Source organism: Gopherus evgoodei, chromosome 1 (genome assembly GCF_007399415.2).
Source record: "Gopherus evgoodei ecotype Sinaloan lineage chromosome 1, rGopEvg1_v1.p, whole genome shotgun sequence".
NCBI lineage: Eukaryota > Metazoa > Chordata > Testudines > Testudinidae > Gopherus > Gopherus evgoodei.
Window position 1 is genome coordinate 307,300,579 of NC_044322.1, and position 72,089 is coordinate 307,372,667.

The window sequence follows — 72,089 nt, forward strand, 5'->3', positions numbered from 1 at the left end:
TTTCATGCCCATACTGAAAAGAGTTTAAATACAAATGCCAAGGAAAAACAACTCAGATTCAGGAGGTTTTAGGGAGATTAAATTTTATGGCCGCATCACTGAAACCTCTTCTGTAGTTTAGTAATCCAGATGAACGTTCTCTCTGAATAACAAAGGAGTTCAATTGGCTATGCTGCTTCTATTTCTAGAGCTATCAAAAATAATATTGTCATAGTTTCAAATGTTTTTTCATGCTTAACTAAAATGGCTTCTTTTAAAATTATTTTGGATGCTTGGCACTTACTTATTAGCCCTTAGTGGGCTAGTGGTTTTGTTCTTTTATTTTATTGCTCCATATCTGTAAATGCCTTTTGGGACACACTGTTCCTTCTGAAGTCCGGTTGACTTCAGTTGCAAGAGGATTTAGCCCTTAGTACTCAGAAATAAGGCATTGGCTAATGCTAGGTACAGTGTGGGCAGGGTTTGTACACATTTCTCTATTGCAGGTCACCTTGTAGATCCTGGACATCTTTATTTTTATTTTCTTTAGCATAGGTAGTGAATTGTACTGAGCTATATGATGATAGACACATTCATTTACATTGGAGCCCCGCTCTGCAGTGGTTTATCAGGCCTCAGTAATATGCTCAGAACCGAACAGAACACATTGTGATTCTCTTCTTCACCAAAGATCTGCTCAGGGCAGTGGTGGGGTTTGGGGAGGAGCAATCAGGGAGCTGGTTCTGGTTTCCTGATGGAGCCGGCCCCTCTGCTTCTTTGACAGAGAGCTGCTTGTGGACAGTTGTAACTAGTGCCACTAACAAAGAGTCTTTAATGAATCCTATTCTACTGAAAGATTACCCTAGTGTTGCGCCCCCTTTCCCTCTACTACAATCCTACTGTATTGAGAGAGTAGAAGATGGAGATACAGCTGTGATGCAGATACACCAGCAGGGAGTTCCTGTTTTCTTGTAGGCATTTGCAGTTGGATTAGAGGGGTGGGAAAGTTTTAGAGGATAGGGTAATAGACTTGGACTCATTTCCAGATTAGTGACAGATTCCTGGTGTGCAAAGTAAGAATAATATCCATTCATGATTTAATTGCTCAGCCACTACAGTAACAAGGGCCATATAATTATCTAAGCAGATGGATTACAGTTCTTTCTGCTATCTGAGCAATCATAAAGGGCCTGTAATGTATCTGCCACATATGCAGTGCAGTGGGCTCCAAAACGCAGCTGCGGAACCTGGCTCACAACCTTGGTCCCAAGGAGCTTACATTCAAATGAGAATGCACTACCTGTCACTGGTTAGGATCACAGCTGCGGCTGTGACTTGCTGTGTGAACTTGTTGGGCAAGTCCCTTAACTTGTTTGTTTCTTCATTTGCAAGATGTGGAAAATGATACTTCACCTCTCCAACCCTTTGTCTGACTTATCTGTTTAGATTATAAACTCTTTGTGTCTGGGCCTGTGTCTTACAATATAGGTAGCGTGCCTAGTTCAACAGAGGTCTGATCTCTGGGTCTCTAAGGCCAGCTCTATTGTAATACAAATAATAGTAATACTGTATATCCCAAAGAAAATAACAACTGATCTATTGCGATTTGAAATGTGCCTGGTGCTCCTGAATAGAAGGTTTCCATTTCATTTCATGGCGCTTGTCTACACAACAAAAAGCATCTACCACACAGGCTAATGCAGAGGCCATGATTCCACGGACATAACAGTTTTACACTGAATTAAGTAAATTGCGGAGGGTGATTTTGATACTAGATTAAGACTGCAAGACAATGACCCGTTTATACTGCAAAGCAACTACCATGCTTTAGGATTCTGTATGATCGTTATAATAATAAATAACTAAACAAATAAATAAATGAAATCAAGTGAAAGCTGTTCCTGTAGCACTTGTGCATTTCCCCATCTATCTTGAGCAGAGATTGTTAATGGTGCTGAGCAGCATCAAACTGTGTTTTGGTTTTCTGCCTAGATTGCTTACCATTACTGGTTTATTGTTCAATTTAGGAAGGTACTGTTATCTTAATTATTATGAATCATAGATTTTAAGGTCAGAAGGGACCATTATGATCATCTAGTCTGACCTCTTGCACAGTGCAGGCCACAGAATTTCACCCATCCACTCCTGTATCAAACCCCTAACCTATGTCTGAGCTATTGAAGTCCTCAAATTATGGTTTAAAGTCTTAAAGGTGCAGAGAATCCTCCAGCAAGTGACCCGTGCCCCACGCTGCAGAGGAAGGTGAAAAACCTTCAGGGCCTCTGCCAGTCTGCCCTGGAGGAAAATTCCTTCCCGACCCCAAATATGGCAATCAGCTAAACCCTGTGCATGTGGGCTCAGACTCTCCAGCCAGACACCCAAGAAAGAATTCTCTATAGTAACACAGATCCCACCCTATCTAACATCCCAACACAGGCCATTGGGAATATTTACCGCTAATAGTCAAAGATCAATTAATTGCCAAATTTAGGCTATCCCATCATACCATCTCCTCCAAAAACTTATCAAGCTTAGTCTTGAAGCCAGATATGTTTTTTGCTCCCACTACTCCCCTTGGAAGGCTATTCCAGTACTTCACTTCTCTGATGGTTAGAAACTTTCATCTAATTTCAAGTCTAAACTTCCTGATGGCCAGTTTATGTCCATTTGTTCTTGTATCCACATTGGTACTGAGCTTAAATAATTCCTCCCCCTCCCAGGTATTTATCACTCTGATATATTTATAGAGAGTAATCATATCTCCACTCAGCCTTCTTTTGGTTAGGCTAAACAAACCAAGCTCTTTGAGTGTCCTTTCATAAGACAGGTTTTCCATTCCTCGGATCATCCTAGTAGCCCTTCTCTGTACCTGTTCCAGTTTGAGTTCATCCTTCTTAAATATGAGAGACCAGTATTCCAAATGAGATCTCACCAGTGCCTTGTATAACAGTACTAAAGCCTCCTTAGCTCTACTCAAAATAACTTGCCTGATGCATCCCAAGACAGCATTAGCTTTTTTCACAGCCATATCACATTGGCAGCTTATAGTCATCCAGTGATCAACCAATACTCCAAGGTCCTTCTCCTCCTCTGTTACTTCCAACTGATGCATCCCCAGTTTATAATAAAAATTCTTGTTATTAATCCCTAAATGCATGACCTTGCACTTTTCACTATTAAATTTCATCCTAGTACTATTACTCCAGTTTGCAAGGTCATCTAGATCTTCCTGTATGATATCCCAATCCTTCCCTGTATTGGCCATACCTCCCAGCTTTGTGTCATCCGCAAACTTTATTAGCACATTCTCAGTTTTTGTGTCAGTCAGTAATAAAATGATTAAATAAGATTGGTCTCAAAACTGATCCCTGAGGAACTCCACCTGACAGTTCACCTTTCAGTATGACCCATTGTCATCTCCCCTTTAACCAGTTCCTTATTCACCTTTTAATTTTCATATTGATCCCCATCTTTTCCAATTTAGCTAATAATTACCCATGAGGAACCATATCAAATGTCTTACTGAAATCGAGGTAAATTAGATCCACTATATTTCTTTTGTTAAAAAATCTGTTACCTTCTCAAAGAAGGAGATCAAATTGGTTTGGCATGATCTACTTTTTGTAAAAATATGTTGTATTTTGTCCCAGTTACCTCAATGTTCTTAACTACTTTCTCTTTGAAAAAAATTTCCAAGACCTTGCATACTACAGATGTCAAACTAACAGGTCTGTAGTTACCTGGATCATTTTCCTCCCTTTCTTAAAAATAGGAAGATGCCTTGTGATATATTTCTTTGGGAGCCAGGAGTTTTCCTTTATTCTAATTCTTGGGTTAAATTGCGCTCAGAATTTAGTGTAGTTCCTTTGGTTAGACAATTAGTTTTAGTATGGTCCTCAATGAGGGAATGTTGATTGATTAAAACAAGAGGCCTGTGTCAGCAAAGTGTGAGGGGAAAAGGACCTGTAATGTTGACTGAGACATGTAAGTTGCCCAATGGCTTAGATTCTGCTGTCTGTTTTTGTAACTGGTTCTGTAGGAACAGTTCTGGCTGCCTAATTTGGGGGAATCACAATTCCCCGGGCATTACCTAAATTACAACCACCACTTAACAGTTCTCTGCAACCAGCAGAAGAGGGGGCTGGTGCAACTCTGGTCCACAAGAGGCTCTGCTCACAAAGCCCCACTGGTAGGCCCAGATAAACTACTTCAGCCAGAAGGAGGCACAGGAATTGTCTGAGCAGCTGAGTGAAATTTTGAGCTGCTGCTCTACTAGACCTTGATTCCTGATGCTGGCTTGACCCTGGCATTGTTCCCTGAGTCCTGCTTGACCCGTGATACTTCTATCTGATTCTGACTGCAGCTTGATCCCTGGCACTGTTCCCTGATTCCCAACTCCAGCTTGACCATTGGTAGAGCTGTCTGACTCTGACTCCAGTGTCGAACCAATTGTACCCTGACTCCAGCCCTAGTATGTGGCACAATGCTGATTCACTCCAGCTCTGGTTTTGGTTCCTGGCTTCTGAGCACTAGGCCAGATGGCCCATGGCCTGGTCCCTACACTAATTCTGATCTAGACTTTGGTTCCCACTAGTTTTAAGACTGATTTAGTAGTGGATGAAGTTGTAGGTTTAAAGCTGGTTAGAATTACTGGAGAATTCTCCCCATTGTAGACACGCATCCTGACTCGACTGTATTGCTGCTCTCAAACAGGGTAAGTAAGGTAGAATTTTACCCACATGTTGATAGTCACCTATTCAGGTTGTCTGGCAGCTGCAAAGTTAAAATATATCTTGTGGAATCTTGGAAGCAGGTGTTCATTACAAGAGTTTTGAGAAAGGAACTCTAGTACATTTTCAAGTAATAAAGTAAAAAGAAAACCTCTCAGCACACTAAATGACTTTGGGATTTTCCCAGCTGTAATTTAGACGTTTGTTTTTTCTAGAACATGTATCCTATAAATAATATAATGCTCAATACCCTGCAGGAAATACAGTGAGTTTAAAATATTTACCACATTGTGCTTTCTCACTGTGTTTTTATTAACTGTAATAACTGCACTGTAAAATGATTGCTCTTTACTTCCTAAGGATAGTATGAAACTGTGTTGGAAAATCCCCTCAACAGAGAATTGAGTGTGTGTGTGTGTGTGTGTGTGTGTGTGTGTGTGTGTGTGTGTGTTTATATATATCTGTATAATATAAAAGAAGTACTTTTTGATGAGGAGAAAGAAATCTATTTGCTCTGTGCTGATCCTGTAGTGTGCCTGCTTCCCATCAATGGGGGAAATTCATATTGTCAAACCAATCCTCTACTCCCTCATTAAAAATATTTTGAGGGATGAAGCAGTGAGTAATGTAACTGTGATATACAGGTTCTGTCTTTTCAGGGGAAGGCCACTCTTCCACCTAAAGTTAAATAAGAAGGCAAGAGAACTCAGTGTCCTCTTTTGTTCAAGTAAACACATACCATTTTGTAAGTAAATGGAATCAGATGGCTTTTCAGATTATTCAGTTAAATGAGTGATGCCAAGCTAAATTTCCCAGCTAAAGTTATAGGAGGCTAAAATAGGACCTGATAATGGAAGCTTGGTTCTACTGTATTCTAAACAAGTTCTTATATCATCTCATTACTGTAGTATCTGAGCACCTTCAGTAGTGCATTAAGCTATGTGATTGATGTGTGGATAGTCACATGTGGTTCATTACTTTTCTCACCTTTCCCCAGGAGACGGGGTGCAAGCAGAATTATGTGTGAAGTGTCATGTTACATTTTTGGTAGGGCCTTTGGTTGGTTGGGTTTTTTTAAATCTACAAATCTATTGGGAAACTACTTTTGCTCCATCGCTGTGGTTTATTTAATAACATTTTTGATGTTTTTAATAGTAATTACCGGCATATTCTATCTATTTCTGTTCATTTATTTTTTGCCATTATCAGCCAACAGTAGGCTTGAAAGTATGGCCAACAGTATGTTGTGTTTGAAATAGATAGTGTAGCTTTGTTTGTATAATCTAAGGAAAAACAACACAAAAACAATGTATTGGATTCCTGCAATTTTATTCAATGTAGTCTGTTGCACAATGAGGTAGATTGGCTATATGGAAATAGTGTGGCAATTTCACATGCATCATTTGCAAATGTACTAATATTAGGAATGTTTGGTCAAATCTTATAAAATGTAGAAATAGTGTTAAATTATATATTTAAATACATGAGAAACAAGAGGAAGACCAAGGATAGGATAAGCACCTAGAAGACAATAAGTAACAGTCAACATGGATTTGTCAAGAACAAATCATGTCAAACCAATGTGATATCCTTCTTTGACAAGGCAACAAGTCTTGTGATATGGGGTAAGCAGGAGATGTGATATATCTTGACTTTAGTAAGGTTTTTGATACTGTCTCACATGACCTTCTTTAAAACAAACGAGAGAAATATAGCCTAGATGAACCTACTATAAGGTGGATGCCGAACCGGTTGGAAAACCACGCTCAAAGAGTTGTTATCAATGGCTCACAATTAAGCTTAAAGAGCATATCAGGTTGGGTCACACAGGAATCTGTCCTTGGTACAGTTCTATCCAACAGCTTCATAAATGATGTGGAAAATGGAATAGAGAGTACATTTATAAAGTTTGTAAATAATACCAAACTGGGAGGGGTTGCAAGCACTTTGGAGAACAGGATTAAAAGTCAAAGTGATCTTGATAAATGGTAGAAATGGCCTGAAATAAATAGAATGCAGTTCAATAAGGACAAATGCAAAGTAGTACATTTAGGAAGGAGTAATTAATTGCACAAATAAAAAATGGGAAATGACTGCCTAGGATGGAGTACCTCAGAAAAAGATCTGGGGGTTATAATGGATCCCAAACTAAATATGAGTCAACAATGTAATACTGTTGCAAAAAACCCTGAACATCATTGTGGGATGTGTTATCATGAGTATTATAAGCAAGAAGTAATTCTTCCACTCTACTCAGTGCTGGTAAGGCCTCAATTGAAGTATTGTGTCCAGTTCTGGGCACCATACTGTGGGAAAGATATAAACAAACTGGAGAAAGTGAACGGAAGAGCAATAGCAATGACTGAGTCTAGAAAACATGACCTATGAGGAAAGATTGAAAAAAGCGGGTTTGTATAATCTGGGGAAGAGAAGACTGGTGGGGGGGGCATAACAGTCTTCAAGTATGTAAAAGGTTGTTATAAAGAGAAGAGTGATAAATTGTTCTCCTCAACCACTGAGGATGGGACAAGAGGTAATGGGCTCAAATTGCAGCAAAGGAGATTTATCTTAAACATTGGGTAAAACTTCCTAACTCTAAGGATTGTTAAGCACTGGAACAAATCTCCTAGTGAGGTTATGGAATCTCTATCATTGGAGGTTTTTAACAATGGTTTATACAAACACCAATCAGGAATGGTCTAGATAATATTTAGATCTGCCTCAGTGCAAGGGACTGGACTAGATGACTATCTAGGTTCCTTCCAGTCCTACATTTTTATGATTCTGTGATCAGTGGCTGCCCTATAGAGGCACCATGTGTTTACTTTAACCAAGTAATTTTGAATTTGTTCAACTCTGAATTTCCTGAGTTTGTAACACTTGATTTAGGGATAATTGCAAAATCCTTGTAATGTACTTCACCCTAAATTAAAATATGTATGCTCAATTTTAACTCCATCCCTAATGTAGTTTGTCTGCAAATTTCCTTGTGCTTATTTGTAAGGTATAATTTGCATACATGAAGCAAACAAGAACCCCAAAAAGAATGTTACCATGTAATATTTCTAATGACTTAAAGACATGAAGTATCAACCTTGAAGCATTTTTTTGAAAGAATGTATCTTTTATGCCAGATTCATTGGTATGTTATGACTGCTTTATGCCACTTTGAACCAGCGCAAAGCAACTGGCCAAAAGTATATTGGACCATCAGAATGAATCACCACATTAGCACAAAGCAACCGGGACATATTTTACCTACCCCGCATCACTTGCCCTCCAAATACCTGCTTCTTCCTGTACCCCACATTCCCTTACACAAAATCCCCCCACCTACTTTCCCCCTCCTGCCTTCCCTGCTGAGTACATCTGGTGCAAAGAACAGCTTCTAAAAAGAAATATTTAGAAATCATAGTAATTTCTGCCATTATTTTCATAACTGAAAGTTTATTTCTCAGCAGAAGCTTGTGCGTAAGTACCTGCTTCAAAGAAACACACTGGCCCTCTTTCAAATGACAGCCATCTCCTATTGTTCTCAATGAGACTGAGACGAGACTTGCCCTCAGTTAAGATGGCCTCTTTCAAAATAACTACTGCTTCCCATTGTCTCTAATGAGAGGGAAAGCAGCAGGCATCATTTTAGGCCCTCTTGAAAATAATGGGATATAGGGGATCTTCTCAAAATGACCACTTAACTGTGTGCAATTTATGAACTCAGTCCCATTGAAAACAATGCAAACGGCTGCCATTTTGAGAGAAGGCTGTTCTGCAGCAACTTTTGTATTGTGAGTTTCAAATGTGATATTGGATGTTTTTAAGGTGAGTACTTGAGAAGCAAAGCTTTGATCTGTAAGCCCTCATGATTGTAGAGAAAAACTTGAAAATGTGAATCCTAAATGTTCCAAAGCCAGAAGGCAAATAAAGACAACCCAACTTTATTATTTGTAAAAATCTAATTATTTTAAGTCACTATCATGATTTTTTTGAAGTCTAACTCATGATTTTTTTGAACTCTTGGGATTGACCATCTTGCAAAAATTATTAATTCTGGATGAAGAACATTTCAATTATGAAGAATAACTGGGGAGGGGAGTGGGGGAGAGGAGAAATGAACATTAACACTAAACAAATATGTGCTTAAAATTTCAGTGAGTTTTAAGTGTAAGGAAAGTTTGAAGTGTGTATATTGTTCATGCAAGAGAAAGAAATGGTCTGACAAGACCAATGTTTTAATTAATTTAAACTCATAAACTAATAATCAAATTTAATCTTGGGCCCAAAGAGTAAGTGCTATAATTTTGGGAAGGATACTCTGTATTCTTCAACATACAGTGGCTAAATCCCTGCTTTAAGTGCAAAACTGGATTTTAACTATGGAACTGCGAGCCACAATAACTAAAAATACAGCACTGTTTACAAAAATAATACCTTTGTGGGCTTCCAAGATCTTGCAGTTACTTCATAACCCTGGAACCATTGCTCACTGTTAAGAAAATGTCAGAGGCGGGAGGAGTCGCATTAATTCTACAGTGCAGGCTAGTTTGATGAAAATTCCTATATCTACCCAGTTGAATCTAGCCCAATTATAAAACCCCCATCTGGCTTGTCATCACTACAGCCTAGCATCAGACTTCTTATAAGGTATTCCGGTTGGAACCTGTGTCTGCCAACATATAACACAGTTTCATAGTTTCTGAGCTTAGTCCTTATAACATGGTTTGCAACCATAGTCTGAAAGTAAAAGGCAAAAACTACAGCTGGCACTGTAGGTACATCAAGGGCACCAAAGGAAATGATTTCAAGCTTGACATTTCCAGCATGGCATAAATTCAAAATCATTGCATATAGCAATAGCTAAATTAATGAGGGTGACCAGTCTTCTAATGCACAAGTTGTCTATTTTCACTGGAAATTTTCCCTTCTCCCTAGTATTTCAGGTCTAAAAGAAACAAGAACAATTTGTTGTTTGTGTTACAGTTGTAGGCAACCAACAGCAGCATGCACATGATATAGAAGCTAGTGAAGATTTTCAAACGCTACAAGGAGAATAACATGAAAATTACAGACACCCATAATCCATGACTATGCAATACTATGTGAAACCACATTAGTATGTCATAATACCAGTGTATCAAACTTTTTTTGCCCCATTTGGATTCCGTTTAAGAGCTTTTTCATTTGAAAGGAAAGGGATAAAATTTAATTATTCTTTCAGTCTGAAAAAGAATGAAGAGACACTTGTCTTGCAGTGAGTGTCCACCACTGAATTTCTCTCTGATTTACTAAGAATGGGGAGAGCTCTTTTTCAAGAACAGAAATTTTTATGAACATATTTTTTCAAGTGTACATGATACACACGCTTGAAACATGTTATCAAACTGTTAGATTTGATAACCCTAATTGCTAACCCTTAGAACACCCAAAAAATCAAGATAGCTTTCCGTAGCTGCTTCTCCCTCCCTCACATTCCCAATCAATGCTTTGTCTTGTCCTCTGTGCAGATCGTTGTCTCCTCTCAACAAAATGAATACCTCACTCCTCTAATCCTCTCGCACTCTGAATGCTCTTCCCCCTTCCCAAGGGGAAAAAAAACCCACCTCACAAGGGCCAATTGACACTTCCTCCCCAACCACCACCCATCTCTTTCCTACTCCCTCTCTGGCCCTTGACCAGATCCTATGAAGTAACCCACCTCCTCTTGCCAGTTTTTAGTTCATGAGATGCATTAATGAATGAGAGAGGTCCAGTCAGAAGAATAGATCTAGAGATGACAGTGTCTTGGGCTCCAGGCATATATAACACAATTGACATCCATCCTGTTGAGAAGTAGTTTGTTCACATAGCATCCCACAACTGTAGATTAGCCAAGTGACAAAGGTTTAAGATGATGGATGCTATTTTGGGTTAGTATATACAGAATATACATACAGGTTTTTTACTGATTTATAGCATGCTGGGAAATAATCGTTACTTCTGTTTTTTCTTGCAGACTTTCCAAACCACTATTTTTCTCTGAATAAATGAAGTTATTATTAGCTTCTTGTTTTTACTTTCCTAAGAACAAGACAGAGTGTCTTGTAACTAAGTAAAAATATTGATTTTTATTGTAAAACAAGAAAGAAAATAGGGATGAGAGAAAGAGAGTGGGGAAAAAAGAAATAGGAAAGCCATTTGAGATGAATACTTCTTTTCACAATTCACAGACATGACTGAACTTGGCTTTGAACCTGCTCTTAATTCAATCCATCTGTTCAGTGCTCACTATTTTTTAGTCTGCTTAGTGCCAGTACTTTGAGCAAATAGAATAGGATTTGCAGCTTGAATTTGCAAGAAATTTTAGGGACAAAATTCATCCCTTGGTGGAACTCAAATGAAATTTCTCTCTCGTAGGTACTTGTATCCCTCCCCTCCCCTCCCCCCCATACTGTAGTATCTGAGCACAGAGCTGACCCTAGACCAAATGGTACCTCATGTGAGGAGTGTCTTGTGCCCCCCCTTTTATTAAATTTTTGAATACCTTACAGCAGCACCCCAAGCCTGGTGCCCCCCAATCCTAGTACCCACAACAGTCATCTGGGTCAACTACCCCTAAAACTTGGCCTGTCTGAGCATGTCACAATCTTTAATGTATTTATCCTTATAATAACCCCGTGAGTAGGGAACTATTATTTTTCCCATGTTACACTGGGAGTCTTTAGTGGAGAATGAAAATGAGGCTGGCTAACCCAAGTACCAGGCTAGAACCTTAATCACTGGACCATGCTGCCTCTCTGACACAAGTTGAAGTCAGTGGAGTTACTCCTGGGGCAGACATGACATTAGTTTCCTAGAGTCTAATAGGTAAACTTAACAATAGTTATTAATGCTATAATCTCATAACCTTTTCTAGTTTGTCTCCTACGTCTCACACCGCCCTTTCAAGTCAGTCTCCTAATGAACAGTACACAAATTCCATTTCCATTATTGATTCCTGACATATTTGTTTTCCCTGTTGTCCCTGGAAGCTGCTGGTGCTAGTACTCAGGCCTGGTCTACAGTACAAAGTTAGGTCCATGTAAACCACCCTGGGTTGACCTCGTCGTGAATGTGTCTACACTTATATTTGTCTTCCACAGATGTAAGTGCCCCATTAGGTCAACACAGTAATACCACCTCCCCAAGCAGCATTGAGCCAATTTCAATGTATGAAGATTGATGGGGTATGAATGTACACACTGCATTACCTGTATTGACCTGCACAGTCCTCCAGCACCTCCAGCACCTGTCCCACAATGCTCGACACTGACTGGTCTGGCCACAGTTGTGAACTCCACTGCCCAGCGGTCACCTAGACTGAAATCTGTCCTCTTCCCATTTAAAAGTCCTGCAAATTTTTGAAATGCCTTTTCCTAGTTGTCCAGCTTGATGATCCCACCTCTATCTGCTCTATATTGTTGTGCACAACTGCCCAGCTGCTGATTTTGGCTATATGCCTGGGGTAGACAGGAGATATTGGATCTCCTGGGCCTGTGGGGAGGAGAAGGCGTGGCTATGAACCAGCCACAGAAATTGAACAGGGGATGCAAGAAAAAAAAAAAAGGGGTGGGGTGGTGGGACAACAGGGACCAGCAGCATTGCTACATGAAAGCTAGGGAACTGCAACAGGCGTATGAGGAGGCCTACTGTCAATTTGGTACCAAGCCACAGACCTGCCTCTTTTACAACAAGCTGCATGCCGGAGTTGGCAGAGATACCAGCACCACCGTGCACAACACTGTTGATACCTCTGAAGAACCTGAGTTGGAGGCCCCTGTTGTGAACAGCGAGGAGGAGGAGAATTGGGACAGGTGACCTGAGGTCCAGCTGTGCTGTGAGCCAGGACCTGCCACTCCAGCCAGTTCTACCAGTAAAATCTGGGAGAGCTCGATGATGGGGAAGAAACCTCAGGTGCTCTCTGAGCTAAGAGGTGAAAACATTATTTAATTGTTAACAATAGCTATAAACAGAGTCAGAATGAGCTCTACCCTGACATCTGGTGGTGAACTGTGGAAAAGGACTTCAGGGGCTGATCTCGTTTGCATGACACACCCACCCTATCTAGCATGATGGGATTGCTTGCCCAGGTGGTCACTTTGGCTGCTGTGGGATCTCTAGTCTCTTTGTTATTGGGGCAAGAGTAATAAAGTGTTGTTATCCTGGTTATGTGACTCAAGGACAATAGAACTGTACTTGGCATTTTATGACTGTGGGAATTGCCCTCAACTAAGTAGCATTTGCTAGGCAAAGGACATGGATTCCAAAGCCTGCTGAATTGAGAGATGCTGGGGACAAGCATTAGTACTTGTTAGTGGGTGCTCCAACCACTATGTTTATTCTCTCCACTGTGTAATAGAACTAATTTTGACTCCATTAAAAGTTTTGTTACATGCTGCAGAGCTGAAATCACTGATACTTTGGGCTACTGGTTTTGAGTGCACCAGCACTGAGGCTCCTCTATTAAGAGTTGAAATCAATGAGAGCTGTCTTAAGTGTGTGTGTTGGGGGGGGGTGAAGACATATTGAGGAATGGACAGCTGGTGGAGTGGTGCGGCTGGCAGTGAAGGCTGCAGCAGAACCATATGGAGAAGTGTGGCAATTGGCCATTGACTGGACCAGTGAAGCATGTAAGGTGCCCCCATACTTTCCCCCATACCCTTCCACCCAGACTGGGAGGTAAACTCTGCAAATGAACTTCTGAACTCTGGGGCTGCACTGACCAAAGGACAGAAACTGTGGGAGAGGTGACTTTTGGGTTGCTGGTCTTAAGACCCTGAGGGAAAAAGGATACTGCCAAACTTACTTGGGGGTGGGTCTTTGGTCATGGTTTGTGTTATGAATCCTGTTTGTGGTGTTTCCCCAACATAATGCCGCATTGTTTCCCTCCTTTATTAAAAGGCTTTTGCTACCTTCAGACTCTGTGCTTGCAAGAGAGGAAGTATTGCCTCTTAGAGGTGCCCGTGGGGGTGATAGGTAATTGTCCCAGGTCACTGGGTGGAGGCTCGAGCTGGTTTTGCATTTTGTTATTGAAATGGAAACCCTAGATATTGAACCCAGCCCTTGTTGCTGCTAACTCTGACAGGCAGAAGTGTTATATAGGGATGGACCCCCAAAATGAGCAAGACACAGCTTTTGACTTTTCATTAATTTACTCATGCTAGAAGAAGTGGTACAACCAAGAGATGTAGACTTGCTATCTGTTTTCATTCCTCTCTAGAGTTAGGTGGGGTGGGGACATGTGGAGCAATTTGTTGATATACGAAGGGATATCCCTTGAATCCTCCAGAGAGATTCTCAGTGAAACTTCCATGCAGGTACAGTGCAATCCTGTCCCCAAGATTTTTTAGGGATGGCAGCCTTTCTTCTTCCTCTGTGACAGTACGCTTTCCCACACCAGGCAGTGATAACTTCTGCAGGCACAATTACAGTAAATAAACTAGCAACATACAGGCCTGAGCGGCTTCAGGACACCAACAACAGCTGTGCCTACTCTGCTTTTATCTCAGGAGGGAGATATCAGCTAAAACCACCAGCAGCTGTGGAAAATGGTGCCAGTATTCCGCAATAGTGCCCTGTACTCATGGTGTCCTGCAACTGAGCAATTCCCTCTTTGTTTCCCTCACCCCTGGGAAGGGTCATACCTACCAGGGTTTGAGCTAAGACTGGCACTGGGCACAAGCACTCCAAAGCAAAGTGTCAATAAGCATGTCTTGTTATACACTTCAGAGGAGCAAGAGAAGGGAGGTTCTGAACCTGAAGTTTTGCTTTCCATTTCTTCTATGCTGATAATGTGCTTTATTTTTTTGTGTTTTATCTGTAGCTGAGGCCATTGTGGTCTTGAGGGGGACTCCCTCAACATACCGGAATGACTGACCCAGATAAGGAGTTGAAAAAAGAAGATGCAAGAGGACATGCTCTTTGAGATCCTGCAAGACAGTGCTGCATCAGACCTTGAACAGAAGGCCTGGAGGGTGGATACTGCAATGTGTAAAAAGAAGGAAAGCGAGGACAGGAAAAAAGCGAAGGAGAGGAAGAGGGAGATCCACCAGGACATGATGGGGCTTCTCCAAAGCAAATTCAGATACTGCAGACTCTTGTGGATCTCCAGTTTCAACAGTCCTGGGCTTGACTCCCATTGCAGTCTGTGGAGAACTGCGGCATAATCCCTTTCTAAACCCCCTTCAGCATTCCTCCTGGCCTCCTGGCCAGCACACCTACTTTACTGCTCCACACCAGGGGAAAGCATGGACAACTGCAGCTTCAGCTACCCTGACCTGTGAGAGTTCTGGATGATGTATCTGTAGCTACAATAAACATCAATCTTGCTTCCTCTGATTTATTTATTAAGATTTCTAAATGTTTTTAATGATGAAATGTATTTTTAAGTTCTTCAGATTATTTTTTGCAGCTGTTTTCATAGTGAATAAAACTCTTTTGTTTCAAAAGTTATTCATCTTTATTAGTTTACAACACATGGTGTATAATGCCTGCTGGCAGTGAAAGTAGTGGTCTTGTACACTCATAACCCATTGGCTCAATGCCAAACACTGTAATAGTCATAAACGTACAGCAAACCCATAGGTATGCTGTCATTGATATATGCACAGATGTGCAGTAAGCACCACGCAGTTTCTAGCAGGCCCTCAAACTGCCACCCCAGGTTGAGCACAGTACACCACAATACATTACTGTGGCTTGCTGTTAAAGTGCTCTTTCTAAGCCTCGCTGCTCCTTGAGCTTCCCTGATAGTGCTTGTATGTGGCTGTTCACACTCAGCAGACAGCCGCTCTACCTCCACCCCTGTGGCAACTTTTCCCCCTTGGCACAAATATTATGCAGCATCCAACAAGCAGCCATAGCCATTGGGTTATTTTTTGCACTGCGATCCAATCTGGTGAGTAAACAATGCCAGCTCATTTTCAATCTATCAAAAGCACATTCAACTGTCATTCTACACAAGCTGAGCCTGTAGCTGAATCTTTCCTTGCTGCTGTCAAGGTGAGCAGCGTACAGTTTCATGAGCCAGGGGAATAAGGAGGTCTCTCAGGATCACTATTAGCATTTCAACGTTGCCAGTGGTAATCCGCTGTTCAGGAAGAAGGTCCCTGCTTGTAGCCTTCTTTTAAAAGTCCTGTGTTCTTAAAGATGCAAGCGTTATGCACCTTTCTTGACCAGCTAACATTGATGTCAGTGATCCACCAGTGCTTGCATAACAATAGAAAAATAGTCCTTTCCTTTGATGTACTCTGGGGCAATGTGCTTTCTGGCCAAAATGAGGATGGACAGGCTGGCTATTGTTCCACCACAGTTTGAGATCACCATTGATGGAAATTCATGCATGATGTCCTTTCCATTGCTGAGACTCACAGTCCTGTGTAGCAGGAGATGATTAATGGCCCTGCACATGACAATGGTCCCCACAGTAGATTTTTCCACTACAAAATGACTCTCTGCTGATCAGTAGCAATCCAGCATTGCACATTTCCAGAAGTGCAATTGCCATTCACTTCACTGTCAGTTGAGCTCTCAATTTAGGGTCCCTGTGTTGGAGGGCTGGGGCAAGCTAGGTACATAGATACAGGTATTTGGCCTTGTGCAGCTGAAAGTTCTGCAGCCACTGCTCATCATCGCAAAGCTGCATTACAATGTGATCCCACCAGTCAATGCTCATTTCTCGGGTGCAGAAGCGGCATTCCACCATCTGCAGCTGCTCTGTGAAAGCCACCAACAACCTTGATTTGTTCTCAGTACATCCCACAGCAAACTGACTACCATGAAACCATCATGTTGCACATGGTTGTTCTTGCGGCTTTGCAAATAGAGGATTGCACTTCATGTGCTTGCAATGCTCATGACAATAGTGCATAACTGTAATGGCTCCATGCTTCTATCAGAGAAGGCGAACAGTGACAAATCCCAGGCCGGTTTGTGGGAAATTGAAAATGGGTGCAAAAATTGAGGTTATACTATGTCAGAGGTCAGTGAACTTTCGGAAGTGGTGTGCCGAGTCTTCATTTATTCATTCTAATTTAAGGTTTCACATGCCAGTAATATATTTTAATGTTTTTAGAAGGTCTCTTTCTATAAATCTATAATATATAACTAAACTGTTTTTGTATGTAAAGTAAATAAGGTTTTAAAAATGTTTAAGAAGCTTCATTTAAAATTAAATTAAAATGCAGAGCCCCCCCCCCCCCAACCGGTGGCCAGGACCCAGGCAGTGAGACTGCCACTGAAAATCAGCTCATGTGCCACCTTCAGCATGCGTGCCATAGGTTGCCTACTTCTGTACTGTGTGATGGAGAACTTTGCCTTATGGAATGTTTACTCCCTTGCTGCCAGTCACTACTGCTCAAGTCATTTCTGCCCCAACATGCATTGCAAAAACTACTCAAAGGACAGTGCACTGAATAGTGGCAGGTTGCACACTGGGATACCTACCTATGATACACCTTACTGTGCATTGATACAAGCTCTTCTAGTGAGTACGCTCAGCACTGATACAGGGAGACAGGCATGCACATGCACAAGTGATATACTAACTGTCGGGTTGTATGCAGATGTAACTTGCATCAACAAAACTTTGTAGTGTAGACGTGGCCTAAATTTCTCACCTTTCTGAAAGGACTGTTGGGGTCTTGTCATCCCAGAGTTTTGATTCTATGATGGAGCAGAAGTGGACTTGGCTAATCCACTTCTGCCTTCAAATGCTTCTGGCAGCTGCTGATCCTGAGTCTTTTATCTTACACTCTCCTGTAAGAGTGGTGGTTGTTTTTTGTCCTTACCCCTCACTTTTGTTCCCTCAACATATAAGACACCCACTTATTTTATACGCTCACTTAATGTTATACTTCTACCAACAACATGTAACTTACAGCACTATTTGTTCACACTGCTGCTGAATTGGCCCTGAAGATTGAAACAATTCTCCAGTCCGAGGGTGACATTCTATGGTTGCTGTGCTGGGGTCAATTCTATCACAATGATTAGTAGTAACAAACTCCACAAATGCCTCCACTAATTCCAACAGAACCCCACACTGAATGAGGATGACTCAATACAAGGTAGAGGAATTGGCTTCCTAGTTTTGAAACAGTATTAATCTTTCAAATAAAAAAGGTACCAAACATGGGAATCTCACTTATCAAAATGGGTCGAAGGAGAAAATCTGAACTTGGAGCTTACAGATTTAGTTTCAGCTGCCTGTCTATCCGTCTGAAGTACAAAATCCTTCCCACGTGGTTCTCCTATTTTTAGTAGAGCTGGAAAAGTTGTTCAAAAGAGCTGTTTGTGTTGCTATAAGTGCAATTCTGCATGTTTCACAGTTAAAGCTTCTGGTTTCAACAAGTATTTCTGGCATTTAGCTTTAAAGCCATAAATGAAGCTTTGCCAAGACTCTAAGCCCAAGCCTGCAGGCGTTGCATGAATTTTGTTCCTAGAGAGTACTTGCCAGATTAGATCTAGCTATCCATCTGTCTATCTGATATGACCGTCATCTCCATAGTACCTGGTTACCACAGAGCAAAGGGGTAGGGGGGAAGGTTAATGCCAAGATTTAAAAAAAAAAAAAAAAAAAAAAAAGGCAGCAGAGAGTTAGGCTCGTCAAGCCATGTTCAGGTGTCTAAATAAATGGCCTGATTTTTCAAAAGTGCTGAATATCCAACAGTTTCCTACTGAATGTTTGTAGGCATTAGTAGAAGGTTTCACTTTAGAAAATTAGGCCACTTAATTAGATGCCTAAATATGGATGTAGGACCTAATTCTAGGCTCCAATTTTTGAAGATCTTGTCTTTAATCAATTACTTTGTGTACATATTTTTAAAAATAACCTTAACTTTCTGAATAATAAATGCATGAAACAAATACAAAACAATTAACATTTTACAAGAACACTAAACTCTGAGACTAACACTAGAACAAGAATTCTCTGAGGAGCAGTTTGGAAGGTCAACTGTAAAGTGTCTTACATTTTTCAAAGGCTGCTGCATAATAAATAATATTGTGATCCAGATTTATTTCCCCATACTTTTGGTTAAAAAACTGCAATTATTTAGAAGCAAAGAGGTTACAAATTATTTTAAAATTCATTTTTCAGATCTTATTTTAAACCTCCATTTCTTACGTAGTAAAATTTATCTTATGTACAGTTTAGCCTGTTTAGATGGTCTCTCTTTGATTTATACTGCTGTTTTGTGCCCTGATCTTCATTGTCCTGGCTTCTTCACTACTCTCTTCCATTTTCCTGCTCCTCAGCTCCCTCTGCCAATTTTATTTTGGAGGACACTTTTACATCTGTGAACAGAGGACTGAAAAGGGGCCATAACCTGGATCCTCAGACACAATCCTAATGGGTGGGTGGGGGAGTGCCATTCCACAGTGCCCTTAATGGAGGCCTGTGCCTTTCTCTCACAACCTAGTCCATAATTAGCCCTCATTGGGAACTAAAGTTGTCAAACCATTTTCTTTTAGAAAATGCATTTCCATCAAAATAATAATAAAAAAAAACTTTGTTAAAGGGTGTCAATTTTGCTGAAGTTTTGTTTAGTAGAAAAGCTATTAAAAAAACTCCAACAGTATTGAAATGTTTGACTTTGACTTATTTGGAATGAAACATTTTGATTTTTCATTTTTTAAAATGACTTTTCATTTTAAAATTTGTGTTGTGTTATATTACATATTATAATAGTAAATTTGTAAAAAGTTCAAACTGAAATGAAACATTTTGATCAATCCAAAACACTTTTAAAATTTTTTCCTACTTAGGGACTTTTGAAATTTTCAGGTTTCATTCCATTTCTAAAGAAAGCCAAATTCTGACATCTCAAAATCCTTCATGAAACAGAATTTCAATTCTCTGCACAGCTGTCCCATAACCTTGGGGCATTATGCCATTATATATTAACTTTGTTCTTCGCTTCATTCATTTCCTGTTTAGTTTTACAGATCTATGTTCATCACATAGTCTTACCTGAGCCATTTCTGATAACACTAATCAGGGTCTAAGGTATGTCCTAGAAAGTGTACATATTGTTACAGGACTTCTTTATACTTGTCTTCTCTATGTAGCAAAATCTGGCTATGTTGCAGCTCCTAACTTGCCATCTGATGGCTGAGGAACAGGAGCCTGATAGTTATCTGACTTGCCAATACTAACACAATGAAAATAGATTAGCCATCTAAAATGAAATGGATTTACAATTACCTTTTTAAGAAGATAAGCATGCTGCTATCAGATCCTCCCCACACTTCTCCATCATAGTAAAAAAAATAAAGGGTCAAGTAAGTACTGTTATTCTCTAATATCTGTCTACCCTTTGTGCTACTGGCTAAAGAAAAAAAAAACTTTTCACAGTGTTTTTTACTTTAGTTCATTTAAATAAATGTTCAGTTTTGGGGTCCATTTATTCTGTTGTCAGTGATTAACGTACCCCCTTGATTTAAATTTTTATGCATTTTATATAGCCTATTGTGTGTTTTCAGGCTTATTAAATAAGTATTCCATCTTCTCTCAAATGCTGTAAGCATCATACTGTTTTTATTTTTCATTTTAATGATCTCCTTTTAAAGGCTTTTCCTTTTTCTTTCTGTCGGTACCTGGTTCATCAGGTGATGAACACATCACCAGATGAACACATCAGACTATTCAGTCAAATCATCTGCTGCATGGACTAAAGCAGTACAGGGAACAGGAGACTGAGCTTTGACTCATGGATTTTCCATCTATTCCCACATCATATCCCCCCATTCCAACCTTCCCTATGTGGAACTGGCAGGATGTGCCTGGGAGTAGGTCCTGGGAAATGTATGTACACCTGGGCCATCTATGTGAGTAGATGTGCTGTTTCCAAACAGCATCCATACCTCACAGGCTCCTTAGGTTGTCATTGCACTCATGGCTTCGCAAAACTTACATTGAGATTAGTATTGATGCAGTGATCTCTAACTTCTGCTGAGAACCACTGCTGAGTTGGGGAAAGCAGATATCACAGACTGCAGATATCCTCTGGTTGTATCCTCTCCCTGCTTGTGGAACCCAAACAAAGGGGAATCAGGAACCAGACTGTGTTAATCAGTTACAGTTTCATTTCTGGTTTGCTCTTGGAGCAGGACAATTATGCACTGTCCTTACATAAGATGGCAGCCAAGTCAAAATTTAACCATTAATTCTACTTGCCAATAGAGCATCAGTTGGATACTTAAATCAAACAGAACTGACAGTCATTTTCTGGCCAGCCATCCTGTTTAGAATGATTGCCATTTTGGAAAAAGGTTGTGAACAGACTCTTTTTTTTTAAAGGAATGTAAATCTATTCATTTTTAACACTATGCTCAACAATAAAAAACCTTCTACAGTTTTGGCATATTAGTGATACTGAGGTGTATTGAGAATGGATAGATAGATTATATAGCGAGACAGACTCAAACAGAATAAAAGCTGACAAGGTCATCTTGTTAATTCTACTGCAGAATAGATGTTGCTGATAGGAAATTCTTCCTGATGCTCATCTCAAATTTCCTTTTTCTCAGTATTATCTCATTATCCCTAGTGACGACAGACATACCTCTTTGAACCACTTTGAACAATTCTCCTTTCTTGATGTTTATATCATGGCAAAATCTATAGGTAATTCTCTTACCCCTTAGTTTTTTACATGAACTAGACATATTTATACTTTTTCCTAATAGATCGCTGGAATGGGCTGTACCAAGCCCGCACTAGAGAGGCAAGGGTTAACAAACTGCTCTGTGCCCAAGAGGCCATGCCCTCCCACCCCTGCTGGACATGCTCCCCATGGAGCAGTTGGCTGAAGCATCCTCCTACCAGGAAGCTGCTGGGACTCCAAGTTGCTGGGAATGAGCCCAGGGCTGGTGCAAGGATGTTTCATGCCCTAGGTGAAACTTCCACCTTGAGCCCTCCCTCCCCACATGCCCTCACCCTGAGGCACCCCCTCCCCCTGCATCAGCTCCCCCCCTCTGCCCTGAGGCTCCCACCTTGCAGGAATTCCCCTGCGTGCTGCCCCTTCCCCCTTACTTGCTGCAGACAGCCCTCCCCGCGCTCCTCTGCCCCAGTTCCCACCGCCTAAATGCCGGCGGTGACCAGGGAGGCCAAAGATCTGGCCTCCGCAGTCTCTGCCGAAAAAAATGGTGCCCCTCAAATCCTAGTGGCTTAGGCCATCGCCTAGGTCTCCTAAATGGTTGCACTGGCCCTGAATGAGCCTCTTTGCCACACTGCAGGAAGCCAATCGACCACAGGAACTGAAGGGGACCACTAACTGTTGCCAGCTAGAGCCTCTGGAGATGAAGCAGAGAAGGACCCCTTGTCCAACCGTGGAGATGATGTTGGAGAGACTGGAGCAAGAGTAGGAAGTGGCCCATAGAACTCGCTTGGGGGTATTGGGACCTGAACTCTGTGTCAGAGTCCATTGTTTTGAAGGGCCCTGGATTGGAACCCAGTGGAGTAGGGTGGGCCTGAGTTCCCCTCCCCTCCCCACTCTCACCCAAAAGTGGCACTACCCCCAAACTGTAGGCACTAGAAGGAGTGGATTTGGGACTCTCGCCACTAAGTGACACTATCTCTGAACTGTAGCCACTAGATGAAGCAGCCTTGGGACTGTTGCTACCAGGCAACGCTACTCCTGAACTGTAGGTGCTAGGCAGAGCGGCCTTTGGACTGGCACCAGGGGACAGCACTGCCCTGGGAGATTGTGACTAGGTAAAGCAGCCTTTGGACTCTAACCATTATGCATTATACCCTGGAGAGTCACCATTAAGTAGCGCTGTTATCCCAGCTCACTCAACCAACCCCCTGACAATCACTCCCTCCACTGCTTTAATATATGTGGATTTTTTTCTGAATCTACTCCAATTTGCTGACATCTTCTTGGTCTGATAGAATGGGACCGAGCAAGGTTAGCAATATGGGCTAATATGAAGTAATAAAAAGTGATTCGACTTGGAAAAATTGCAAGGTAATACGTCCAGGGGAAAATTCATCTGAAACACAGATATTCAATGGGAGGAAGATACTTGGAAGGCTTTAATGCCAAGAAAGACCTGATACTGAATAAGACTTTGCATCTGTACTAGCAATATAATTTGATGACAACAAAATCAATTTGAGTATTGCATCATACGGCTGGGAGGTGATAGAATAACTCTATATGGTTCTCCTGAGACTATATACATTTTTAGGACAGGGATGAAAAAAACAGCTCAGATAGAAGATGAACCGATCCAAATCTTCCCTCAAAACTTGAACTGAATCCAAACCTTCATGAGGTTCCAGAATATTCAATCACTTTTATTTACTACTTAATTTCAAGTTTGTGTGTCTCTGCATTTCCGTGTCCATTCGGGCCAACGAATAGAAATGCCAAAATCCTGTGAGAGAGCAAAAGCAGGAAGTTCTGGAATCTCATGAGAAAAAAATTTCTCTCATGTTTTCCATCCCAGTTTTTCAGCCCCAATCTCCAGATGATTTGATGACAACAAAATCAATTTGAGTATTGCATCATACGGCTGGGAGGTGATAGAATAACTCTATATGGTTCTCCTGAGACTATATTCATTTTTAGGACAGGGATGAAAAAAACAGCTTAGATAGAAGATGAACCGATCCAAATCTTCCTTCAAAACTTGAACTGAATCCAAACCTTCATTAGGTTCCAGAATATTCAATCACTTTTATTTACTACTTAATTTCAAGTTTGTGTGTCTCTGCATTTCCGTGTCCATTCGGGCCAACGAATAGAAATGCCAAAATCCTGTGAGAGAGCAAAAGCAGGAAGTTCTGGAATCTCATGAGAAAAAAATTTCTCTCATGTTTTCCATCCCAGTTTTTCAGCCCCAATCTCCAGATGATTTGGATACAGTTCAGCTATTGCATCCAAACTTCTGGGCACATGTGTGAACCAAACTGAACCTCTGAAGCTTTTCTGGTTAGTCAACTGCTGTTCTTATTAGACAGTTATTTTAACAAAGCTGAGGAATAAGGAATCTCTTTGGATTTTTCGCCTTTCATTTCAGGTCTTTCTGTAGAAAAATTCTGAAGAGCCTGTAGCTCCTAAAAACATTGCCTAGGATACCATTTCAGATATTTAATAATGCTTTGAAAACTTTCATTTCTGCTGTCTATATTTCAGATTTCTCTTATTACTTGGGGAACTATCTTAGGTCTGGTCTACTCTAAAAAGCTAGGTTGGCCCAGCTATATCACTCATAGGTGTGAAAAATCCACACCCCTGAGCAATGTAGTTAAGCTGACCTAACCCCTGTATAGACAGCTCAGGGTTGATGGAAGAATTCTTCCATTGACCTAGCTATCACCTGTTGGGGAATCAGATTACTTGCAATGACTGGAGAACCCCCTCCTGTTGGAGTAGACAGTGTCTACACTGTAGCACTACAGTGATGCCGCTGCTGGTGTGCAGCTATAGTGTTTCAGGTGTAGACAAACCCTCAGTTACATTACCAGTTGTGTTGAATGGCACTGAGAGTTATACAGCACGCTGAGGGAATGGCCTTCAGAATAGTGCAATGTCTTTCTTTAATTATCCCTAATTATCTAGAAAGTGAAGTGTTACTTGATATTGCTGTCCATGAAAGATCCTAAGTGCTTATATTTGATCTGAGGATATAAACATTTTGTGATGGCTGGAAACCTTAGCTGAGGTTTTACCAGAAAACAAAAAGCCAGGTACTTGCTATTAATGATACATCATTTTGATTTCTCATTTAGATGACCCTTCACATTCCAGATGGTGAAATTACAAGTGGCAGAATAGTTTTTGAGGGCACTGAAAGATGAACTCGCTGGAGAAAAGTGTGTTATGTACAAAGTTCAGGACAACTGGCAATGAAAGAAAAATCAATGTTAAAAAATGTTAAGTTACTTGTAGCATCCTGCTGTCCTAAATATCTGAGAAATGCTAGTAAATATCTAGAACCTAGACTAAGCAATTCTTAAACACCACTGCAACCTGCACAATTGCACAAAATTGTGATTATTTTATAGCAGCTCCAAGTCAGTGATCTGGATTAGAAGCTCAGCCCATGGAGAGATGTATGTCAGGGAAACTCTCAAGGAGAGGTGTGCAGAAAGATTTATATATTTATCAGCTCTTCACGGATAGTTCACAAAAAAATACCAAGTACGTGACTAGCTTCTAAATTCTGCAAGAAATGTGCTTTGTTGGACACTTGTGTCAACATGTCAGAACATGTTAGCTCTCCTGATCAGATATATAATTCCTGTAAGCCCTCATAAAGTGTCAAGATCCAAATTGTATCATTTTTTTTTCCTGAGAAAAAATTGCATTTGGTAACAAATTACTGTATCGTCAGCAAACTAGAGGACAGGTCTATTACCCAGTTATCAGTCAAACAGTTCTACACATCAGTACTCTGGCCTAATGTGAAATATTGTGTGTCCATTATTCATATAGTCTCTGGAGATCACAAAGATAGCCCCCAACATGTTTCCCATGCTGAGAACAATGCCCCAGAAGGGATGTGGTAAGGCAGAGCCCATGTCCTATTCCCTCCCATGCTGTTCTGCACCAGTCAACATGCTCGGGGCAATGTGGAAATCTCAGGCTGCACCTTGTAAATCAGACTGCATCCTGCACACTCCCTAGGCACACTGGGCAGCTCATGACTCCCTGAGCACAATGGCCAACCCTGGGGTGCTACAACTCCACCATGCTGTCAAAGCAAGGAAATTCTATACAAGTTGAGAGAATGTTGGCATTCAAAAGCCAGGAAAGGTAATGTTTTGAAACCCTCACTGCCTCCTTGTGCTTATGCATTTCAATAGTCTTTGATTACATAGAATTCATAGGACTGGAAGAGACCTCGAGGGGTCATCTAGTCCAGTCCCCTGTACTCATGGAATGACTACGCTTTTATTTACACAAGAACCCTGCCTTGTTCACTGACATTTTCCATGAACCTTGTCAACACTTTTGAATGTTTCTATTCTTATTTTGTAGGATCTAAAGGACATTTCAGCTTTACTTCCTATGGGTGGAAGAGTGATATTTAGACTCCTGATGTAATCTAAACAATATAAGCAAACAATATAATTAAAAACAGACATCTATGTTGCATCAGTTCATTATTCATGTGAAAATACAACAGATAATTGTATATGTAACAGACATCACTGCAGGGGCAAATGGATACTTGAACAGGCATTAATCCATTTTCCGTGCACAAAGGTGTGCTTGCATCCACAACTACTAGTTTGCATGTTTGTGGGTGAAATCAGGGCATGTTTAGACTGGCGAGTGTTCAAGGTTATAGGTGTGTTGTTGTGTCACCCCCCCCCACCATCAACTCTGGAAGCACAGACCTGAAGGACAGTCTAGTGCATGAAAACTAGCACATATGAATAATGTGGGCCTGGACATGTTGCTGCTGTGGCATAGCCCCGTATCTGTTCTACAGTGCGGTGTAGGATGGGGGCAGAGGGCATGTATCAGGTCAAGGGTATCCACAGTTCTTCAAGTCATTTCCACATGCATTTCTCCCTTTGATGCCTGTGCTCCTATCCAAAGGTATAAAGGTCCCTGACGCTCCACTGCCAAAGGTACTAGCAACCTGCTCTGAGCACTTTCAATTCTCCTGTGAACAGTATTGATTAGCAACAGCAATCATGAAGCATGTGCCAAGAGCTGCTGCCTGGTTTCTGGAGCACACTTGGGTGCTGATGAATGTGTAGCCAGAGTACGCCATCCTTCATGACTTTGCCTGCACCATCAGGAACATATCTGCACCAAGAGGCAGGCAGTCACTGGATTCCATCCCAGTGCTGAGAGTACATGAAGCACCTCAGGCTCTGCCACCAAAGGCTGAAAAGCTCAGTCACTTTGGGAGGGAACCTACCGCATGCCTCTGCTATGAGAAGCTGAACCGAGTGCTCACCAGGGCTGAACCTGAATTCAGTCACGACCCCCTCCGTGACCCTGCCAGTCTCATCATACGGTGGGACGCTGATGAGGGGCAGGGTGAGAAGGCAGCAGGGACCTCTGAAGAAGTCCCAGAGGACAACCTGGATGAATCGAAGGAAGAGGAGCACATTACTCTGTACCATTACTGAGCACACATGGCTGAGGAATCCCTCTCTGAGGAGCACCCTGACCAGCAGCAGGAACCGAAACCCAAGGCTGGTTACTTACAATACACCTTCACACTCCCTAGAAATATTCCCTCTTGCTCTATTAATTTATGTCTGAAGTCAGCCCTGGCATCGCACCACACTGGCCTTGGTACCACACCCCAGGCCCTTTTAAATTGCCAATGCAGCCCCGCCCCTTACAGGGGCCAGAGACACCCCCGTACCGGTAAGACTTTATTATTACTTTCACTCCTAGAAAAGGGGCAGTATGGACTAGGGTATACACCTGTGCACATTGTATCCCTGTGCCCAGCACACCATATATGGACATAGTGTGGGTACTAAGTACGTGTTTTAGTAGTACAGGGACAAGTAACTGTGTAACCTCAAAAGAGTAGAAGTAGCTTTATATTCACAACTTTCTCCCACCCCCACCCCCAAAATCTGACCTTTAAGTTCTGATCTACATGGACAAACAGAAGGAAATTGGATATTAGGAAAAACTAAACCACCAGAGTGGTTAAGCAGTGGAATACATTGCCTATGGAGGTTGTGGAATCTCTATCATTGGATAACTGGTCTAGATAATACTTAGTCCTGCCAGGAGTGCAGGGGACTGGACTAGATGAGCTCTCCTTCCAGTCCTATGATTCAATGAAAATTAGGTGAGTTAAGGACTGAGTGGGAATCTTTATTTCTGCACTTCTCTTCTTTTGTCAGTTTAAGACATACCCTAAATATTATTTTATTATTGCATTTTGTATTTAATTATTAAAAGATTTAATAACAGACTGAAGCTAGACACACCCAAAGGACAACCACCTGGCCTCGCATTTGTGCCTTTACCAAGCAGCTATTTCATTCCACAACAGCAAAATACACTAAGAAAAATGAAAAACAGAAGAAATAATGAAAGAGCCTCTTTCAGGTAGTTCAGAATAGGATATCTGTAGGTGAACCCAGACTGTCGACATCATCTAATTTTTTATGTCTCTTATCAATGACTGACAGTAGGTATAAGAAAAGGCCACCAAGCAAATTACTTCAGATTCTATTCTGCATCTAATAATGTATAAAGGCAAGTGTAAAAGGTTTTCATAACTTGTTTATCATGGGGCCTTTGGGGTTTGTTCTGCTGACAGAAGTTGGGAGATATATATATTTTATTTTACTCTATGGATTTTCTAGTGTTACTGTTGTCAGGGAAAATTATTGCTTTTGAGGGAACTGTTTTTTTAAGAAACCTTTAAAACATTTTATTATCTAATGTGAAACAAAATAAAAGATTTCCCATCAGGAATTCTTGTATAAGAAAAAGCATTTTTTGGAATTTGGAGGGAAGGGTGTAGTGTTCCCTCTTAATTCTTTTCCATATTTATGACATGGTATAAAAGGAAAACACAAAATAACATCCAGACAAATAGCTGAATTTATTTTCTTTCAAAGGATCAAAAAAAAAAGGGAGTTCTCTTAGTATCAGTAGGTGCCCTTGACAGTAGAATTCTAACCTTCATAGGTATATTGCTAGTGGTTTGTGCGGCATAAGAACATAGGAACGGACATACTTGGTCAGACCAAAGGTTCATCGAGCCCAGTATCCTGTCTTCTGACAGTGGCCACTGTAGCATTTTATGCATGTCCTCAGTATATTCTGCACTTCAGGAAGTATACAGAGTTTGACACTGCATGCCCAGCTGGCACAAGTATAAATAGCAGTAGGTGGTAAGACATTGAGTAGATGGTGAGATGCAGTTTAGTTGAGTAGAGTGCCTTGCCTGAACCCCAAGGTATATACCCTACATGGTTCTCTACACTCCCAAGCAGTTCCTCCCTATAGTGAGGTCAGACTCACCAGCACGGTGCCTTCTGCTGATTATTTTGGGAATTAGCTTGATTCCAGCTTGGAGCACCCTCTGCAGGCCAGTATCTCGCCTGCCTTAGGACCCCCGTGTCCCTCCCAGACCCTGGTGCCACTTGCCCTCATGTTCTGCCCACTGCAGCACCCTCACACACTGGGTCTCCCCTCCCAGGGGAACCCCCAACCCTTTAACTCCACCTTGCCTCAGTGGCTACTGCCAGTCATCATCTAGCCCCCTTTCACTGGGGCAAATTGCAGTCTGTAAAAGCCACTCATCACTGGCAAGGGGGTTGGACCAGCCTCAGCCTTAGCCCAGGCTGCACCTTCGGTGACCAGACAGCAAGTGTGAAAAATTGGGACAAGAGGTAGGGGTTAATAGAAGCCTACATAAGAAAAAGACCCAAAAATCAGGACAGTCCCTATAAAATCAGGACATCTGGTCAACCTAGCTGCACCTCCACAACCCCTGTCCTGCAAGGCCCATAGCCTGGGGGTTTGCCAGCTCCACAGCTCCTCTTGCCTTTCCCCAGCCCTGCTTTACTCAGGTACCCTTGCTCCTTCAGGCAGCTAGATCTTTCTCTCTCCAAAGAGATTCTCCCAGCTTCTGTCCCACAGCCCTCTTATCAAGGCCAGCTGGGCCCTAATTGAGCTGCTCATAGCTTCCCCAATCAGCCTAGTTTGGCTGCTTCTAACCCCTGCCTATCAGAGTAGGGCAGTCACCCCACTACGCTCCCACATTTATTTTTTAGCAGTGAAGCATCCCACTGCCTTTCCTCACCACAGTGCAAGACTCCATCATCAGGAAAAACTCCGCTAGCTTTTTGCTGCTGAAGACTTTCTTTGCTGCCAGAGCCTTTCCCTGCCGTACCCCTGCTGCCAGAGTAGCTATACACCACAATTACAAGTGTGAACTTGGCCTGCTGTCACTTCAGCCTGTACCCTACGTGCCACCATAAGTGTAGACATACTTTCAAACTCTTCATATTCTGATAGCTAATTCACTGATATCCAATTCTAAAGAAAACTACTAGTATAAGATTTTGTAGCTAGTCTGCACATTAGATCCCGAGGAAGGATCCTGGCCTTTAGCTCTTTGAATATATCTACACTGCAGATGGGAGTATTCCTCCCAGATGTGATAGCTCCATTCAAGCTACATTCACTACATTTGTAGCACAGGTTAGTCACCTGAGTATAAGCCTGCCCATTCCCATAGGTCCATGGTCAGGTGGCTAGCCTATGACACAACATCTATGCTGCTATTTTTAGTGCAGTAGCATGAGTGGAGCAAGCATCTGTCTGTCTACCCAGTTTGGGAGGCATGATCCTAGCGGCAATGTAGCCATACCCTCTGTGATTAATTGTGAAAGGTTTGTATTCCTGGAAATCCAAATATAATGCTGCAAAATTACAACAAACTTGGGCCAGTCCCTGGCCTATACTATGGAATCTTTCCGTCACTGACTTTCCCCTCTTCAGCCCTTTTGCCTTCCTCAGCCAAGTCAGGGAGGCTAGAGTTGTGGCTAGACTATACTGAGCTCCAGCAATCCTCACCAATGAACCATGCCGGATAGGGCCTTTACAAGCTAGCACTCCTGAGTCAGGTCTAATTTAGGCCCTGGTCCAAGTGGTTCTGGCAGCCCTAAGTGTGAAATCTATCTTGGCTGTGTTCCTCTCACTTAGCCCCCTATAATTTCAGCTGCACCAGGTGGAGCTCATACATACCTGAGAAGATGAGCCTTGGATTTCAACATAGCAAGGTAAGCCATTTTTTTGGTAGCATATGCAGAGATCTGTATGCTTAATGTCTGGTGCACAGGATTTGTACTTGATGGCACATGACTAATGTAATAGTATCAGCTTGCTTAAAACTAGAACAATGTAGCAAAAATTGCCTTTTTTGTAATCTTACGTGTCATAACCTTAGTCCCAGATTTGGACCTTAGCGTCCAAAATATGGGGGTTAGCATGAAAACCTCCAAGCTTAGTTACCAGCTTGGACCTGGTACTTGCTGCCACCACCCAAAAACTTAGAGTGTTTTGGGGCACTCTGGTCCCCCTGAAAAACCTTCCCTGGGGACCCCAAGACCCAAATCCCTTGAGTCTCACAACAAAGGGAAATAATCCTTTTTCCTTTCCCCCCTCCAGGTGCTCCTGGAGAGTTACACAGACACAAGCTCTGTGAATCCAAACAGAGTGACTCCCCCTCTCCGTTTCCAGTCCTGGAAACAAAAGCACTTTCCTCTTCACCCAGAGGGAATGCAAAATCAGGCTAGCAAATTCAACACACACAGATCTCCCCTGATTTCTTCCTCCCACCAATTCCCTGGTGAGTACAGACTCAATTTCCCTGAAGTAAAGAAAAACTCCAACAGGTCTTAAAAGAAAGCTTTATATAAAAAGAAAGAAAAATACATACAAATGGTCTCTCTGTATTAAGGTGATGAAATACAGGGTCAATTGCTTAAAAGAATATTGAATAAACAGCCTTATTCAAAAAGAATACAAATCAAAGCACTCCAGCACTTATATTCATGCAAATACCAAAGAAAAGAAACCATATAACTTACTATCTGATCTCTTTGTCCTTACACTTAGAAACAGAAGACTAGAAAGTAGAAACTACTTCTCCAAAGCTCAGAGAAAGCAGGCAGCCAGAAAACAAAGACCTCAGACACAAACTTCCCTCCACCCAAAGTTGGAAAAATCCGGTTTCCTGATTGGTCCTCTGGTCAGGTGCTTCAGGTGAAAGAGACATTAACCCTTAGCTATCTGTTTATGACACGCCCCCCAAATTGCAAACAGTGGGGAAGCTCACTGGCGGCGATTTCCATCTAGAACTTGAAAATAAACAGATTAATACAACACATGCACCTTTACATATACCCCTAAGTATATAACTAACAGACTTCTACATTTTAAGAACACTTTTTAACTACTGGATTCTGGGAAACTCTCACAGGAGAGTGCATCAGCAACTTTGTTAGAAGCTCCTGTGATGTGTTGAATTTCAAAATCAAAATCTTGGAGAGCTAAACTCCAACGAAGAAGTTTCTTGTTGTTCCCCTTGGCAGTATGAAGCCACTTTAGTGCAGCATGGTCAGTTTGTAGTTGGAACCGCCGTCCCCAAACATATGGGCGTAGCTTTTCCAGGGCGTACACAATGGCATAGCATTCCTTTTCACTGACTGACCAGTGACTTTCCCTCTCAGACAGTTTCTTGCTGAGAAACACGACAGGATGGAAGTTGTGATCTGTTGCTTCCTGCATGAGCACTGCTCCTATACCACGCTCAGATGCATCCGTGGAATGGCTTGTCAAAGTCCGGGGCCCTGAGCACAGGGTCAGACATGAGCGTTGCCTTAAGTTGGGTAAAGGCCTTTTGACACTCATCAGTCCACTTAACTGCATTTGGCTGGGTCTTTTTGGTCAGGTCGGTCAGTGGGGCAGCGATTTGGCTGTAGTGTGGTACAAATCGCCTGTAGTATCCGGCCAAGCCTAAGAAGGATTGGACCTGCTTCTTGGACCTTGGGACAGGCCACTTTTGGATAGCATCCACCTTGGCCTGTAGGGGGTTTATGGTTCCGCGACCCACCTGGTGCCCCAGGTAAGTCACTCTGTTTTGGCCTATTTGACACTTTTTGGCCTTAACAGTTAGTCCGGCCTGCCTGATGCGCTCAAAGACCTTTTCCAGGTGTAGTAGGTGTTCGGGCCAGGAGTCTGAAAAAATGGCCACATCATCGAGGTAGGCAACTGCAAATTCTCCCAGTCCAGCTAGTAGACCATCTACCAGCCTCTGGAAGGTGGCGGGTGCATTTCGAAGGCCGAAAGGAAGGACATTGAATTCATACACTCCCGCATGGGTGATGAATGCTGACCTCTCCTTGGCAGGTTCATCTAGCGGTACTTGCCAGTACCCTTTGGTTAAGTCTATTGTAGAGATGAACTGGGCACGTCCCAACTTTTCCAATAGCTCATCGGTGCGTGGCATTGGATAGTTGTCCGGACGAGTTACCGCATTTAGCTTACGGTAGTCCACGCAAAAGCATATTTCCCCATCTGGTTTGGGTACCAGAACCACTGGAGATGCCCATGCACTGGTAGATGAGCGGATTATACCCATCTGTAGCATGTTCTGGATCTCCCGTTCTATAGCAGCTTGGGCATGAGGAGACACCCGGTAGGGTGGGGTTCTGATTGGGTGAGCATTACCTGTATCAATGGAGTGGTATGCCCGTTCAGTCCGTCCTGGGGTGGCTGAGAACAATGGGGCGAAGCTAGTGCACAGCTCCTTTATTTGTCGCCGCTGCAGACGTTCCAGGGTGGTTGAGAGGTTCACCTCTTCCACGCCACCGTCTTTTTTCCCGTCGTAGTAGACACCGTCAGGCCACTCAGCATCATCTCCCTGGACTGTAAACTGACAAACCTGTAAGTCTCTGGAATAAAAAGGCTTGAGAGAATTAACATGGTAAACTCTAGGTTTTAGTGAGGAATTGGGAAATGCTATGAGGTAATTCACAGTTCCCAGGCGCTCTTGGACCGTGAATGGCCCTTCCCATGATGCTTCCATCTTATGGGCCTGTTGCGCCTTCAAGACCATAACCTGGTCTCCTACCTTGAAGGAACGTTCTCTGGCATGTCTGTCATACCAGGCCTTTTGCTCTTCTTGAGCATTCTTTAGGTTCTCTCTAGCAAGGGCTAAAGAGTGTCGGAGGGTGCTTTGAAGGTTGCTTACAAAGTCCAGAATGTTAGTTCCTGGAGAAGGCGTAAACCCCTCCCATTGCTGCTTCACCAACTGTAATGGTCCCTTAACCTCGTGACCATACACAAGTTCAAACGGTGAAAACCCTAAACTGGGATGTGGTACAGCCCTGTAGGCAAACAGCAACTGCTGCAACACTAGGTCCCAATTATTGGAGAATTCGTTGATGAATTTTCGTATAATGGCCCCCAAAGTTTCATTGAACCTTTCCACCAGGCCATTGGTTTGATGGTGGTACGGGGTGGCAACCAAGTGATTCACCCCATGAGTTTCCCACAGTTTTTCCATGGTCCCTGCCAGGAAATTAGACCCTGAATCTGTAAGGATGTCGGAGGGCCAACCTACCCTGGCAAAGATGTCTGTTAGGGCCAGGCACACAGTGTTAGCCCTGGTGTTGCCTAGAGCTACTGCTTCTGGCCATCGGGTAGCAAAGTCCACTAAAGTCAGTACGTACTGCTTTCCTCTGGGCGTCTTTTTTGGGAAAGGGTCCAGAATATCCACAGCTACTGGCTGAAATGGGACCTCTATTATGGGGAGTGGCTGGAGAGGGGCCTTGACCTGGTCTTGGGGTTTTCCCACTCTTTGGCATACCTCACAAGACCGGACATACTTGGCAACATCCTTGCCCATCCCCTCCCAGTGGAAGGACTTCCCCAACTGGTCCTTGGTTCTGTTCACCCCAGCATGGCCACTGGGATGATCATGGGCTAAGCTTAAGAGCTTCCCCCGGTACTTAGTTGGAACCACCAACTGTTTTTGCGGCTGCCATTCTTCCCGGTGTCCACCAGAAAGAATTTCCTTGTATAAAAGTCCTTGGTCTATAACAAACCGGGATCTATTAGAAGAGCTGAGAGGCGGTGGGGTGCTCCGTGCCGCCGCCCACGCTTTCTGAAGGCTGTCATCTGCTTCCTGCTCAGTCTGGAACTGTTCCCTTGAGGCTGGGGTCACCAGTTCTTCCTCAGACTGTGGACTTGGGTTTGGTCCCTCTGGAAGCAATGTAGGTGATGGGGTTGTTTCCGTTGCTGGTGAACCGCTCTCCGCTGGTGCACCTGAGGGTATTTCAGGCTCTGGCTGAGCCTTTTGGGTATGGCTGTCTGTTGCTTCTGCCAGTTGTGGCTCGCTGGCGCCCTCTGGCGTTGAGTTTGAAGATGGGGTTGCAATCGCTGGTGCTGGTTGCTGTTCCAGTTCCGGGCCTGGGACTGGAGATGCTGTGGCTGTTTCAGTGGTAGGCATGGAATCCGGGTCCACTACCTCTGTCTGGGTCTCTGGTAACACAGACGGGGCGTCTGTGGACAGTTCAGGAACAGGAATGGGTCTGGAAGCTTGCCTGGTTTGGCTACGTGTAACCATTCCCACTCTCTTGGCCCGCCTCACCTGGTTGGCCAAGTCTTCCCCCAGTAGCATGGGGATAGGATAATTGTCATAGACTGGAAAAGTCCACATTCCTGACCAGCCTTTGTACTGGACAGGCAGTTGAGCTGTAGGCAAGTCTACAGCTTGTGACATGAAGGGGTAAATTGTAACTTTGGCCTTTGGGTTGATGAATTTGGGGTCAACAAAGGACTGGTGGATAGCTGACACTTGTGCCCCCGTGTGTCTCCACGCAGTAACCTTCTTTCCGTCCACTCTCAAATTTTCCCTTCGCTCCAAGGGTATTTGAGAGGCATTTGGGCCTGGGGATCTTTGGTGTGATAGTGGTGTAATGAATTGCACTCGCATGGTGTTCTTTGGACAGTTGGCCTTGATATGTCCCAGTTCATTACACTTAAAGCATCTTCCATCTGATGGGTCACTGGGCCGAGGTGAGTTACTGGAGACTGGTGAGGTGGAAGGGTAGGGTGTCTGTGGCTTTACTTGGGTGGTATGTGGGGTCTTTGGCTGTCCTCGGTTGTAGGGTTTATGGTCTGTGTGCCCCCTGGGGTAATCGTTCCCCTTGACAGTAGCTTTCTTGCTTTCTGCCAGTTCCATCCATTTGGCTCCAATCTCCCCCGCCTCAGCGAGATCTTTGGGTTTTCCATCTTGTATGTACCGTGTGATGTCTTCAGGAACACCATCCAAGAACTGCTCCATTTGTATGAGGAGGTGCAGTTCTTCCAAGGTTTGAACGTTGTTTCCTGTTATCCAGGCCTCATAGTTTTTTGCAATGTAGTAGGCGTGTTTGGGAAATGACACCTCTGGTTTCCACTTTTGGGTTCTGAAGCACCGATGGGCATGATCTGGGGTTATCCCCATTCTGTATCTGGCCTTGGTTTGAAAAAGTTTATAGTCATTCATTTGCTGCTTAGGCATTTCAGCTGCCACCTCTGCTAAAGGTCCACTGAGCTGTGACCTTAATTCTACCATGTACTGGTCTTCGGAGATGTTGTACCCAAGACAGGCTCTTTCAAAATTTTCCAAGAAGGCCTCGGTGTCATCACCTGCCTTGTAGGTGGGAAATTTCCTGTGCTGTGGAGCAATAATTGGCGCCGGGTTGTTAGGGTTGGCTGGCACAGGCAGCCCAGCTTTTGCCAAGTCCAGTTCATGTTTTCTCTGTTTTTCCTTCTCTTCATTCTCTTTTTGTTGTTTTTCCATTTCTTTTTGTTGTTTTTCCATTTCTCGGCGGTGGGCCGCCTCTTCTTCTGCTTGTTTCCTTCGGTAGGCCACCTCTTCTTCTTCTAGTTTTCTTTTGTGTGCTGCCTCTTTGGCTGCCTGTTCTCTTTGGAAGGCTGCCAGTTTGATGCTGTCTTCCTTTTCTTTCAGCTCCATCTCTTTTTGTTTTATTTCTAGTTCCTGTTTGTGTTTTTCCATCTCTCGCCTGTGTTCAGCTTCTTTGATTCATTCTTCGGCCTCAATTTTTGCCTTAGAAGTCATGGTTCCTGTTTTCTTGTGTTGGGGTGCCCTCCGGTGTTTATCTTCTGAACTGCAGGTTCTCTGTTGCCTCCTGAAGTCTGCCTAGCAACAGTGCCTTTAGCTAATCTTCAATGTTAAGTAAACCTGAAAAACCACTTTATTTGCATATATATAGTGCTGGTAATGACTCTCAATGGAAGTGCTATTGTGTGACAAAAGACTCTTAATAGCACCTTAATGATTTCTTGCTTAAGATGCAAGCTACAAACTGCCAGAGAGAGCAGAAAAAAAATTCTCTCTGGTTCCCTTTGAAAAGCAACTGTTTCTCTCTGCTAAAAAGCCCTTAGCAGAGAAAAGAAAAATATAATACTCCTACTGGCTTCTGGATTCTGTCTATCTCCCAACCGCTGCTACACCATGTCATAACCTTAGTCCCAGATTTGGAACTTAGCGTCCAAAATATGGGGGTTAGCATGAAAACCTCCAAGCTTAGCTACCAGCTTGGACCTGGTACTTGCTGCCACCACCCAAAAACTTAGAGTGTTTTGGGGCACTCTGGTCCCCCTGAAAAACCTTCCCTGGGGACCCCAAGACCCAAATCCCTTGAGTCTCACAACAAAGGGAAATAATCCTTTTTCCCTTCCCCCCCTCCAGGTGCTCCTGGAGAGTTACACAGACACAAAATGTGACTCCCCCTCTCCGTTTCCAGTCCTGGAAACAAAAGCACTTTCCTCTTCACCCAGAGGGAATGCAAAATCAGGCTAGCAAATTCAACACACACAGATCTCCCCTGATTTCTTCCTCCCACCAATTCCCTGGTGAGTACAGACTCAATTTCCCTGAAGTAAAGAAAAACTCCAACAGGTCTTAAAAGAAAGCTTTATATAAAAAGAAAGAAAAATACATACAAATGGTCTCTCTGTATTAAGGTGATGAAATACAGGGTCAATTGCTTAAAAGAATATTGAATAAACAGCCTTATTCAAAAAGAATACAAATCAAAGCACTCCAGCACTTATATTCATGCAAATACCAAAGAAAAGAAACCATATAACTTACTATCTGATCTCTTTGTCCTTACACTTAGAAACAGAAGACTAGAAAGTAGAAACTACTTCTCCAAAGCTCAGAGAAAGCAGGCAGCCAGAAAACAAAGACCTCAGACACAAACTTCCCTCCACCCAAAGTTGGAAAAATCCGGTTTCCTGATTGGTCCTCTGGTCAGGTGCTTCAGGTGAAAGAGACATTAACCCTTAGCTATCTGTTTATGACATTACGAGATGTCTGTTTTGAGAAGACTATATTTTATGTCAAGTGTTATGTAATATATCTTCTGTGTCACATTCGGCATGGAAGTGTGGTCCATACTAGGTCTCTGGCATTGAATACATGTCTAGTTTGGCTTACAGCTAGTTCTTATGGGCCTGATCCTGCACCATTAAAGACAATGGGAGCTTTGCCACTGATTTCAGTGAGCACAGGATTAGCCCTATGATGTTTCCAGTAAAACAGATTTTAAACTAAATTTCAGTGGGATTGTTTGATTTTAATCAGATTATTCATAAAGTAAAGCATTACTCAACAAGAGATAAGGGTGGGAGAATCAGCCCTCTGTTTTTTGCTCAGGCATATTCCCAGTGAATGTCCTATAAGAGGTGTGATTTGATGAAATACTGCATTCCTTATTACTGGTCAAGTTAGTGAGTACTACTTTTTATTTTTAATTTTATTTTATTTTAGTTACTCTTGGATATGGTAATAATTTCTCCCATTTAAAGGCCACACTAATGAGCTACACAGTAGATGTTATGAATAGAGTGAAACATTCTACTCTGAAGTGTTATAGTTAAATCATGACTTAACTTTTTGGTTTCCCCTTGAATTTGAGACTCTAGGCACCATGTACTGTAATTAAATTCATCTGAATAGGTTTTGGCATATTTGTTTGACTTTATAGTATGGTCCTTTTTTCCAGACCAGATTAGGGTAATAACTTTTTAATATTATGCCTTCAGATTGCCAACTGTTCATTCTAATAGTAGCGTGTAATTGACTTTCTTGAGGATCACCTTCTTTAATCGCCACGTGTGATTTTTTTATATTGGCTAGGTGTGTAGGCAGTTGGCATACCAACATACAAACAACCATTTCATTTCAAATTGCAGATGCTCTGCATTATTTTTGCACAGCAACATGTTAAATGATTCAGCACAAAATGACACAGCATAACTTGACAATGAACGGTATCCAAAAAAGCACAGCTCCTTTAAAATGTTTGGAAAGTTCTTCTTATTATTTTTAACTCTGTTCTTTTATAAGCATTCCTTTTAAATATATTCCCACCAAAGCCACAGCTGCTACAGTATTTAACAACTCCAGTGGACTCCAGTACACCAGAAAAAATTCAGGAATATGGGCCAGCAATTGCCTAGGAACAGGAGGTCTGTCCATGTCCTGCACACAGTGTAGACTGGATTGAATTTATAGGCTTATTGTTCCTCTTCTGTCTCTCTCCTGACAACTTCATCACAGACATAATTTGATGGTGATACAGGGTAAGAGAAGAAAAAGTTGGACATTTACTTGACTGAAAACAATCTCTGTTACTTAAGAATACTGCTGAACTACCTGGAGAAAAGTACATTAGCTAGATGTTTTAGACTAAGCCTAAGTCTTCTCCCATTGACTACTGTGGGAGCAGAAGCTAGCCCATAAAGAGATATATTTTTCTGTCAAGATGTTGTAATATTCTTCACCTTGGACAGAATCAGCTTTATCCTTAGGTATAGCGATAGATATTGATTTTAGTATTGCATTATGTTGTAGATTTTTTGTGTTTACTATGCCAATCCATGAGATATCTGCCAGCCCCAAAGACCAAATCCTCCTCTCAGTTAACCTCAGCCAATTGCCTTAAATCACTTTGGTTGCATGATTGTAAATGAAAGCAGAATTCGGCCACAAATCTACATCTATAGATAGTTTTTTCGAGCAGTAAATTCTTATCCTGCATTTTTAAACTGCATATTTTATAGCACTGCTATAAATATTATTATTTATACTGGAATCAGAGCAACATATTTGGGTTAAAGGCAGAATGCATCCTTCATTTGGTTTCTAGATGCAACAGACCTATTCAAAAATATTTTTTCTGCAGTACTTGTAAAACGTTCAGAGGAGCTGGGAGTTAGATTAAATCCCTTTTAAAGCTTATGTTTCAACTGCATTGACTCATAAAATTTACCCGTTGCAAATCACTTAATTTCTATTTCTCAGTTTTCCCATCTTTAAAAAGGGGATTATCATATCCTCATCTTTGTAAAGCACTTTCAAATCCTCAGAAGAAAAGTGTTAGAAGGGTCTGATCCAAAGCTCAATAGAAAGCCTCCCATTGCCAGACCTCTATATTTGTAACTACTATGAATCTTTCTTAGCAATTTTCCAAATGGTAATATTTCAGCTATTTTAAAACACCCAGAGGACTCAGTTACAGCTGTGTGAAATGTCTGACTTTAAAGCTGAGAATTATCAAAATTAATCTTCATTTAACACTGAACTGCATCTGCAAACCAGCCGTGGTTCATTACAGGCTGTATCAGTAGAGCAGACATCTGTCGGATTCCCCAGGTGCTGAGTGATTATTAAACACCACACCATTCAGGCTAAATGAAGGATCAGTTAAATGTCTCTTTGTCTAATTATAGCCAAAACAATAGAAGCCACCACCCAAAAAGCAGACCTGCATGGCAAGGCTAAGCAGAAGCTATGCCATGTGGGCTGATAAGATTTTTCAGGGGCCGGTAAAGCAAATGCTGGGGCTAAGGCACTGATTGCTGGAGCTGTGTGTGTGTGTATAGGTACGGCTACACTGCACACTTCTTTCAGCAGCATGTAGTATACATACATGTATAGCCCACCTAGCATTAAAAGCAGTGTAGGCAGGGAGGCATGGCTTAGACAAGTAGTGTAAAGACTTACCTGAAGAATGAAGGTATGTACCCAAGTACATATCCTATATGGTTCTCTTTTTGCCTATTTTTAGCAGTGTAGTCTCCCACTGCTTTCCCACTGCTGGAGTCTTTCCTCCAGGAAAAAACAGGGAGAGGATCTGGCAGGGGGGCATTAACAGGGAAAAGCTCCATCAGTTGCCCACTGCTGGAGCCTTTCCCCAATGCGGGGAAAACTCTGGCAACAGGGAAAGGCCCATTGCAGGGAAAGACTCCAGCTGCGGGGAGGAAGCAAGGAAAGGCTCTGCCAGCTCCCTGCTGCTGGCGCCCCTCCCCACCATGAGAAAAGACTCCAGCAACAGGGAATCAGCTAGGAGTGACTTATCTTTGTCTCCATGTCACCTCTTTCTGAGTCTAGCAAATAATCTCTCTGTGGAGTCTCCTCCCTCTCTTGGAGTTGTCTGTGGATAGTTCTCTGTCTCTCTGGTTTGTTCTCTGGAAGTTCTCCTCTTCCTTTGGATTGCTTGTCCATCTTACGTAATCACCTTGTACGACATGTCACTGCACCCCTCACAACTCCTTTAGTCCACTGCTTCTGGAAGCTGTCTAATGACTGGATCCTCACAAGATTGCCTGTCTCCAGGGCTGGTAGGCAGGGCCGGTGCTACCATTAAGGCAAACTAGGCGGTTGCCTAGGGCACCAAGATTTGGGGGGGCCAAAAAGCGGTGCTCCCAATTTTTTTTTACAGCTGTTCCTCCCCGAGTGTGCGGTCGCTGCTCCACTTCTTCCACCTCCCAGGCTTGCAGCACCAATCAGCACAAGGCACCACAAGCCTGGGAGGAGAATTAGAGTGGGGGCAGTGTGTTTGGGGAGGACGCGAAGCAGAGGTGAGCTGGGGTGGGGAGATGCACCATGGCTCCCCGGGCTGGGGGAGTGGGGTGCTGCCTTGGGGGTGCTGCCGCAAGCCTGAGGGGAGGAGAATTGGAGCAGGGGTGGCATGCTTGGGAAGGACACGGAGCAGAAATGAGCAGGGGTAGGGAGATGCTGCACGGCTCCGCGGGGTTGGTGAGCTGCCACGAGGGGGGTGCCTCAGGGCAGGGGGGGAGCTGCCGTTGGGGGGGCACCTCAGGGCGGATGGGGGGTAGGGAGCTGCTGCAGGGCTGCAGGGGGGTGAGGGGGCACAAGGTGGAAGTTTCGCCTAGGGCGTGAAACTTCCTTGCACCAGCCCTGCCGGTAGGTCCTCGGCTAACTGTTGTACTTTAGTGCCTCCTTTCTCTGATAGCTGGCCATTTCCTTCCAGTGGTGTCTCCATGCTTCTGGCTGCAACAGGTCTCCCCTCAATAGAAGCATGGTTTTGGTTCTTCGTCCCATCAATGCCTGTGCTGAACTGTTCTGGCACCCCTGTAATGGGGTATTCCTATGTGCCAAAAATGCTAACTAAGGAGCTGAACCAGAATAAATAGCCTTGTGTAACAGTTTTTTAGCTGTTTTCACAGCTGATCCCACCTTACCGTTACTTTGTGGGTATGCTGGGGAGGATGTGTGACTGTCAAACTCCCTTTGCCTGTAAATTCCTTCAGTTCTTCTGAGGCAAGCTGGGGTCTGTTGTCAGTGAATACAGTGTCTGAAATGCCATATCCCACAAAGTGGGCCTTCAGTTTGCCAGTCTCTGATTTGCTTCTTGTTTCTGGCAGGGCATTCAGTTTTTCACTGAAGGTAAATAAGTCTGCTCCCATATTTTCCCATGGTTGGGTGGACAGTTTCTTTTTGCTGGTGGTTATTACATGACAGGCAGATGTCACATCCTTCTATCAAGGAATGGATTCCTGTATTCATTCCCAGCCAGTAAGCATGCTCTTGAGCCTAAGACAGCTGTCAACGAGGTGGGGACAGCAGCTCTCTGTTTTTGAAAAGTGTCCTCTTCCATAGCCACTTTGAATTCCAGCAGCTTTGCTGTTGAAACTGGGAGGCAGTGCGGAATGTTAATGGATTCTGTGTTTTGATCCCCTTCCCCCAACTTGATGATGCTGATTACACCAGTAATCAATCATCTTGGACAAGATCTGATCTCTACCTGGTAGTGCCAGGGACACTTCAACAGGTGCTGCAATCTCTTTGGAACACTAAGTAGGAGCTTTACCATGATTGTCTCTAGGGGGTTGTGGTCTGATTGAACTATTATTGGATGGACATAAGTGTGCACGTGGCATCACACCAGTCCAAAGCCAGAAGTTCTTTTTCTATTTTGCAAACTCTTGTTCAGTCTCTAACAGGGGTCTGCTGGCATAAGCGACTGGGCGCTCCTGCAAAAAAGTTATACTTCATCCTTTCTCCAATGCATCACACTGGAGTGTCACTGGTTCTTCCGGCTGGTAATACTTCAGGCCAGGGGCATTCAGTATCATTTTTTTCTGTGGGTCAAATGCTTGATGCTGGGGACCTGCCCAGTCCCACTCAACATCCTGCCTTGTGAGCTGACGTATGGGTTCCGCTACTGCAGCCAGGCTTGGACAGAACTTGGACAGACCATCGTTCCTATGAAGCACTCTACCCCTTTTACCACCACTGGAACTGGCTTGTCTCTGGCTATTTTGATCTTGTTGGGATTTGATTTCATTCCCTCTGCTGTGAGAAAATGTTCAATGTATGATATCTCATGCTATTTGAGACCATTTTGTCTGGGTTGAATTTTATATTCTTATCCCTGCATCACTACAAATACATTTTATGTTATGGTCTTGTTCAGCTTCTGAATCATTGCTTCCTTCACCTACAGTGAGAACAGCATCTGCAATTATTTTATCCCAAGCAGTCCTTCTAGCACTTAGGTGAGTCAACTCTGGGCTTACGCCCATCACCATGTGCAACCATCTGTAATAAACAAAGACCAAAACCTATTCCTCATGTCACAGACCATAAAGATTCTGAATCTGGAAAGATCTGGCAAGATGTCATCAAGTAGGCAGTAGATCATGGCAGCTTTTCAATGACTGGTTCAGTAATTGTGGGTCTACGCAGATGTATAATTTGTCTGATGGCATCTTTACCACCACCATGCTGCTTACCCAAGCTATATTGGCATCTACAGGTGCTATGATACACTTGCTCTGAAAACTTTCAGGTTCCTTGCATCTTGGATTGTGTACCTGGAATTGTGATTTGTGGTACGCAGTTTCCACTATGGGTTTACTTCCAGTGACAGCTTTCTTTCAAGGCACCCGTCCCCTTTGGAAACATCCCCATATGCTTTTAAAATGGTCTCTATTGTTCGTGGGATTCACCTTTTTGCTTCTTGTATAAATTCTGATGCTGTCTTCTGATCAGATCCATGGCTTGTATGACTGTATTCCCCAAGGGCTGGGGCGTCTGTGGTGCTGACCATTCTTCACCACCACAAACTTTTCTTAGTGCTGTCTGTTATTTTGGGGGTTTGTTATTATTAGTCACATTTTCTTAAGGGTTGCATTATGTTCTCATTGTATCTCCTTAGATTCGGCCTGCTTTTTTTAGTGAGTGTGTTTGAGTCCAATTTACACCAACTAATCTCAATAGAGGAGGCCCTGCTAAGCAGCTGAGATCACGCACACAGGATTCTCCTCTGTGAACTGTCTTCTGATATTAGGTGCCGGTGTGCTTTCTAATTAAAAAAAAAGAAGAGAATTGGTGCTTCCCCCTTATAACTTTTAGCTCAGTGGATAGAGCGCTCATCTGGGATGTGGGAAACCCAGGTTCAGTTCCCACTTCTGACTGATGTGGAGACGTGACTTGAGACTCCCGTATCTCATGAGAGTGCCCTATCTACTGGACCATTGGGTATTCTGCCTTTAGGGTCTCTTGGTGTCTCCTGTTGAGGTTCTTCCACTTAGTATTAAAAAATTGAGAGAGAGAGAGAGACTCTATAGCCCAGTGGTTAGGGCACTCACTTGGAGTGTGGAGTGTGTCCCAGCCCCCTGTTCAAATGCCTATTGAATTGAATACACAGTGAAACAGCATCAATAGGGGAGATTGAGAGAGACCTTCCTCCTCTGGTGTTGTTTTGTGGGGAATCTGATCTGGTATGTGGCTTCTGAGAACACCTACCAGATTGGGCCCCACAGGTGTGATGGGGGCAATGCCTAGTCTGAGCGTCCTACTGAGGCTTAACTTTGAGCTGGGTACCCAGACACCTTGACTGAGGCAGCTGTTTGCATGCTTACTGGCAGGTTTTTAGGCATCTAGGGCATATAACCAGCAGAAATGTAGGTATCTACAAAGTTAGATAGCATCTGAGCAAAGGGTTTGAGGCTCCAAATTTTGGAGTTAGGCACCTAAAGTGTCAGGCACCTAAATCCCTTTGTTGATCTAGCCCATAGCTATATGCTGGCTCTTATGAAATCAGCTGATCTTTAGAATATCATCTTGTCCCTCACCTCACAGCTGATTAGACAGAGATGGGCCTAAGCCCAACTCCCACAAAAGACCACTCAACTCTGTGACAGGTCTTTAGGCACTGTTGGCACTGTTGGCACTGTTGTGGAAGAATCTCCCTGGGTTTGCTTAGAGGAGCTCTGAATTTTGTTACCAGCAGGCCTGGGACACAAGCAATGTGGGAAGGCAGCCAGCCTGGTTCCTTCCATTGTATTATCCAAGCGTGAGACTACTTAGGGACAAAGGAGGATTTAATGAACTCACAACACAATAAATAAATAATGGAGATTTTTATTTACCAAATTTAAATTTCTGGTTGGACTCATGAGCTCTGGAGAGTATTTCCCTTCTCAGTAAAAGATTATACTCACCAGATGGTGCTTTTTTCCCTCTGAACCCTTGTATGTCTATGATAAAACCCTGGCAAAAGCTATCACAGCTCTTACTGTTTAGCAAGATATTTGTGGTGCCATTTCTGTCACCCCCTATAAAGCAACTTACTGCAAGTCCTGACATCAGTATTTTGTTGATACAACAAAACACTTGAAACAAACTTCATTTACAGTATATTTAGGTTATTCATTTATTCACAAGCATGATTTTGCATTATTAGCAGGTTTACGCCTTTAAAACTGGTTATAAAGAATATATAAGTTTGTGGGAAAATATTTTCCTTATCATTTGACTGCTGTGCTTTGGTGTGACCCATCATTCCCTTCTGAACTTGAGCCCAAACTGTTTCAAGTTGGTTCAGTCTATGATCTAATACTTTAAGCCAACCCCTCCCCTCCCCCACAAAAAAACAATGATAGAAAACATGCTCAGGCAAAGTATTTCAGGCTGTGAAAGAATTAGCATAAGAAATAACTTAGAAAGAATGTAGCACTTAGGGAATTAAATGATAAAAGCAATGAAACATACTTCGTTGTAGCAAAAATTTGATGAATAAATAAAATGGCTTATAAGATATAATTGTAGTGAGGAAGCATATTAATTATTTAGACAAACCAAAAGAAAATGAAAGTATCACATATGTAGGACTTTAGTGCAAATTATTTATAAATAGACGTGTGTTCTAATGCTTAGATGACTGTCTATGTTGGATTCAGGAAACAGAATCCTCTTGAACAAGGCTTATACTCGAAACACAGGTACAAATATTTAGATATTACAATTAAGGGCCTAATTTTGCAAGTCTGCACCACACAACACAACTGTTTTTGCCTAAACTAGGACTTCCACTCACCAGGGGTTTGCAGATTAGGGTCTTGAATGAAAGGCAACTAAGTAGCTTGTCCTTTCGGTGCTGTGGTTCCAAAGTCCAGCGCCTTCTGACGACTTTAGTATCTGTCTGCACCATGATTCATGCATGGCAATCATATAAATAGATCCTTTTGGACTATTGTCATTAGATGAGTGCTTTTGCAACAATATGAACATGATGCTTTCTTTTTTAAAAAAAAATCTCCCTGACAGCTATAACAAGAAGGATGGTTGTTCCCAATTTTTTTGCCAAAAAGTTTTTCATAAAAAAAGATTTCAGCAAATCAGAATTTTATTTTGTAGATGCTGAGAAATTATTCAATGGACAGATTTTGTAGATTAAACACATAATTAATTTCAAAGATGGTCACATACAAAGAATAGTGTGCATTTTGAACCAGTAAATGGTAAATGAGAATGCAGACTGGACTGAATAGAAGTTGCTGATAAAGGGGCAAAGTCTCACAATGGAGAGGAAGAGGGTCTGGATCCTGTGAAAACCAATTGGTCTGAGACCACTTCATGATCCAGTCTTCAGTGAGTACTGTTAAAAGTCCTCACTGGGCCTGCACACTTTTTTCAATTACTGTCCTAAGGGTCCAAATTCTTTTAGTTCTTTATAGAACTGGAAATTGTTTTAGAGGCTTTCAGAATAACCCACTACAGCAGCACAGCTGCACTGTTGTAGTGTTTCAGTGTAGACCAGCTTGCCTACACTGGTGTAGACATGATCTACTTCAACAGGAGAATTTTCCCAGGAGGGATTCTCCCGTCAACATAAATAATCCACATTCCCAAGAGGCAGTACTTAGGAAGAATTCTTCTGTGGACCTAACACTGTCTACACCGAGGATTAGGTCTGTATAGTCACATGTCTCAAGGGGGTGGATTTTTCAATTCCTGTTATATTCAGCCCTCAAAAACAGTTTAATAGAGTCTCTCCTGCCTTTTCCTCTGCATGATCTGTCTAAAAGCCAGCATCAATTTGCCCTGGTGAGATCTTGCCTCATGGACAAGGGAATATTATATATATTGTGCCTGATCTGCATGATGCAAAGGGGTTTTAACACATTTAATAATCTGGCCACAAATGCTCAGCAGAAAATTCCCCTGCTGTGAATTCCTCACATCTGTGCTACTGCCAGATCTTGTACTTTTGCCACACTTTTCCCAAGATGCAAGGGGAAATGGCAAAGGAGGGAAAAGGCAGGCAGGATAGGAAGGGACATGGGGTAACTACACTACACCAGTTCTTCATGTAAGATCCATCCGTTAAGGACGCTATGCAACTGGAACAACTTAGAACAGTCCAGCACACATCTGGGCTGAGACTTGTTGTGAGGATAAGAGCCGTAACCAGCTCTCTAGTACATCTTGCTCTCTCCAGTGCCAACCAGAGCTTTGGTCCACAAGAAAAATCTAGCTCAATATAATTTTTAATTCTAAACCACCACTGATTGTGATGATTTTTTTCATTATGAAACGTATAAAACTATCGAGTTAAATCCTTACCAAGGAAAAAAAAACCTCATTGAGGTCAATGTGAATTTTACTTGAATAATAACAGAGTAAGGTCCTCAGTTATTGGTGCAGATACAAATGTATTTTTTCTTAGGTGTGGGGGGAGTAGTGTGTTGGGGAAGATGTTGCATAAAATTGCCCAACTAGAATCAAAGATGTTAATGAAAACACTTGCCCAAGATTTCTTCATCATACTAATATTCATAACCCAACCCAATCTCTTCTGTCTTTCTTGAGATGCTGAACTAGATACATGAGGATGCATGAATTAGTGGTAGCGTCTTCTTAAAAGTAGGCCTTGCATGTCTGAAAAGGTGTTAATTTCGTCTCCAGTGAGTCTCCCATGCACAATATCAGGTATGATTTTATCCAGGTTTTCATATACTTAACCCTTTTTCATAAGCTTTTACCTCTTTCCTTTTATCACCTCTTTCGACTCCAGGAAACTATCCCACTATCAATCAGACTTTGCTGTTATTCTTGCCACTGCTTTCTGTGCTATTTCCTTATAATAATATTGACCATCTAGAGATCAACATAATATTAACAAATGTATGGCCAGATTTTCAACAGTGTTAAGTACCTACCAAGTCCCATTAAGAACAATGAGAACTGTGCTGTGCTGAGCTCTTTTAAAAATGTGGCCAGTGCTCATGATCTGCAAAATTTGGATCTGAATCCTAAATTCCACAGCATCCACTCCAGAGTTTCCAGTCAAGTCTATCTCTTAGGACAATTTTCCATGGCATCAGTTTGGCTCACCAAGTCAACTTGGAATTGTAACCCTGCCAAATATAAAAGCTCTGCACTGCTGTTGAATGTCCTAGTGGCATCCAGGAGTTCTGCTGATTTGAATGACATTTAAACAATAGCACAGAAATGTGCAGTAAGTCTGTTAACAAAGGCGTTAATGGAGCCATTTTCAAAGAGGGTAGCATTTTATAACATTCTCATTTCTAGGCACATATTCTGAGCCCATGATCTTTAGTGAATAAGAAATTTATTTCCAAGTATATTCCCACAACTAGTTAAAAGGCCATGTCTAACCATATTTGCTGCCACACAGACAAACAATGGACTTATTAAGATTGTCTTTTGACAGACAATTACTCTTCTCTTAGTTCGGAAGTTTCTTGCTTTTGTGGATTATGATGTCAGGCCTTTATTATTTTAACACTGATTTTTGCATTCAATTTACAGAAATATTCTACAATTGTTAATTAGCACATCATAGTTTCTCAAGAATATTTTAATCGTGCTTTCAGCAGGCCAGACTTAGGACAAAATAACTGAGTGCCTGATTTTTTATCAAGCTGAGAGGCCTGGAAATATTTTGTTGTATTGATTAAGGACTCAGCCTTTCTGTACAACACAGATTTTTTGCATTTCTGGCAATCTGCCAGTACCATGGTGCAATAAGATAGAGAAAAACTAACAAATTTATTTTTTACAACTAAGTTAAGTATTGATTTTTATTTTTATTAAATTTACTGTGGATAAAGAAAAAATGTCACATGTTTTTCCTCCCTTGAGGGAGTGCAATTTATAATTTTACAGCTTGTTACTTGGAAGTAGGTTTGGGGGTTTTGTTTGTTTGTTTTTTGCAAATTTGTAGGCACATAGTAATACCCACATCAGGCTGCTTCATGGGGCATGGAAAGTGTATCTGAAATTGGAATGAAATAAAAAAAAATGGAAAATTTTGAGGCAATGCAAAAAATACAATAAAATAAAATCAAGTTTCCACAAACTTGTGAAAGTAGTGATGGCGGGTGGTGATTGATCTATATCAGAGGCTAATGTGGAACTTAGTTCTTAACTACCAGCAGTAGAGGCCCCTTTAGTCTGAGTTGCCTCACATTCAAACCATGGTGATGGTTCTCACACAGCTCTAATTCATGGTAGCCTGCTGTGTCCTTAGCCACGCATAGGCACCAGAGAAGTTCAGGAAGAAATTTCCTCAGGGTTAGTTGTGGATATGTTACCTTTTTTTCTGAGGCAGTCAGGATTGGCCACTGTCAGGGACAGGATACTGCTAGACTAGATGGAATGTTAAGGGAAAAGAGAGAAATTATTGATTGATAGATTGATTTACAGGGTTTTCTATAGTGCTCCTCCAAAAGGTATCTTTGAAGCACCACTAACTTAAACAGTTATGGCCTACATTTTCAAAAGTGAGCAATGATTTTAGGTGCAATTTCAGACAATTTAAATTGATCTGATGCTCAAAGAGGGTGTGTTTTGTGAAAATCAGGCCTTTTTTAGGCATCTCAAATTGAGAATGAGAAATGGTCACCTGTCAAGTACGTACCATGTATCGTAGCCCATTCAAAAGGGGGGGGGGTAAAGTAGATGTAAAAAAGTTTTGTTCAGCAGACCCTAATATTTTTTCTTATAGGTCCAGATTAGCAAAGTATGGTAGCATGTGCATTACTTTAATCACATTCAGGCCATGTCCATGTAAGCTTGGGGTGTGATTCCCAGCTTGCATACATATATTTATGCTAGCTTGATGAGAGCTAGCACTAGTATAAATAATAATGTAGCTGCAGTATCACAAGCAGTGGGAGTGGTGGCATGGCTTAGCTATACTGAGTATATGCCCATGGGATTCAGGTAGGTTGGTACTCAGCACATCTAAGCCATGCTACAACTGCATCTGACAGTACTACAAGAGCTACACTCCCATTTACACTAATGCTAGCTCTTATGAAGCTAGCACAAATATGTGTATGCAATCTAGGAATCACACCCCTGGCTCAGAGTGTAGAGGTGACTTTTTTTTAAAGCAACTTGTATGTGGAAAAAATACAAAATATTATTATATAGAAATATGTAATTTAGAACACAGTAACACTAACACATACTATGGATAAATCAAAATTTACTGACCATACTGTTGGATTGAATTTTTAATCCTTTCTGCATAAAAATCTCCCATTAAATCAAAATGCAAGAGATACCATGATGTATTGTCTCATAGAACTGAAAGACCTTTCCTTCTAACTCAAGGGGCATTGACATTTATCAACTTTTAATATTCCCATTCTTATCTATATTCACAATGAAGAACCTACTAGGAAGCAAGGTGTTCAGATTATGATGTTAATTTGTAACTCACTGTATTCCCTGGATCATACCATATTCTCAGGAATGATCTGAAAGTCTCTCCTCCTCCATTAGGCTACTCTGAAGTTGACACCTGAGAAAAGTGCCACTGGTGCTCTTCTTTGCAGATTTTTATATATTTTCTTTGGTCTATCATGAAAAGTTACATATGTTATTTGACTTTTTCTCCACAGAAACTTTTTCTCCATAAATAAATGCAGAATAGTTGAAAAAAGCTATCTTAGAGGAACATTGTCTTGTCTACACTAATTCTGTTGCATCTTATCAATACAGTCACAGTCCATTATCCAAATCTCCCTGAACGGATACTATTTTTTAAGAAGTCTTGAACCTAGGATTTTTCTAATAAAAGCTTTGGACTTTTTCTAGATGGTAAACAGTAGAGAGTTTTAATGATTCATTCTCTCTTTGGTTTTATTATTGCCTTCCAGCCTCCAATCTAAAAGCTTTTAGCATCATAATTACCTCTTTTGGCTTTTGCAAAATGTCACAGTGCCTATTTAGCCAATAGATCACATCACGCAAGGCTGCAGCTTCTCTTATAAACACTATATTAATAGTTTAAATGTCTGACAGGCTGAGTTATAAGCTTGGAAACAAAATGGTCTCATTCGTGGCCTTTTCTAGACATCTTTCTCCTACTTTGTAATGGAAAAGCCACATAAATACTTTTCAATGGCAAAATATATCCTGGGATCCTGATCAGTATATGACTATGTGACTGGTGTGGAGAAAGTAAATAAGGAAGTGTTATTTACTCCTCTTCATAACACAAGAACTAGAGGTCACCAAATGAAATTAATAGGCAGCTGGTTTAAAACAAATAAAAGGAAGTATGCACAATACACAGTCAACCGGTGGGACTCTTTGCCAGAGGATGTTGTGAAGGTCAAGACTGTAACAAGGTTCAAAAAAGAACTAGATAAATTCATGGAAGATAGGTCCATTAATGGCTATTAGCCAGGATGGGCAGGGATGGTGCCCTTAGCCTCTGTTTGCCAGAAGCTGGGAATGAATTACTTGCTCATTCTCTCTGGAGCATCCGGCATTGGCCACTGTCGGAAGACAGGATAATGGGCTAGATGGACCTTTGGCCATTCTTATGTTCTTATATACTTCGTCTAAGGAAAACGTAAGCTTTTCAAACATGCTTCTAGAAAATATAAAGGTAAGCATTAAACCGTCATTATCTAAACATATTTTTCTGGTCATCAACATAAGTTGTTGGTTTTCCATAATATAATATTTGTCCTCTAACAATAAGAAAAAGAAATATGGCTGATTTTTTTCAAAATCAGAACTTTCTTCCACCAGTCACTGCACCATATGGCATTCCCTCCCTTCTTAAAGTTGTGGAAGTCTTGTGAGCCCCTGTAGAGGCTGCCTCAGAATGCAGCATAGCTCTTGGGCAATTAGCAGTAAAGTCAAGCTTTCACACTGATGTTACTCCAACATCTGCTAGTCTGTGTTTTCATCATATATATTTAAGTAGCTTTAAGCTCCTCCTCTCAACTGATCATCAATAAGTTCTTTGATGTCTGGGGTAAACAACGTGCCATTATTGGCAATAGACAGGCTATGTTTCTTTTAGCAAATAGCTTTGTGCCAAGATGAGAAACTTTTCTATGTGCAGGAGCTGCATTTCATCCCTGTGAAAAGCCTTCAAACAAGAATGTAATTACATGATTTTTTTTCTCCCATCCATTTAGCAGAATATGATACTTGGTTGCTACAGTACTTCTAATGGGAAGTACTTTTAATGGCACTGATGCAACATGACAGACACTGGTTGTTGAGAATGAACATACTGGGGGAACAAAGCACCTAGTGTGTGGATCAATATGTTGATGTGATCCTCAATATGGAGAACTCTAAGATCAAAATGGAATGATAGGATTAGAAGTGAAGTATAAAACAAAAATATATATATATATACCCTTATGATCTGTAAAAATAGCTTCAAAGTGATGTTTTATCTTTTAATATTAAAAAAAATCAGGAAGAAAAGTGAGCCATCCTCATACATCACAAATGAGCATCCAGGAACAAAATGTAACCATGAATCATTCACAATACTACATGAATTTAGAGTGAAGGGTATCATGCTCTGTTGAATGTTCTGGACCATTTTGATACAGCATAATTATCCAAACTGGTATTTTGCATGGATTTCGAGGTTAATATCACACTTGAAAAAATAACATGTGATTTTCAGTTATCACAGTTATTCAGGGCCTTAGTTTTTGTTATCATGTGAAAAGGACTAAACCTATCACAGAACTCTAAAGAACTAAAGTGGGATTTGGGTTAGTTCAGAATTAGAAAGAAAAATAGGTGCCACTTACTAGGTCACTAACTCTACCTCTTGAGTAGCTTTTAAAAAAAATATTATCCATTTAGTTTTACTTGGGCTTTTTTCATCCAAATACTTACCAAACCCAGATGCTATGAAGTCTGACAGATCATGGCCTGAGGAAATGTGACCTCAGGTATCAACAAAAACAAACCAGAACAAGTCTGGGATCCTTTTCTGAACATTGCATTGCAGTTCCTTTATTTGGAGCAAGTTAAATGTAGGCTGTTAGGTGGCTCAAGTTATATTTGTATACAGCCACCACAGTTACTAAATAGTTTGTGTGAGTGTGCCCACTTGGCTCCTTGTGTCAGCGGTGTCTGTTGCCACACAGAATGCTTGTATTGATGCAGAATGCAGTGTATTATGGGTAGGTAGATCCCTGTGCAATATGCCACTTTCCAGGCCAGGGTCTTTTAGGAAGTTTTTGCAATGCCTGTTGGAGCCAAAACAAGCCAAGCAGGGGTGACTGGGAGCGTAGGGTCAACTTCCCATAATACAGTGTTCTCTATCCTGTAATTTTTTCTGCAGTCCACAAAGTCCCACAAGCCTGTGAATCCCTCCTCGCTGTGCACCACCATCTCCAACAGAAGCATGAGGCCTTCACAGCTCTGTACTATTGTCATGAGCATTGCAAACACAGAGCCCCTGATCCTGCAGCATTTGCAGAGCTGCAAGAGGGGCAATAGGGAACATGATGATTCCTTGCAGGCCAATTTGCTGAGGGACATAGAAACAATTTGGGGTTGTTGCTGGTGTTCATGGAAACAGTGGAGTGCTGGTTCTGGGCCCGAGAAACAAGCACTGACTGGTGGGATTGCATTTTCATGCAGGTTTGTGGTGGTGAGAAATGGCTGCAGAGCTTTTGTATGCACAAGGCCACATTTCTGGATCTGTTTGCCAAACTTGCCCATTCCTTCAGTGTAGGGACACCAAAATGAGAGCAGCACTGACAGTGGAGAAGTGAGTGATGATTGTACTGTGGAAATCTGCCACACCAGATTGCTTCCAGTCAGTTAGCAATCATTTTGGAATTGGGATATCCATCACAGGGGCTGCTGTTATGCAAATATGTGAGGCAATTAATCACATCCTATAAAGGACTGTGGTTCTGGCAATGTGCAGGACATAGTGGATGGTTTTGCCCTAATGGGCTTCCAGAACTGTAGTGAGGCAATAGATGACAGGCATATCCCTATTTTAACACCAGACTCCCTTGCCACAGAATACATCAACAGAAAGGGCTACTTGTATATGGTTATGCGAGTGCTGGTGGCTTTCCTGACATCAGTGTGGGTAAGTCAGGGTAGATGCATGATGTGCTCATCTTTAAGAACACAGGACTGTTCAGAAAGATGAAAGGAGGGACTTTCTTCCCTGACTGGCCGATTACAACTGGCAATGTTGAAATGCCAGTAGTGATCCTGGGAGACGTAGCCTATCTCTTGCTCCCATGGTTTATGAAGCCATACACTGGTCACCTCAACAGCAACAAGGAGTGCTTCAATCATAGACTCAGCAGATGCAGAATGACAGTTGCATGTGCCTTTGGTCATTTGAAGGGTCGCTGGCATTGTTTACTTGCAAGATTGGATTTCAGTGAGAAAAAAATTGTTATAGCTGCCTTCTGTGTCCTGCATAATATCTGTAAAGCAAAAGGGGGGAAAGTTTATGCTGGGATTGAGGTGGAGCAGCTGTCTGCTGAATTTGAACAGCCAGATAAAAGGGCTATTAGAAGAGCTCAACATGGAGCTATACAGCTCAGGGAGGCTTTGAAAGATCATTTTAATAGTGAGTCAGATCAGTGTATGTTGTTATCGTGTGTGCTACCTAGCCTCTCTCTTCTGTGGCCCAGAATGAATCTTGTGCTCATTGCTGTGTATGTAGGAATCTAACATTGTCAGTGCACCTATCAATATTGTTTGTGAATTATATCATAGGGTCTGTGACACAGGGCAGCAATAGAAAATTGATAGCTGTCAGACTGCTCAAGTTCTGAACTAATGAAGATTAGTTATGTTCAGGGCCAGCTCCAGGCACCAGCATTCCAAGCTGGTGCTTGGGTTGGCAATCTGCAAGGGGCAGCAGTCTCTGTTGTTTTGCCCCCAAGCAGCTCACGGAATTGCCACCGCGGACAGTGGGGGCAGTCCGTGTGCCTTTAGGGTGGCAGGTGCATTTACGCGGTGGCGGCAATTCGGCAGCAGCTTCTATGTTTAGCTGTCAGTGGTGGCTTCAGCTAAACATAGAAGCTGCCACTGAATTGCCGCCACCGCGGAAACGCACCTGCTGCCCTAAGGGCAAACGGACTGCCCCCGCTGTCTGCGGTGGCAATTCCGTGCTCTGCTTGGGACGGCGAAAACTGTAGAGCTGGCCCTGGTTGTGTTTCAAAATAGAAGTTTATTCTGTAACATGAACCAGGCAAATAAAAGAAATACTTAGAACTTAATAAAACTTATTAAGAACAGAACTTATGAAGGGGTAAGAACAGTCATTTCCATTTCTGGTACACATACACAAACCACGTTTTTCACAGGTCAGTTTACGTAAAGCAATTATTTTCTTCAATGTCCTCCCGGGTGGAGTGGTGCACCAAACCCTGATGCCATGTGGAATGTTCAGGGGGTATAAGGCGACCCCAGTATAGAGTTGTCTGTGGGATACAGAGGAAGGCAAGCATGGAATTATTGAAACTTCAGGGCCAGCAGAGTTTGCAGCATCTCTGTTTGGTGTTTGAGAAGTGCAGCTCCTACTTTACATCCCTCTCCTTTTCCTGTGCCTTTCTCCTATCTACTCTATCCTTGTCCAGGCTGTCTGCAAGGGTGATCTTCCAGGCACTGTGCTTGTTTTCCAATGCAGCACTGCCTTGCAGGATCTCCTGGAACATGTCATCCTGAGTCTTCTTCTTTCTCCTCCTTATCTGGCTCAGGTGTTCCACAAGTGTGGCAGGGGAGACCATGAGGGCTGTAATTGCAGCAACTGCAGATACAACACACAGAGGTACCATTATCAGTGCATTCATGATAGAAATCAAAACTTAAGATGCTGAAGTCTCTTCCCTTTGTCCCCAAAAGTTGTAAGCACTACATTCTCACTTCTGCCTAGGAGTGATTGAGAATGGTGCCAGTCACAGCAACAGCCATTGTGAGTATGCTTGCTTGCATGATTCTAGTTGTACAGGGCAATGGAATTGAATTCTGGCACCATTTTCCATAGGCAGTGGTGATTTTAGGTGATCTCACCCCTGAGGGTAACAGAGGCAGAAAGAGCACAGCTGCTGCTGGGATCCCGATGCTGCCCGATACTGCAATGGTGCCTGTTGAAGTAATTGCTGAGTGGCCTGGGAAAGTGTCCCACCATGGCGGAAGACATAAAGTAGCCCTCCCCAGAATCCTTTGGCAGAGAGTTGCAGAGTACCTCCATACAAGCTTAATCAAGATCTCTAGGGAGGATTCACAGGAGATCCTAGTGCATATAAACAAATTGCTGCATGTGGCCCCCTCTGCCTAACTCTAGAAAGGAATGAAAAGCAGATAGCAACTCTACCATCCTTGGTTATTCCAGTACATCTTCTAGTACAATTAAAAATGAGCAAATCAAAATATGTGTCCTGCTACTTTGGGGTGCCATTCCTGTTATTTCAAAGTAAACCACAGACTTACCAGAGGATCCTTCCCCTGCATCTGGCTCACCCATGCTTGACTGTTGGGACAGGCTGGACTGTAGTGGAGTCAAAAACAGGCCCTGGCTTGCTGCACAGCTGGATCCTCAGATTGCCTGTCCCCCATACTTCTCCTCTTCCTCACTGCTCATGGCAGGGGCCTGGGACTTGGACTTCTCAGAAGTATCCGTGGTGCTCTTTGGGGAGGTGGTGGGATCTCTGCTGAAGATGGCGTGCAGCTCTTTGTAAAAGTGGCAAGTCTGCTGTTCTGCCCCAGATTGGGTGTTGGCCTCCCTGGCTTTCTGGTACATCTGACAGAGCTCCTTGATTTTCACTGATGCTGGTCCCCATTGTACCCCTTCTCCTGCATCCCTTGGGCAATCTGCCTCTTCTCCCCACAAGCCCAGGAGATTCAATCAGACCCGGCTCTAGGTTTTTGCTGTCCCAAGCCAAAAAAATTTTGGCTCTCCCTCTCCCCTCTGGCTTTTTTTTTGGCTTTTATATATGTTTGCACTTTGCAGTTTTGATTTGACTGTTTAAAATTTTTTAAAAATGAAAACAGAGAACTTGTAGTTAGTGAAATAAAACAATTTCCTACTAGTAAAAAGAATAGGAGTACTTGTGGCACCTTAGAGACTAACAAAGTTATTTCAGCATAAGCTTTCATGGGCTACAGCCCACTTCATCGGATGAGCTGTAGCCCATGAATGCTTATGCTGAAATAAATGTGTTAGTCTCTAAGGTGCCACAAGGATTCCTGTTCTTTTTGAGGATATAGACTAACACTGCTGCTACTCTGAAACCTTTCCTACTAGTGTAATTTTAACGTTTAATTTTAACAAAACCCTCCTGCCTGGCCCAATTCTTACCTTGCTGCAGATCTGGCCCAAGGTGGATTCATCTCCCAACACTGCTGCTCCCAGGGCCAGGGATTGGGGTTGCTGCTGGATCCCAGCCTCGCTCATCCTTTGTCTTCGCCTTGGCCCTGGCACGAGCTGGGCTAGGGGAGGAGGAGGAGGACACAGAGACGGAGACAAGCCGAGGAGGAGTGACCTGTCCTCTGCAGCTGGGGAAGGGCCATGCTACCAGCTCCCACTGCTCTTCTGCGGTCTGCAGCCAACCACCCCCCCACCACGCAGAAGGAGCCGTTAGCACAGCCCTGTCCCGGCTGCAGAGGACGAGCCACTCCTCAGCTTGTTTGCGCTGCTCTCCTTCGGTCAACAGCCATCCCCCACCCTCCCAGGCAGCAGCAGGTGGCACGGCCCTGCCCCAGCTGCAGAGGACAGGTCATTCCTCCTCGGCTTGTCCCTGCTGCTGCAAGCCAAGGAGCGGTCTGTCCTCTGCAGCCGGGCAGGGCCATGCTACCGGCTCCTGCCTGAGGGGTTGGGGGTGTGAGTTGCCTGGGGGATTGCGGTGGGGACAGGTTCCCCACTTAGCCGGCTCCCTGCCCTGCCGCACTTGGAAGCAGAACAACAGGTCGGTTACCGCCCCCTGGGGAGATCAGGATCCATCCGGGATGCCACTTCTGGTATGAGCTGGGGCCCCAGTATTATGCCACCCCATATATTTTGCCGCCCTAGGCACCTGCTTGTTTAGCTGGTGCCTAGAGCTGCCCCGGATTCAATATCTCCTGTGTAGTCCAGGCAGAAACCCATCTGGAATGTGTAACTCGCATGGTCAGCTGGGCAGTTACTCTCAACAATGGAGAACTGCTAGGTGTGCTCACCAAGCTGGGAAACTTTGAAAAGGAAATTCAAAAAATTCACAGAGCTTTAAAGGGGAAGGGTGGCTTCCTCTCTGTGTGACCCCTGGACAGTAGAGTTCACAACTGTGACCAAAGCAGTTACTGTGGGGGCATTGTGGGACAGCTTCTGGAAGCCAGTAACAGTCAACATAAGTAATGCAGTGTCAACACCATTTACATTGCTGACCTAATTACATTATATTTACATTGCTGACCTAATTACATTGGCTATGACTCTACACCACTCAGGGAGATGGTGTTATTAAATTAGTGTAATGGGGCACTTACATTGGTGGGAGCCAAATTTAAGTGAAGACACTTCCACAGGTAGGTTGACGTAATCTGCCTTGCATTGACCTAACTGTGTAGTGTACACCAGGCCTCAGATTCAGAAGATGAATTTATCTTCCTAACTAGTAACTTAAGGCTCAAGATCAAGAATTCTCTTCGAGCAATACTAAGTTTGAAACTTCTGTAAACACTGTTCTCTGGTTGTTCAAAGAAAGCAAAAAGTCTGATCCAACATTCTTTATAGATCTAGAATTCCCACTGCATGAAATCCCAGCCTCAGTGAAGTTAATGGCAGTTTTTCCAGAATAAGGAAAGCAGGATTTGGGTTTTAAGGTTTGGGTCTTCTATCTTAGTGGCTATTGAATGTGCAACCTTTCCAAGTTGGACATCATTAACATTTAAACAATGCAAACAGATTATATGATTCAGAATAGAAATTTCTAGTAGATATTCTAACTACAGCAGTATGAAAAATTCCCATTGATATTTTAAGTGGCCAGGGAAGAAAATTCTTCTCTCATTGTGTATCATTTAAACTGTTTCACTAGTGAAAACTGGTAGACATTCACAGCCCTTATTTCCAGATACAAAAAATTTGCTATGGCTCCAATGAAGTTACTCGTGTCCTTCTGCGGAGAATACGGACCTTGTTTTATAAAGTACTTAAATACAGAGAGAGCTATTTTTGTAGCCCGAGAGTACAGTGGCCAAGATCTGGAGATCTGCCATTTAGTACAGGCAGTAAATCTGCTTCACTTCACAGTGCCAGGTCAGCACTTGAACACTGAATGGCAGAAAATCAAAGGATATCTTGCAGTTTTTCTTTGTGTTAGATAGAAATTGAACCATCTGTCCCAGAACAATTATTATAGGCTGACAACCTCTGCATTAAATTATTAGGGAGAAGGTTCATACAACACTTTCAGGAAATGTTTCTATCCAACTATTAAAAGAAAAAAACATGTTAAAAATGGCAATGAAAATAAAACAGTGTGCTTCCTTTGGGGTGTCAAGAAGCAGCTTTATTGTTTGGGGAAGCAGACCAATGGCTGAATAAGGTAAAAATGGTTTGCATTTGAAAAGCGCTCATCACTTTATGCTTTGATGGATGAGACATCAGCATTGTTATGAAAATTCCAACACAGTATAAAAAACAAATTAATTTGAAATAAAGGCATTTCCAGGAGGAGAGGTATCATTTCAAGGCCCATGTATGGTTTTATTCCGCGAAAAAAGTGTTAATTCTGTTTAATTATGCCAAGTGATTGCAACTAGCAGGGGAAATTAAGTCCTATCTGAGTTATTCTGAGCTGCTCACACTAGATGGGCACTGTTGCACCATGAGAAGAAATCAATAGACAGGATCCAGGAGGAACCTATAGTGATTCTCAAGCTTGCCAGAGATTTAATGAGAACCTGCACACATGTGGCACTGCTGTCTCTCACATGCAGCTTTGTTGCATAGGAAACAGGTGCTATTCTACTAAAAGGCTGGATGTTTTTCCTGAAATCCTCCTAGGAAAACAGCAGCTCCAAATCACAAGTAGCTTGAATGTATATTTCCTATTATTTGTTCAGGATGTTATAGGGTCATTGAGTTTAAGGCCAGAAGAGACCACTAGATCATCTAGTCTGACCTCCTGTGTATCACAGGCCACAACCAGCACCCACCAGTCTCACACTAAACCCAACAACCAAAAAGAGACCAAAGTATTACAGCCCATGGGAAACTAGATTTTTATATGCCACAGGCAGAGAATAGAAGGGACTGAGGTGCACCAGTATCCAAAGCCCCTGCAATGTCAGGGAAATGATTAAATGAAACATATCCAGATAATCCTGGCAAATGACTCATACCTGCATGCTTCAGAGGAAGGTGAAAATAAACCAAGGTCATTGCCAATCTGAGCTGGGGGAAAATTCCTTCCTGACCCTATATATGGCCATGAGTCAGACCCAGGGCATGTGAACAAGAACCAGCCAGCCTAGAAAATGAGAGAGAGAATGTGTGGTGTCACTTCAGAGCACCGAGCTACCCTTGTGGCTATCTTTGATGCTTTAGACTCTAAAGTTTAGAGGAAAGAGACAGCTCCCACCCACACACCCCAGAATACATTGGAGTGGAGAATCCCTTCCTGAATCCTGCAGGAGGCCAGCTGAAACCTCAAGCATGAGCTTTCAGGAACAGAAGACACAAACTGGAAATGAGCCCCAGAGCTGCTAAGACTCTCCCCCCGCAGCCGCATCACAAGTAACCCTGTCATACAATCACACTCATAAATTTGCCCAGGTTTTTCTTAAAACTAATTGTTTGCCTCAAAAACTCCTATTTGGAGGCTGTTGCAAAAATCTCACCCCTCTGACGGTTAGAATCCTTCTTCTAATTTCCAGCCTGGATTTGCTCATCTCCAGTTTGTATACCTTTATTCTTGTTCCAACATTGTCCCATGGCTTAAATAGCTTTTCACCCTCCCTTTTAAACATTTTTGGGACAGCAAAATATTCCTTCCTGGCTCTCATTCACTTTGGTTTCAATGTTGATAATTTCCAGTCTTTATTATTATTATTATTATTATTATTATTATTATTATTATTATTATTATTATTATTATTATTATTTTGCTTGTTCATTTTTAATTTGCTTCTCCCTGGTTTGGATTTGGATTTTTATTGTTATCAGGAGTGCGCCAGACAGTAGTGAACTGCAATATTTCTGTCTGTTTATTTTCCCCTAGTGGAACTCTTCATGCTGATTAATAAATTGGCCATGCTAAGAACTACCTGGGAAATTTCCAGTCATTTGTTTGACATCACCAGAGGGAGAGCCCAAAAAATGTTCTTCTCTTGGGGTCCATCTACTTCATGTTGTTTGGAATCCTACAAAACAGCTCTTTTGGGTAATACAAATATGAGACATGGGATAGCATACACACCCCTGGCTTTAGAGTTTCACTTGTACTAATGTCCAGTGCCTGTTGTGCCAGGGAACAGCTTGAATTGCATAAAAAGCTGTTTGCAAGCAGCTGAATTTGAAAGTGGATTTCAAGTAGACCTATTTGTAATCCTGTGATCATAGTTTGCAAATCTATGTGAGGACAATGAATTTTGAACTGTAGTCAAAATTCATTTATACCCAGATTTTTAAAAGCAACACTGATTTTGGATGCCCCAAGTTTGGGATGCTCAGCTTGAGAAACTTGGAGTCTGTCTAGTTGGCACTTGAAATCAGTGACTACTTTTGAAAATGTTGACCTTTGTCCTGGAATAGTTGTAAGCTCTTTGGCACTGCAATCATGTCTTTCCAATGTTCTTGCACAGTGCCTAGTACAACTGGGTCTCAATCTTGATTGGACCCTTGTGTGACACCACAATATAAATAATAATTGGATTATTAGATGCTTGACGTATTTGCAGTTTTTACCAACTTGTTGCATTTGCTTCACATGCTTTAGAAAATTCTTCTTCTATCTCTTTCTTTCACATGAAAATATTAGGACTGCAATATCAGGTCAGATCCTCAGTTGATGTCAGTTGTTCAGCTAGCTTCACTGAAGTCAACCTTATTTTTGGTGAAATGTTTCATACCACTCTTGTAAGACTCTGTTTAAATTTTTAGAGCTGAATCCAGCTTTCTCTGGAGATAATGGTTTCCCATTGTTCAGTTTGTGAACTTCCAAGTCGCACTCCTTTGGGATAATGCAGGGCAAAAAGCCCACAATGACACAACACTCATGGGGATCCAGCTTTGGAATGGACACAGAAGATTAGACAAATCTAGAATCTGGCCACCTTTAGGATTGCTGCAAATCCTTTTCCCATTGATAAATGTTTTTTGCCATAGCAAGAACAACATTCACAACATCAATCATCCCCGTCTACTGCCAACAAAAAATCAACAACCAAAGAACCCTACTCCTAGCAGAAGCTAAAATGAAGTCAACAGCAAAATGCCAAGTTGAATAGAGTTGATATTTCACCCAGCTTTTTTTAAAAAAAAGCCAAAACAGAAAGGAGCAAGAGAGTCCATGAAGTCCACTTCGAACTTCACTATTGTCTGTGTACTTTCTGTGGGTGGCACTTGGGATGGGCAGCAGCACAAACTCTAAGGTAAACAGACAGACTTCACTGAGAGCAAGATGAAGCCCTACATTAGTATTCCAAAAGGCAACCTATTTTCTCCTAAGAAAGCCAAGTTCTATCATTTTATGATAATACTTTAAATTAATCTAGATTATGTAAACTTGCTGAGGAATGATGCCTGCAAAATAGGTACTCTATGGATATAGAATATTGAGGTTCTGCTCAATAAGTATTTTTTTAATAAGCAAGAAGATTGCTAGTGTTTTGACTACCATGCTGCTGATTAAACTGACCCCTGAAATAACAGAGCTAGAGGAGATAAAAACTTAAAATCCCTAGCAGAAGGATGGATAAAACCTTTTTATTGTCTGAGACATACCTGTGAGTTACCTAATTGTGAAGTGACAATAAATGATTTAATTATTTCCCATCTGTTATGATTTCAATTAGGTGCCACTCAATTTGGATAGTTACAAACTCCTCACTCTACTCTGCATTCCCTATCCAGGCTCCTACCACTGGAAGATGAATTATGTTATTACCATCTGGGGCAAAAGGACGGAAGGGACTTTCTTTTTAAGAGCTGCTATTTAAAAAAAATAACCATTCATTGTTATAACCCTACCGTGAAGGAGGTGACATCTGCCTATTGAATTGTGCCTTATTTTCTGGCTCAGAAATGTAAGAATTGTGTCTTACTCCACATTAACAGAGAAGAAAACTTTGTGAACTTTGAGCTAATGTTACTGCTTTATGATAATTACATTTACAGTTTAAAACAAATAAACATTACACCTCCAAAACTATGGACATGAGCAATTAAGAAAGGGGAGATAAACAGTTAAATACATTGACCATTCTCTTATTAAATGTACAAGTATTGAATATCACCTGCCATATTCCAAATACAGCCTTCACTCCTTCCAGCTATCCATCACCCTGTGTCGGCCCAATGCATCGGAGATCCCCTAATACCTCTCTCAAATCATAAATATTTCCCAAATTACCATTCACTCAACTACCACATATGGCCAAGGAAGCATACCACCCGTTTGCTCACTATTGTTAGATAGAAACACTAACTTCTATCTATCTACTAGAGTTGTTTGGGAAATGTCAGTGAGAAATAGAGCAAACAGAACTATACAAACAGAAAATTTCTTGAAATTCTCCAACCCCCATTTTCTAATTGGCCCTTCTGTCTAATTTCTCGCATAACATCCATCACTGTGATATTAAGCTCGTCTAATAATGTTTTTACAGAGAAGAATCTAGATCCTTGCCAGTCCCAACTACCATATGGTCAAGGAAATACAAATATCACTCTTTATTCTTCCAATATGGTCCAGAAGCACCTTTTCACCATCCGCTATTCTATTCTCAGACAGATAACTCAATCTAGCCCATTTACCTTCCTATATGGAAATCCTATTTCTTTCCCTTTTCACCCTCCAGTTACAAATCAGAGATCCCATCTTCCAGGTATAAACCATGTGCCCATCTTTATCCAAGGAATGAAGACTTCACAGTACCCAGTTCATCAGAGCAGACTATTTATTATATAATTTATCGTTGGAGACAGAAGGGAATCAATGCGACTGTAGAATGTATTTTTCATTCTGAGCTCAATTATTTCAAAATGCTAAAACCTTTAAATGCTTTGTTCTTAGATATGGTACTAATAATATATGTTCATACAATTCTTGATAACAGAATGTAGTCTTTTCTGCTCACTCAGTCTTAATGTTATATGTGTCACTCCTATTACAGTTCTTTCACCACTATTTAAATTCTTATAATTTAAAATTCATTTTATATTTTAATATCCTGTATTTTTTATGCCCTGGAATTTACTGTAATGCCCAAGTTCATTATTTTGCCTGCACTGTAAAGTTTCCTAAGAGAAAAAGATGAGCTGAAAGGCAGGAATCCTATGGTGAAGCAAAATATAACTAAAAACCTGTCCATCATGCAGCATCATTCTTTGCAAACGAAACATGGTGGCACCACTGGAGCTGTGATTTCTCTTGACTGTAGCGGATAGCAGTATGAGCCATAGAACTCAGTCTGAAGGATTTTGCAGACACAAACTGAGGCACCCAGTGGAAGGAGTTTGAGCTGTACTCAGACCTGGCCATGCAGGATCACAACGGCAATAAACTATTTATTTGATTGGGGAATGAGGCTAAGGGGTCTACAGCACTTTGCAGCTCACCACTTCCTCAAGATTCACAGCAGTCCTAGGAGCCCGGCGACCTGTTGTTCCCCAAAGCAGAACACAACTGTGGAGTTCTTCAGTAAAGACCAACCTGAAGGGGAAGGCCCCTATGTTGCAGCCTTACACATACTGTCTGCTACATGCAATTTTAGGGATTTGACAGACTTCCTAATTCAGGACCAGATAATTTGTGACACTTGGGATCACAACCTGAGAGAGTGGCTGCTCCAGAGAGGTGATCTCACATGCTGAGACATGGGGCATGCAGTGGAAGTGTGAAGAGAAAGGATGAATGCTCTAGGAGGCACAACATTTCCAGAAGAATATTCAGGGAGACGACAGCAAAGGAGAGCAGGTGGGCAGGGTTTGCGATCCTTAGATGCATTTACTGTGGGAGACAGCACGATCAAATAAAGGAGGAGTTCTCTGCACTAAGACAGCATTACCAGGTATGAGGCAAGGTGAAGCATTTCAATAGTGTGTGAAAGAGCAGAAGGATGTCTCAGAAAGATTCTGTCAGACGTGTACAAGAAGGCTGTCATAACTCTGAAGGGAAGGGAATAGCTCTCCTGTATACAATACTATAAAATTTCTCCTGGACAGAGACACCAAAATCCTTTTACCTGTAAAGGGTTAAGAAGCTCAGGTAACCTGGCTGACACCTTACCCAAAGGACCAATAAGGGGACAAGATACTTTAAAATCTTGGTGGGGGGGAAGGCTTTTGTTTGTGTGCTCTCTGTTTGGGGGTTGTTCCCTCTTGAGACTAAAAGGGACCAGACATCAATCCATGCTCTCCAAATCTTTCTCCTTGTTTTAAGATCCAAGGATTTGGATCGGAGTTCACCAGGAACTTGGTGGAGAAGTCTCTCAAGGCTACTCAAGAAAGGGTTATAGTACTTGAGAGGAAAATATTCTGGGGCGTTTCCTAAATAAATCATAAATAATTTGGGTGGCGGCAGCAAAACCAGATGTAAGCTGGTATTTAAGCTTAGAGGTTCTCATGCAGGTCCCCACATCTGTACCCTAGAGTTCAGAGTTCAGAGTGAGGAAGGAACCTTGACAAAGGCGAAGACTAATGAGACAGTGATGATGACATCACGACTCTCTACTTGAGTCCTAGTGCAGAGATCGGCAACCTTTGGCCTGCGGTCTGTCAGGGTAAGCACCCTGGAGGGCCAGGCTGGTTTGTTTACCTGCCGTGTCCACAGGTTTGGCTAATCATGGCTCCCACTGGCTGCTGTTCTCCACTCCAGGCAAATGGGGGCTGCGGGAGCTGCGATCGGCCAAACCTGTGGACGCGGCAGGTAAACAAACTGGCCAGGCCCATCAGGGTGCTTATCTTGGCAGGCTGCATGCCAAAGGTTGCTGATGCCTGTCCTAGTGCATATAAGGTTTAGGCTGTCGGGAAGGATAACAACAAGGGACACTATCACCCCCTATGCATGCAACAATGTTAATAGAGAAATGCCCTGTCCAATTTCAGCTGTATATCAGGTCCTCCTGCAGTGTGATTCCTCAGGGTGAAATGGACTCGAACATCTCTTAAGAAGAACAGGCACAATGACAGCATAATGCAACCTGTAAGAAATGTAGTAACTAATAGTAACTAATCCAAAATATAAGATGATACCAACTGTAGTTTGTGGTGGACCCTTCTTGGGGAATATAGACCCCTCTTGGGGAATACAGCCATATAAGCCATAGATCTGATCAGGATGCAGCATCAGAAATCTATACCTGCAGCATAAGAAGCAAAAGGGAGAGTCCAATGGACAATGAAGACAATTTTAAAAGCATATGGGGATATTTTCAAAGGGAACATGTCCGTACCATGGAAAGAAAATTCCAGTGGCACTACGTAATCCAATACACAAGTCGCTCAGAAGTAGAGTAATGGCTTCATAGCACCTATCGAGGCCAGTGAAGCCTAGATAAGCAGCATGGTGGTAAATAAGCCATTGGGCAAATTATGCATCTGTATAGATCCATAGCTACTGAATCGGCCATGGAAAAGATGCCACTATCCACTGTCCACAACTGATGACATCTTGCCAGAACTTTCCAAAGCCAGAATCTTTGCAGTCTGTGATGTGAAGAATGAGTTTTGGCACATAAACCTGAATAAAGAGTCCCAACATATTGACAACGATTGCAACACCGTTTGGTCACTGCAGATGGCTGCATACGCTGATGGGCATAAAATGAGCACCAGAGGTGTTCCAGAGAAGACTCACCCAAGTGTTGTAAGGACTGCCTGGAGTGAAAATAATTGCAGATGATATGCTCATTGTAGGTGAACGAGACCATGTCAGAAAATGATAAGCTTTTCTACAGTGATGCAGGGGCAAGAACATAAAATTCAACTCAGAACAAATGTGATGCAAATAGCGTGAGGTGATGTAGGCTGGATATTTGCTCACAGCAGAGGGACTGAAAGCAGAACCTAACAAGATCAAGGCAGTCAGAGACATGCCAGCTGCAGTGGATATGAAAGGGGTACAGTGCTTCATAGGAATGATACATTTTCTGTGTGAGTTCTGTCCGCGCCTGGCTGCAGTAGCGGAACATCTACATCAGTTCACAAGGCAGAATGTTGAGTGGGACTCTGTAGGTCACCAACAGCAAGCGTTTGACATGCTGAAACAAATGATAGTGGATGTCTCTGACTTGAAGTACTAGTATCCATGCGAGCCACTGATATTCCTGTGTGATGTATTGAGAAGGATAGGGTGTAGTTCTTTTGCAGGAGCAGCTGGCCACTTATGCTGGTATAGTTCTGTCAGAGACTGAACAGGGGTTTGCCCAAATAGAAGAAGAGCTTCCGACTGTGGTATTTGGAATAGAGCAATTCCATCGGTACACTTATGGCCACCTAGTAATACATGCAATCAGACCACAAACCCGCAGAGACAATCATGGCAGAGACCCTCCTTAGCACTCCAAAGAGACCAAAGAGATTGCAGTGCACATTGTTGCACCTCTGGCATCACCTGGAAGAGATCAGAGCTTTCTCAAGGATGATTACTGGTGTTAGCTGACACTCTGAGCAGGACATAAATACCCAGCATCAGCAAGTTGGGGGAAGGGTATCAAGACACAGAATCCATTAACATGCTGCATTGCCTCCCAGTTTCAACTGCAAAGCTGATGGAAATCTAAGGGGCTATGGAAAAGGACATTGAGCTACAGGCAGTCAAGAGAACAATATTAGCAGAGTGCCCAGAAGACAAAAGCCAAACACAGGTAAGAGCGGAAACATTTTTTTTAATTAAAGATGTACTGAGTGTGCAGGATGAAATCACATTTCAAGGACAGAGAGCTGTTGTCTCCACTTCATTACATTAGCATGTCATGCAAAAAATACATGCCTCACACCTTGGCTTTGACAGCTGCCTTAGGCAGGCTCAAGAATGTATTTACTGGCTGGGAATGAATACATGACTACACTCTTTGATAGAAGAAGGGTGTGACACCTGCCAGTTATGTGATAAAAATCAGCACAAAGAGACTCTGTTACAGTAGTGGGCAACCTGCAGCTCACAAAGCAGCAAGTGGCCCCTCAGGGTAGTCTGCTGGCAGGCCGCCAGACAGTTTGTTTACATTTGCACAGCTGCCTACAGCACCCAATGGCCATGGTTTGCCGTTTCCGGCCAATGGGAGCTTCCGTAAGCAGTGGCCCACCACTGCTCCGTTACCACATGAGCTGCCCATCTGACAATAAGAAAAGGTGGGAGTGAAGTTATTTCCCTTCAAGGAAAAGCAACACTTGATTACAGTTGACTCCTCCTCTCGTTGTAGGTTCGTGCCCTGCTTTGTACAAAAAGGAAGCCAGTAATTGGCAAACTGAGGGCCCACTTTGCAAAAAACTGTATTCACTGACAAGGAACCCCAATTTACCTCAGAAGAATTCAAGGAATTTGTACACAAACGGGAGTTTGACCACAACACCTCTTCCTCAGAATGCCCACAGAGTAATGGTAAGGTGAAATAAACACTAAAAACCACTTTGAGACTGTTACACAAGGCTATTCCTTTGGGTTCAGACCCCTTCTTAGCATTTTTGGCATACAGGAATACTCCATCACAGGGGTGCCAAAACAGTCCAACAGAGGCATAGATGGGATGAAGGACCAAGCCCTGCTACAAATGAGTGGAGACTCTTTGCAGCCAGAAGGATGAAGATGTTGCCAAGAGGAGGTGCCCAACAGTCAGATAAAACAGGCACTGGAGTATGACAGATCAGCCAAGGACCTGCTGGTCCCAGAGACAGGTACTTTTGAGTGGATCCAGTCAATAGACACCAGAAGAGGCTGAAAGGAGTTGTGAGGGTGCAATGACACCCAGGTCATATGTGCTGACTATGCAAAAGGGACAAGTGATTCAAAGGAACAGAAGGAACGTACAATCCAGTAGACACAACACCCAGAAAGGGCTTATAGAGATACAGAGATCATCACAGAACTGAGACCAAGAATAATCTAGAGGCCAATCCCACAGAAAGGTAGGAGATTCCACAAAGAGACAGTTTGCTAGACTTGGAGACAGGGAAGCAGAGATAGGTCACTCCTGGTGTGGTCACCTGTTCAAATGCCCAAGCTAGCCTCAAAGACAAATGCAACCAGGTGAGTCTGTGGTGAGGACAAAATTCCAACTAGATTATGTGCTAGCAACCTCTGGCCGAAGGGATACATGGTAGGGACCAGGGCACCAATCATTTGTTTTGAATGTTTATATTTAAATGTTTGCAAAATGAGGAAGATGTATTATGATCTGTGGAACTGGAGTCTGAGAGCCAATGTTCCCTGGAGGCACTGCACAGCAGGGAATGAGGGGAATTAGGCTGGAAGCAATGCAGCCACATGCACAGAGCAGTGTACAGTCCACTTGTTCAACTTAACCTGCCTTCTGCATCCTTACTTTAGTTCCTTCTATGCTGCTGACACATGGACCAGTCCAGTTTCTCTATTGATTATGATTGCTTGCTAGTTGTAGTATTTCTTCTTAGGGGATGCCAATGCATTGTTTCCTCTGTCAGCCTCTTCTGCCTGTTCTTCCTCGGCCTTGGTTTTCTCTTTTCTCTCTCAGATAGCCAATTCAATGCTTGCTTAGCATGTCTCCCATGTCCCATCAGCCTGAACCTTCTTCCTTTGATGACATTTTCTAACTTCTGTCAATTCCTTTATTCTCACTTTTTTTTTGGTCTTTCCATGAAAAATGTAATATTTTCCTCAGCCATCTGTGATGTCCAGCCTCCAATCTCTTTTTGTTAGCCATTGTCATTGGCCAAGTCTCTTCTCTGTATAGCAGCAGTGTGCTTACTACACTCACATATATAATCTGCCTGTTAGTTTGGTGTGGAGACCTGTCTGACCAGATGTTGCTCATTCTTCCAAAAGTGGTGTTTGCTTTGCCTAATTATGTATGAATATCTTTATTGCAGCCACCTTCAAATGTTTTCACACTCCCCAAATAGCAGAACTCTGTTTGAGTTCTTTTCCATCCATGTATGTCTTTGCATCTGTTGTATAGTTGCTTACCTTCATAATCTTGGTTTTCTCTGCATTTACTTTCAATCCAATTTTTGCTGCTTCTTGTTTTACCTCTGATGTAAGTGCAATCATTTGTTCCCTGTCAGACTCAATTAAGCAATGTCATCGGCAAAGCCAAGGTTGTATAACTTATCTCTGCCAACTTATTTTATGCTGTCCACAATGCCTTTTGTTGTTTGCTTCATCATCCAGTCTATTGCTAATGCAAAGAGGATTCTCCCCCTTTTTTGCATTCAGCTTTATTCTTTGTAAACGAAACATTTGTGAAGCAGCAGAGAGGAACTGATGTTTTGCCAATAGACCCAAGATGAATCTGAACCTCAGAAGCTGAAGGCCTGTTCTTAACATTCAAGTGGGTTGAAAGATTAGGCAAAGCCCTATCCAGACGTCATATTTTAAATCATTCCTTAGTGAAAAAATGTTCCTTAAAGCAGTTAGTCTACATGCACATGCAAGTTGTTTGAAGTAAGTATTGAACAGCTCTGAGTTTCAATCTAGTAACTGCTATCATTTAATATTTACCATGTAATTCTCGATTGTATTTAATAAGCTGTGTTCTACTCACCTAGATAATATACACTATTATACACAATGGACTAAGTGAAAATGCCAACACACAATCAGGATCACACAAAGGCTAATGTGTTCAGATAAAAGTAAACTGAAGAAAGTGTTAACCTTTATTTCAGGCAAACTGTCTTCTTTTGGTGTTTTGTCTTTGAAACTATGGAGCAAGTTCTTCTGGAAGGGCACAAAGAAAAAAAATCATTATAATCTTATTTAATTCTATGACAGCTCTTCACTCAGACGTGAAGAGCCTCAGGTGACATGACTTAGGCCAATTGTTTCACTTATCAAAAATAGATAACATAAGCCCTAAACAAATCCTGCTGCATGGTTGTTTTTTGACCTCTTATTGAACATTTGTCAATTGTCACTTTGACTCACAGCCCTACATTAAGAAGACTGAAAAATATTGCTTTGCTGGTGTAGATTCATATTGACATAGTTTTTTCTTTAGCAATATATCATCAATGTAATGCTGTGCTCCTCTGATGATTTAGCACACAAAAATATAGCACAAGCCAAAGGACATCGGTAAGGAGCTTATTTATTTCTGGTTTATGTTGTTTTACTTGTGCCTGAACATAAAAGTAAATGTTTCAGCTTCATTTTGGGCTTGTAGACAGACAGACACAGACAGACTGACAGATTCTCCATTCTGCTAAGGCCCTTTGCATTGTGCAAACTGGCCTTAAATCATTTAAAGGTTCTCAGTGGTGGATTCCTCCTGTATAGGAGGGGATCTTCACTGGAGTAGAGACACCCTAGCTGTATATTATGTTAGCCGTTCTCAACAACCCCAGCATAAATGGTAAGTAGGAGCATGATGGGTGGGTAGAAGTGTGTGTTACAAATTTGTGAGGCACACGATGGACAATTTTCATTCCTTAAATACTATTCAATGAGCAGTGAAACATTAAAGGTCTGATGTCTCACAATATTTTGGAGATAGAAATGGGAGCTTTATACCACAGGAAATCTTGTTTCTAAACTTGGATATTACTGAGGAATTGGACTTCACAGCAGCTGAGAAGCTGTATAAAAGCTATTATAGGCAGGGCTGGTAGCACCA

The 72,089-nt window shown here is 42.3% G+C and overlaps 1 long non-coding RNA gene across 1 annotated transcript; it reads right to left on the minus strand.

Annotated features, from left to right (window-relative positions):
• Positions 1-27,072: 27,072 nt before the first annotated feature.
• On the minus strand, positions 27,073-51,652 carry LOC115647948. The gene is made up of 3 exons (XR_003999415.1): positions 51,579-51,652; positions 38,594-38,599; positions 27,073-27,084 (listed from the first exon to the last, which is right to left on the minus strand). It is a non-coding gene; the product is annotated as an uncharacterized LOC115647948 (long non-coding RNA).
• Between the last annotated feature and the right edge of the window lie 20,437 nt (positions 51,653-72,089).